Source organism: Tiliqua scincoides, chromosome 3 (genome assembly GCF_035046505.1).
Source record: "Tiliqua scincoides isolate rTilSci1 chromosome 3, rTilSci1.hap2, whole genome shotgun sequence".
NCBI classification, from domain to species: Eukaryota; Metazoa; Chordata; class Lepidosauria; order Squamata; family Scincidae; genus Tiliqua; species Tiliqua scincoides.
Genome location: NC_089823.1, coordinates 173,839,421 through 173,911,260, shown reverse-complemented (window position 1 = coordinate 173,911,260; position 71,840 = coordinate 173,839,421). Strand labels below are relative to the sequence as shown.

General features: G+C 43.9%; 2 protein-coding genes across 3 annotated transcripts; both read left to right on the top strand.

The window, feature by feature from the left end:
* Positions 1 to 20,892: 20,892 nt before the first annotated feature.
* On the top strand, positions 20,893 to 23,400 carry HMX2 (H6 family homeobox 2). The gene is made up of 2 exons (XM_066622326.1): positions 20,893 to 21,190; positions 22,871 to 23,400. Exons 1-2 carry the CDS (start codon positions 20,893 to 20,895, stop codon positions 23,398 to 23,400), a joined length of 828 nt encoding a protein of 275 aa, XP_066478423.1.
* Positions 23,401 to 32,972: 9,572 nt separating this feature from the next.
* BUB3 (BUB3 mitotic checkpoint protein) lies at positions 32,973 to 49,816 on the top strand. Of its 2 annotated transcripts, XM_066620162.1 has the most exons (8): positions 32,974 to 33,105; positions 36,109 to 36,303; positions 37,425 to 37,494; positions 39,601 to 39,752; positions 43,475 to 43,633; positions 44,615 to 44,792; positions 45,271 to 45,487; positions 49,541 to 49,816. In XM_066620162.1, exons 2-8 carry the CDS (start codon positions 36,109 to 36,111, stop codon positions 49,548 to 49,550), a joined length of 981 nt encoding a protein of 326 aa, XP_066476259.1. In that variant the 5' UTR covers positions 32,974 to 33,105; the 3' UTR covers positions 49,551 to 49,816. The 2 variants fall into 2 exon arrangements, with proteins under 2 accessions (XP_066476260.1, XP_066476259.1); XM_066620163.1 differs by lacking the exon at positions 49,541 to 49,816 and having other exon boundaries at positions 32,973 to 33,105; positions 45,271 to 45,491.
* The last annotated feature ends 22,024 nt before the right edge of the window (positions 49,817 to 71,840 follow it).

The window sequence follows — 71,840 nt, the reverse complement described above, 5'->3', positions numbered from 1 at the left end:
TGACCAGAGACAGCAAGTTCTAAAAATAGAACACGTGGTGGGACAAACGTTTGAGTATGTGTGTATAGGATTGAGGGAAAGTTCACTGGGTGAATCTGCCAGCCAGCTACCTGGATGAGATATTTAAGAGGAATGCTGGAATTCAGTGGGATTGACTCCTGAGTAAACTCCCTAGGCTCTGAATACACTGAGTGCATCAGTGTAGTTATTCTGATGTAAGTGATCAGTAGTAAAATAAGGGGGGGGGCTTGATCTTCCGCTTTCTGTGGGCAGATGGAGGGGGTGCTTTGTAGGCCTTGCCTTGCTTCGCCACCTGGCCTCTGCCCAGCTCGAATATTAAAAAAGGCCCTGGAAGGATCATTGGCTCTCCTCTCCCCAACTCTCTGGCGGGCTCCCATGATGGAGTGGAAGCCTCAGATTTTCATCCGAGTTCTATTAAGTGAAACATCGGTCGCGGGGCACCCTCTGATTGAAACAGTTTAAATTTTAATTGTGTTTTTAATTTGACATATAGTTGCAGAAAGCAATGACACTCCAACGCCAAGGGGCGGTCGATTTCCTTAATTTCTCCCCCAGGAATTGATGAGTCTATCAGGCCACTAGATTGGAAACACATTAAAGCTCTCGGGTGAGGCTGTTAATTGGAACTTGATGGATGGGGGGGGGGGGGAGAGGGGGCTGGGACAGGAGGTGCTGATCCAATCTGCCTGACTTTTCTGTTTGCTCATAAATTACCCCATTCATTTTCCAGCCACGGATTGCATCAATTGGCACGGGGCGAGGGCTCTCTGTCTCAAAATAGGGAGCCTTCTTCTCGGGGGCCCATCTCTCTCTCTCTCTCCCTCCCCCCCCCCCGCTTTCCTTCCAAAGCCTATTGCCAGATGTCATTTGCACCGAAGAACGGGCAGCATCGCCTCTTGAATGAAAATCGAAACATAATCAACGTTTATACTTAGAAAATTTATTGAGATCATTTTCTCGGGTATTTCCTTATTTGAAAGTTGGGACGCTCCATATATCATAATCCACACGTGGCCCAGAAAAAAGGGGGGGGGCGCACGCGGGAGGGGAGGGGGAGACCGTGTTTAATATTTATCGAAGCTGGATTCGGAGATCAAACTTGTTTATGGCTTCATCTGTCATTTCGGGGGGGGGGGAACCTGCGCCCCATCTTGCAGGCTCTCCAACCCATTTTCCCCGCGCCGCAGAAGTAGCCCGATCAATTTTTATTAGGGACCTTTGAAAGCTTGCTCAGGGCCACGCGAAGAACTCAACTCGCTCCTAATCCGCAGATCTGCACTCGGAAAGGGCCTTCGGGCTGGGAGGGGGAGGGGAGCGTTTCCTATTGAGCCTACTGAGGGTGGGTGGATAGGCACAGGGCATCTAGGGAGGCCTGCTCTGTGAATAACCGTGTAATTAGCCTGGGTCACTCCTTGCCACCGGAAGTAGTAGTAGATGGCATATTGCTGATCTGCCTTGAAGAGGGGATTGGACAAATTTCTGGAGGAAAAGTTCATCACGGGTTACAAGTCAAGGCAGGTATGTGCAAGCTCCTGGTTTTAGAAGTAGGCTGCCTCTGATTGTGGCGGGACGCAGGTTGTGGCTGTGCTCTCGTGTGCTCCCTGGAGCTTTTGGTGGGCCACTGTGAGATACAGGAAGCTGGACTAGATGGGCCTTTCCAGAGGGGCTCTTCTTATGTTCTTATATGTTATGTAAGATTCCAGCTGAAGATTTAAGGATCTATCATGTCTCTAAATTCTAGACCTCTAGATCTCCAGAGTTCATTTTGAGGACGCATGGAGTTAACAAGGCCGTGTGGTGCCTGGTGGGGGACTTGAAACCTAGAGCTCTGGGCTCAAATTCCCACTGGCCATGAAGTCCTCCTGGTGACCCTGGGCTAGTCACTATCTATCTCCATCTAGCCTACATCACAGGGTTGTTCTGAGGCTAAAATAGAATAGGTGGACAGAAATACCATATTTAGTACACAGCTACTCAGAATTCCTTGGAAGAAGGGTGATGGGGGGTTAAATGTGAAAATACATAGTAGCGCCCCTGGGCATGCGCAAAATGATCTTCATGGCTTCTCTGTAAGAACTTAAGAGCCCCGCTGGATCAGGCCAAAGGCCCATCTAGCCCACCTTCCTGTATCTCACAGTGACCCACCAGATGGCTCAGGGAGCACACCAGACAACAAGAGACCTGCATCCTGGTGCCCTCCCTTGCACCTGGCATTCTGAGCCTTCTTCTAAAATCAGGAGGTTGCAATACATATCATGGCTTGTAACTTGTGATGGAATTTTCCTCCAGAAAATTTGTCCAATCCCCTTTTAAAGGCATCTAGGCCAAGAGCCATCACCACATCATGTGGCAAGGCGTTCCACAGGCTAAATATTTTCTTTTGTCTGTCCTAACTCTCCCAACACACAATTTTAGTGGCTGTTCCCTTGCTCTGGTGTTGTGTGAGAGGGAAAGGAGCAACCCCATCCACTCTATCAACATCTCCTGTGGCAAGGAGTTCCACAGACACTCCCTTTTAGTGGCTGTTCCCTTGCTCTGGTGTTGCGTGAGAGGTAAAGGAACATCCCCTTATCCACTCTTATCTATCCACCCCCTGCATAATTTTCAGTCATGCCCCCAGGCGCCTTTTCAGCCTGCCAGCATTCATCTAGGTGGGTGAGGCTGGAAGGGCGCACAGGGTGCAACCTGGTCCTGGTTCATTCCTCCTGTACTGCAAGTGGGTGGCAGGAGTCACGTGACCAGGAAAGCGCAGGAACTCCTGCTCTCCCCCACTGCCCTCCCCATCCAATGAGAGCAGCAGCAGCAGCGTGAGCCGGAGGCAGACCACTCAGTGCCCCCCCCCTTCACGTGCCTTGCGCGGCTGCAGCTGCTCCATTGAGCTGGCCCGGCGCAGGAAGCAGCAGAACAATCTTAGGAAGCAGGCCTTGCAATGGTGGGACGATGCGTGGGCCCCGCCCGGAGGGCCATGTCCTTGCAAGGCTCCTTCAGCCTCCCCCCCAGGCCCTTCTTTGCAGGGAGGAGACCAGCCAGCTCTGCCTGGACAAGGGGGATCCCACCAACGCAGGCTGCAGCTTTGGACGGAGTCAGAGCCCAGTCCTAGGCTTGTCTACTCAGAAGTAAGTCCCATTAGAGTCAATGGGGCTTACTCCCAGGAAAGGGTGCCTAGGATTGCAGACTCAGACCGTGGTGTACGTCTAGCCTGGCATGGTTGTGCCCAGCCTGGCCACGGCTACCCAGACAGGGCTTATTCCCTGCCCTCCCTGGTGGTGTGAGGGAGGAGGGAGACTGAGATGCAGCCTCATCCCGGCCCGGATCTCCTTTCTAAACAGAGCCACTCCGTCCCCTGGGAAAGGCTGGCCATCCAACCTGCCCTCTGGGGGGTTGATCCGCAAGTCCTCCTCCTCCAGGGGCTTCTACCAGCAAGCTTCCCATAGCAACCCCAAAATCCATACAGTCCAATGACTGTTGGGGAGGTTGATGATGATGATGGTGAGGAAGAGGAGGAGGAGGATTTCCAGGCACCCAGAAAGGCCTCTGGGCGCTTCTTTCCCCCCCCCCCCCACAGATGTGGCCATTGAGCGAGGGGTATCCAGCATGCCCACCGAGCTCTGACAGGGCAGATTTCACGCCCTGCCTGCCCTGGCTGTAAATCCTCCTCCACCTCCGCGCCAGGCCCCATAGATCACCCGCTCAGCCAGCCAGCCAGCCTGCGCTCCTCCTCCTGAGCCACCGCAGGAGCAGGTGCCTCGCTGGAGCTCCACACCTGCTGGCTGGCCGGCCAGAGCCGGGAGGAGGCCACAGGCACCAGGATGCATGTCTGGGCATCAGGATGCAGGTCTCTTGTTATCTGGTGTGCTTCCTGGGGCATTTGGTGGGCCGCTGTGAGATACAGGAAGCTGGACTAGATGGGCCTATGGCCTGATCCAGCAGGGCTGTTCTTATGTTCTAACTCTTTGCTGTGACCGATTTGTGGATCACCCTCCCCAGAAGCCGCCTGTTGTTGAGAGGCAAACAGAAGCATCTCTGTCTGCCCTCTGTTGGATACTGGCCTGAGCCAACACAGTTCTCCTTACTGTATCCCCCACTCCCAACCTTCCACTGCTGCCACTTTGGGTTATTTCATATATGGTACTGTACAGTCAGAGGCGTAACACACTGCCCTGGTGCCTGGGGCAGCGTTGTCATGTGGCATTATGTCATGTAACATCATTTCCTGGTTCTTCCCAAAGGAGGCGCACTTTCTGCAGCCACTTTGCACTCCCCTTCCTTCTCCTGTGGAAGCTCTCCTTCAAGCGTGGCCTACCGCAGAGCCTGAGGAGCCATCATGCACCCCCTCTTGGTGTAGAACAGTGATTTTCAAACTTTTTCATCTCAGGGCACACTGACAAGGCACTAGTCAAGGCACACCACCAGGTTTTTGACAATTGACAAGGCACACCATGCTGCCAGTGGGGGCTCACATCTCCCACTGGCCCTATTAATAAATGACCTTCCACCAAATTCCTGTGGCACACTTGTGGACCACTCGCGGCACACCAGTATGTCACAGCACAATGGTTGAAAATGGTTGGTGTAGAACATGGAGCACAAGCCCCTCCGGCTCTGCCCTAGTTATGCCTCTGCATACAGTACTACCGCATACTCCAAGAGCACTAGAATGAGGGACAGGAATATTATGTCAGGGTGGCTAGAAATAGTGGAAGCCTTGAAGCCTATAGTGGAAGCCTTGAAATGGAAGCCTTGTAGCATTGTATAGATGAGGGAATTTTGGCAGGTGCAGCTCAACCTGGAAAGGTTTAAAAAGCTGCACCTGCCTAAATTTCCTCTTCTATACAATTGTGAAAGGTAGATGCACTCTGTCCTCCTTTGGATCTGGTCACCCTGAGGCTCAGAGAAGAAACTCAGATGCTATATCTCTGCCCCCCCCCCCAATAAGGAGGCACTCAGTGAAAGTCCTTCATCCTATATCCCTATTGTGGAAAATCCCTTTGTCCTCCATCTAGTCAACTAGATCTGGTACATGGTCCCAATTTGTGTAACCAGGATTTACTTTCAAGTATGAATGAGTTGTGGCAGCCCAATTCTATGCATGTTTACTCAAAACATCAGAAGAGCCCTGGTGGATCAGGCCAAAGGCCCATCTAGTCCAGCTTCCTGTATCTCACAATGGACCACCAAATGCTTCAGGGAGCACACAAAACAACAACCTATGTCCTAGTGCCCTCCCCTGCATCTGGCAATCAGATGCAGCCTACCTCTAAAACCAGGAGCTTGCACATACCTACTATGACTTGTAACCCTTAATGAACTTTTCCTCCAGAAATTTGTCCAATTCCCTCTTAAAGGCATCTTGGCAAGATGCCATCACCACTTCATGTGGCAAGGAGTTCCACAGACTACAGACTGGGTCAAGAAATATTTTCTTTTGTCTGTCTTAACTCTCCCAATGCTCAGTTTTAGTGGGTTGGGTAGGGTTGGACCCTGAGACTCAAAAGGAAGTCTAACAGAGACCAGTTGTACTTATGCCCAAGTCAGTGTGTTGAAGCAAGACAGCTGGACTCTAGGTAAAATGTAGTTCAATCAGGAAGTTAACCAGCAAAATGAGTTACTCACTAGTATTTTACTCTGCTTCCTGTGCTCAGCTGGGGAGCACAGTGACAGATGGTAAGTTGCTGAAGCCCACATGAAGAGTTAGTAGCAGTGGGGTTATTTATATGTTATTCATCGCAGAGTGATAATGACTTCATGAGCCTGGCACATAGAAAGTAGTGCAGAGAACTATTTATTTATAGATCATTTTTCCATCTATGTATCCAAAGCAGTGATCAGTAGTGCTAAGAACATGCCCAATTAATATTTTATTTTTTAAATAAATATTGATAGTTTTCAGGGACATGCTCAGTATCCCTTAATATGGATTATATATTTATTTCAGTTTTATACTACCCTTCTTTCAAGTTGTTCAGGGTGTGTACATAGTTGCCGTCCTTTTGTTCTCACAACAACCCTGTGAGGTAGGTTAGGCTAAGAAAGAGATTAACCAAGGAAATTTAATGGCTGATTGGGGATTTGAACCAGGATCTTCTAGGTCTAAGTCCATCTCACAAACCGCTGCCAATGTGTAACATTCAGTTAGCTACCTTTTGTAGTACTTTGAGACTCCTGAAGGGGTATTTGTGTTTACATGTGAATCGATTACTATTCAAATGTTGTCCATGGGAGTGCTGTTTCTTTGGATGTATATATTTCCCCCATGCTTTGTTCAGTGGAACATGTCACATTTGTTTCATATTTCCTGGGGGGACAAGAGAAAGAACACAAGTAGGTTCTTTTAAAAAATAATTTATTTTTTTTTAATTTGGGGAGACTTCTTCCCCAAATTGACTGACTAGAAACTGAGAGCTCAATCCTATGCATGTCTACTCTGAAGTGAGTCCCATTATAGTCAATACATCTTACTCCCAGGTAAATGTGAATAGGATTGCAGTCCTAATCTCTAAGCTCTTGGAACTTCAGAGATGGAAACCCAACCTCTGTGCCCTGCAGTGTAGGAGATTAATATCTCCAGCCTACCTCAAACTGCTCTTGATGAATGTATGGTGACTCCAGGGGATGGTCAGTGACTGGGACATAGCTCAGTGGCAGGACACATGCTCCACATGCAAGAGGCCCCAGGTTCAAGCTCTAGCATCTCCTGGTATGGTAGAGAAGGATGCCATACACTGGAGAGCAGCTGCTGACGCTGCCATCAGCCTATGCAGGCAGCACTGGGCTGGAGGGACCAACTCTCTGACTCAGTACAGAAAAGGCACATTCTTAGGACTACCTGAGAAGTTATGAGTGTGGCTCCCTGAAAATAAAAAAAGGTCTTTCTCCAATATTATATTCAGTAGATAAAAGTACTAGAGTGAATGGCTATTTTATTATTTCCCACAGTCTCCCAAACACTTGTGGTGAGTAACAGCAAAAATTTATGACAGGCTTATCTGATGTTGCTACATTATGGCTCCACTTGAACCACTATTGCAACAGATGACTGGTATGTACTAACAAAACAGAACATAGGAAGAGCCTGCTGGATCAGGCCTAGGGCCCATCTAGTTCAGCTGCCTGTATCTCACAGCAGCCCACCAGATGCCTCAGGAGCACTCAAGATACTTGCCTCTTGCTGCCACTCCCCTGCATCTGGCATTCTATTTGCCCTCACACACCCCTCCCCAATGAAGACACCAGACTGTGGCTTGGGTTTAACTTTGGCCACTTAACTGTCCAGTCCCCTTTTAAAGGCATTTAGGCCAGATGTCTTCACTACATCCTGTGGCTAGGAGTTTCGCAGACTACATACTGGGTAAAGAAATGTTTTCTTTTGTCTGTTCTAACTCTCCCAGCACTCAATTTTAGTGGATGTCTCCTAGTTCTGGTGTTGTAAGAGAGGGAAAAGAGCATCCCTCTATCCACTCTATCTACCCCTGTATAATTTTGTATATCTCAATCATGCCCCTCCCCCACACCTCTTTTCTATAAGAACAGGTTGCAAAGCAACTGTGAAATGGGGGACTTCTGGGAAAAAACCATCAGAGCTGGGGAGCATCTAGTTGGGGAGAACTCATCCCTTGGGTAAAATGATGTAAATGGAGACAAAGTGGAGACATGGTAGAACTCAGCAAAGAGCATGCTGAAATAAACCATAGCCATTTAAAAGACTCAAAAGTGAAAGGAAAAACTGTACAGAAAAGGACATCTGGACACAGTGTATAGGCTCTTTAAAGGTATATTCCAGCAGCCTCAAGATATGGGGGATGGAGGGAAAATGGAGTCCTAGAACTAAAACAGAACAGCTTCTGAAGCTACTTTGTACTAAGTCATCCATTGGTCTGTCTGGCCCAGTGATGTCTGTTCTGGTGGATGGTGGCTCTTGAGTCAGGACAGGGATGTTTTTAAGGGCAGGCAAGTGATTTTAGAGCTGGGCACATGTACCCATGTATTAGGTATTTCAGTTACTCAATATTAAAAAACTTCAGTAAGACAGAGATTGCACATCTTGAGTGGGGGGGAGGAGGGAAGGAACCAGAGAAGGAAATGTAATAATGGACAAGTGCCACCAGCCTCTCACTGACTGAGTAAATGAACACTCAGGATATGACAAAAAGGGAGGCAATTCTGGCCATAATCCTGAGTGCTTCCCAGGACTCAATGCAAGATGTAAGTATTGGCAAACCACTTGGGAACAGCGACCACAGTGCTATTAAATGCAACGTATACATCAGTAGAAACTTGCCTACCAAGCCCAGCACAGTCACATTTAATATCAAGAGAGGAAACTTCTCCAAAATGAGGGGCTTCATTAAAAGAAAGTTGAAAGGGAAGGTCAGGCAGGTCAAGTCCCTTCAGGAAACTTGAAGGTTATTTAAAACCACTATAATAGCAGCTCAGATAAAATGTATACTGCAGATTAGAAAAAGTCCAAATAAGTGGAATAGGATGCCAGTGTGGTTAACGAGCAAAGTCAGGAAAACCATAAAGGCAAGAAGGGTTCCTTGAAAATGTGGAAACCTTGTCCCAATGAGAAAAATGAAAAGCAACATCAACTCTGGTAACCCTAAAAAAAAGTAAGTAGGTAATAAGAATCGAGAAGCACATTGCTTAAGCTGTTAAAACAAACAATACCCTTTATTTACAGGCATCAGACATGAATTGAAATGAAAACTGAAAAGGAGGGAGTAGGACTATTTGATTGTAAAGCTGTAGAAAGACTGGTAAAGGAGAATAGGGAAACTGCTGACAAGTTATAGGAATTCTTGGGATAGGTTTTTAGTGCATGAGATGCTAGACACATTCCCACACTTGAACATTCTTTTCCCCTGAGATGGCATCTGAAGAACTACATCAGACAGAGGTGAAATTTGAAGGCAAACTGATCAATTAACCCTTGATTAACAAGTCACAAAACCAGATGGTATACACCTTGGAGTCTGGAAAGAAGTTATTAATCTCATAGCAAAAAGTTGTAGTTTATCACTGAAGTGGACTTCTTTACCAAGGACTGGTGGCCCAATCCTAATCCCTGCCTAGCATTCAACAGGTGGAGGCTGCTGTAAAACAGCCTCCATTGAAAAGTGCCATGGGCTGGTGGGAGGCTGCAGTGGCCTCCATGGATACCCCCCAGAGCAAATAAGAATGTGCAGGGTGTTGGAGGGAGGTGGGTAGGGGGTTGAATGGGGTGGGGGTGGGTGGAATGGGGGGGTAGGCAGAACAGGGTGGTGGTGGCAGTGGGGAAGGAGGGTGGATCAGGCCCAGAAGAGGGGCAGGATCTGCAGTGGCGGATGCAAGTTTGATCCACCTGCACAAAACAATGTGGACTTTTGTCTGCGAATGAGCTGGCAGAAGTTCAAGTTGACCCATTGCAGCTGCTGGGGCTTACCCCAAGGAGATCTCCAGCAGCCACAATTTCTCCTGCAGGATTCAGTGGAACCATGCTTTTGCCACTGTATTGCCTCATGGGAATTCAGGTAGGATTGGACTATGGGTCAGTCAACCTAACAACCTAAATGTTTTAAAAACCGTTCTGATATCCATTTTCTAAAATGTTATAGAGGAAATGAGAAAATTACTAACTTCTAGAAAATTATTAACTACTAACAGAAGCATATAGCTTCTGTCTTTGATTAATGGTTGGAATTATAAAAATTTGCATTAACAAACATATAGAGCTGCGGTTCCCAAACTTCCCAGGTTGTGACACCCTTGGTACCAGGAAGTGAATGACAAAGAAGGTAAACGCTTCATGCAGTGATGTCACCGCTATTCACTTCCTGGTTCAAAGAAAGCCTCTAAGTGGTAAGAGGGTCAAGGCAGGCCGGAGGGCTTTTCACAGTGAATGGTTTTTACATACTGCAGCTCCGTCCACTGCACTGAGCCTCCTGCCACTGTCTGGAGGCTCAAGCTACAGTCTCTCAACCTAGCAGTGGGTGGCTTGCAATGCCCTGGCAAGCGCCTCGTGATGCCCTAAGGCATTGTTACACACTGATTGGGAACTGCTGATACAGAGGAACAAGCCTTGCTAATAAAGAATCAGCATGGCTTCTGCAAAGGGAGCCACTGTCTCATCAGACCATGAAAATTTCTGTTCTAGAATTTTTGTTCTCCCTTGAAATTTTTTTCCTAAATCTATAAACATGTATATAGGCACATTCCAGTACATGTTACATACTTGTACTTCCAAAACACTTTGGACAAAGTCCTTCTCTAAAATATTCTAGATACACTCAACAGACATGGGACAAGAAACCAGACAAGAAAGTGGTTAAAGAGCAATTGAAAGAGAGTGGAGGAAAACAGATACTTTTCACAACAAAGGGAAATAACCAAGAAGGGTTTACCAAAAATCTATATTAGGATAGGCACTGTTTAACATTTTCAAACAATCTGAACCCAGTGAACAGTGAGGGAAACGTATTTGCAATGCTGAATTGTTAGGTTGATGAAAATTCAAGAAGGGACTTTAACCCATTTCTGCCCAGCCCACAGGTGTACTCATTTGATCCCTGTTGCATGTTCGGCAGAAATGGCTTAAAGAGATCATTTTATAGACCTGGAAAAGATGTAGAAAAGGTTAATCAAAATGGACAAGGGCTGAGGCACCTTTCCTACAAGAAAAATAGAATATTATGACTTTTGAACCCAGGAATTTTAGTTTAGAAAAGAGACATGGTTATGAGATGAAGGAATGATGGAGAGTTATGAAAGTATGAATGGTGATGGAGTTTTTTTCATGATCTCGTTAACACTAAAACCAGGAGGGAGATTGGCGGTAGGTACAGGACAGACAATAGAAAGAACTTCTTCATACATTGCATAATTAACTTACTGGATTCACTGCAACAAGATCTGGGCATAGCCGCTGGTTTAGAACTGTCTTTCCAAGGGAATTAGACAAATTCATGCAGGAGAGGTCTATCAATGGCTATTCACCAGGATGATAGATTAACAAGAGAAGTCTCAACACAATGTTGCCATATGTACAGCTTCTTGGGAGTAAATCTTACTGGACACCATAGGATTTACTTCAGAGTAAACAACTTGGAGGCTTCCCCTTTCTACCCTGATAGTGGGTTTCTCAAAGGCGGGGGGGGGGGCGTGTTGGAGCTTGAGTGTTGCATCAGATTGACTCTGGTTCTGCTCCAGTCATACTTTCAGCTCCTAAATATTTTGCTGGACCTCTCTTTCTTCCTTTATTATTATTTTTTTTAAGTACCAGTTCCCTCCTTACCTCATCCTATTCTTTGCACAGTCTTACCCCAACTGGCAGCCCAATCCTATCCACACTTTCCTGGGAGTAAGCCCCATTGACTCCAATGGGACTTACTTCTGAGTAGACATGCATAGGATTGGGCTATGACTTGGTTCAAAGAGATTCCCTCTTCACCATATAAAGTGGCATAGCTTAGGGCAGGCTGGGGGGTCATTTGCCCTGGAATTTAGGGGGGGCAACAAGCTGAGCTTGATACTAGTGGCCACAATTTTGAAAACCTTGGTAGTTATGAATAATAATATAAACATACTGTGTTGCAATATCTGTAATCTATCAACAGTTATGGCCAATTAACCAGAAAAAGAAAACACAACTGTCTTATGGAACAAAAAGTGGATTTTTATAACTCAAAATTGACTCTCATGAGACTGATTGTTCCAAGAGCCAATGAAGTGTTGTTATGATACAGCATGGAACTAATGAGGTGTTAATATGAGTTGACTCACATTTCCATATATCATAATATACGTAGTTACCCCTGTTAACTGGTCAAAGAGGCACTTTTTCAAGTGGTTCTTTTCTTATGTTTAGCCAGGAAGAATAACTGTCCCTCTTCATCCCAGCACAATATCTTTTCTAGTGGCTGTTTGCTGGTGTTCTTCTGCATCTTTTTAGATTGTTTGCTGGTTGGGGGGAGGGCACATGTATGAAACAAGATGGGTCTGGTGGCTGGGGGGGGGCGGTAGCAGGGAACTCCTTGTGTGTCGGCTCCATTATGGATAGAGTAGTGGCTTGCTAAGAAAGGCTGCCTGCCTGTTCAGCTTTCTGACACCTGTGTCCCAACCAAGAAGACCCATCTTTCACATGTCTTGCACTGTTCTCTTTGCTTTTAACTGAGCCCTCTTTCCCTCCCCCCAAGAGGATCATGTGCTGGACGGGGGGGGGGGGGAATGCTTGTAGAACTTGTTTCTAATCAATATGAGGCACACTTTTTATTTACTTAATTAATTTTGATTTTGTCATGGGGAGGGCTGCTTTGACTCCATATAGCAGATGCTTTAGCTATGCCACTGTCCATATGGTTCATCTCTCTCATTCTCTAGAGTCTAGGGTATTCTTAGTCACTGTGGAGCCAAGGGCCACACCTCCAGGAGTGTCACCACCCCACCTGGAGATGCCACCCCCACCCGCACTATCTCTCTGCGTTCTGGAGAGGCCTCCCGTTCCTTCCCTGGCCCTTGAAATGCCTTCAAAGGGCTGAAAATCATCACTTCTGTTTTTTGGCTGGAAGTGAAAATTTTTGGCCCTTGAAGTGCCCCTTAGATAGTCACATCAATACTCTCAGTGGTCAACTGTGCACCATGGGAGGGTGCTGTAGGGGGAGGGAAGGCAGTGTGGCAGCGCCCTCCCAAACCTGGCACCCAGGGCATTTGCCCCCCCCTTATAATTCTCAGGTACACCACTGTTTCAAAGAGACATACATGGGCTAACTAACCTAAGCAGATCTACAGATGTAAAAATCTCATTACTTACTTACAGCCCAATCCTATCCAACTTTCCAGCTCCAGTGCAACTGCAATGCAGCCCTGGGGTAAGGGAACAAATGTTCCCATACCTTAAGGAGGCCTCTGTGACTGCATCCCCAACACAGGAAGCAGTGTATACCCCATAGGCATAGCAGCACTGGAACTAAGGATTGGGCCCTTAGTTCTGAGTAAACATACATGGGGATGCCACTAGAAGTGTATCAAGAAAAAAAATTATATCTACTCACAAATAACTGCTAGGATGTCATTTAGCCCTGAAAATAGGCTCCAGGAATTGGAATGTTGATTCAGCTTTAGCCTATTGAAAGTAAGTCTATCCTAAAAGCTGGGTGACCACACATCCTCTTTTTCCAGGATATGTCCTCTTTTTTAGCCTTGTGGCCTGAGAAAGAATTTTAATACCTTCCTTTTCTCTGTGAGCGGCCCCTGCAGACAGTGCATATCCTTCTTGTAATTAATAAACTATACGTAACAAATTACATGCAGTATAATTTTAAATTTAATAATAAGTAATCAGGTGTTTAAATGCACCCCATGCAATCAAAACATTAGTGTTTTTAGCTTTTATTTTGTCCTGTCCATTTTTCTTGGATGTCCTACATTTTGGGGTGCCTGGCCCTCTTTTGCGGTTCTGACATCTGGTCACACTGCCTAAAAGGAGAGTGGGTTGGTGACCCTTCTTGAGCCCATACCAAAGGTCTGACTTCTCTGTCTAGTAGGAGAATGAATGGTCTTTGCCATTTTTCAAGGCAAAGCTGAGCACGTGTCTATCATCCAACACTACAGGAATAGGTTGGGGGGGGGGGGAATGACTAGGTCACGTGAGGCAGGAGCTTCTGGTTTTCAGGGTGGCTTGAGATGATTGATTCTGAGCTTGGAGGAGGGGTCTTTAATTTAATGAGACGTGCACTGGCTTACTTCATAGAGATCAGTTCTCCCTGAACGCATTGGAGCTCCTCCTTGCTAGTTGCCAGGCGCTGTTTGGCTGGGGGAACAGAATGGGAAAGAATGAGAAAAGGAGGAATTTTCTTTTATAGCTTGAATCCAGCGGGAATTTTAATTAGTATTCATAACTACGAGCCAAGCGCTCAGAAGGCTGTAGTTAGTTACTCAAACCTTTATTCCTTTTCAACATCGCCCCCTCCCCTTTCTTCTTATTGGGACATTGATTGTTCTCACTGAGTTCTGGAGTCTCTAATGACAATCGCCAGTGTCCCTTCTGCTCTTAAATATTCCTTGACCCACCTAATAGGCTTCATAGCCTGGGTCTTTAAGAAGGGCAAAACAGATGGAAACTTAAACCCAAATCCTAACACCACCAGAGTGGGGCGTTAAAGCCGAGGTGGTGGCATTCTGAACGGTTCCACTTCACTGTTAGATGGAAAATCAGTTTTTGGATTTTCCTCCTAGCAATACACATCCTTTAAATCAGCAAATTAAAGGGTCTACATTAAATTCTTCCTTCTCCCTGCTCATTTATTAGGGTGGGGGAAGGCCTTTTTTAAATTTTTTTTTTTTGTGCACTTGGAAGCAATCTCAAACAGAAGTGTCCAATTCATTTCATACAAAGGGCCGAACAGCATTCATGATGCCTGCTGAGGGCTGGGAGTGACATCATTCAGCAGGAAGTGAATTCATTCATTCATTCATTCATGCTGAATTCATCATTCAGCAGGAAGCACTTTTTTCCCCTCACCTAGGAACTCATTAACTCAGAAGAGAAAATATACAAATCTTGACCATATTTTCAAGAGATGGGAGAACCCAGTAATGATTGTTGGAGGAATTTCTTAAACCTGTTTCCTCCGTTAGGGGGGGAGCAGAGTCGCTTCAGCAGCAGAACCCTCCTTTGCTGGGAATCAACCCCAGGGAGCCTCCCACACCCGGCTGACTGCTAGTCAAGAAAAACACAAACAACATTGGCTGGTTGAAGTTGCAAGAACAGATTCATTTACTCACAGTTCTTTAGTAGTACGGTTACAGCATCTGAATATGTTCAGAGGTACACTGACTTAAAGATAACAAGGCCCTATAGCTGCCTCGTCCTGCATGCCATGTGGTCAAGATGGCAGCGCCAGCAGATCCCTGCTGCATGCCATCTTGTCTGCTCAGTTGTGGTGAGGAAGAGGGAAGAGAGGGAGGAGAGCTTGCTCAGGAGTTATATAGGGTCTGGGTCACGCCCCTCCCACATAGGTCACAAGAAGTGGACAGGCAGATTGCAAAGGACACTGGGCTATGGCTTAACCCTTTTTAAGACAGTCTCCTGCCACCCCTTGAGAGCATACGGAGTTGCACCAATTCCAACAATGATGTGGGCTGCCGTTTCAGCAGTGACATCTCAGCCCAGCTCAGCAGCTGAGGGCAGCTGATGGTGGTACTGGGAGAGACCAAAGCCCCGATAAAGAGCTTCTGGGGGCTACATCCGGCACGCCTTATATTTGACACCCCTGATCAAAAATATGACACCCGACCTACCATCTGAAGTGGGACCAGGGTGACCAGATACAATGGAAGACACTGTGCCTATACCTTTAACCATTGTAGAGAAGAGGTATAGCTCAACAGGGAAGGGTTTAAAAAGCTGCGTCCGCCCAAATTCCCTTTTCTATACACTGGTTAAAGGTAGAGGCACGGTGTCCACCATTGTAACTGGTCACTGAGTGTGAATCCTATCACCACCTCACCCCACAGATCGTGTGGGTTGAGTCTAACCCGCGAAGCTTTAGCAGGGTGGCAAAGGTTCGCCTGGTCCAGGTCTCTGCCTGGCTGCTTTGTGATAGGCAAAGGGCACAATCGTAACCAGCTCTACTCAGAAGTAAGTCCTATTTTGTTCAATGGGGCTTACTCTCAGGAAAGTGTGGTTAGGACTGCGGGGGGGGGGGGAGAGAGTGGGGAGGCCAGATCCAGAGCAGTTTGGAAGTGGATGGAAAAGGAGTGATTTCCCTTCATTATTCCAGGCAGGGGCTGAAATGGGGGGGAGATCCTTCTGGGGCAGTTCGGTGACTGTGGACACAGAGATGTAGGGTGGTGGTTGTGGCGAGTCAATGACTCTGGAATAAGAGAGCGTGATGGGGGGCTTGAAGTAAACCTAATGAACTGGAGAAAAGCTGCTTGCTTGCTTGCCTATCTCTCTCCCCCCTTCTCCGGGCAGGCTTCGGAGAGAGCCTAGGCCGGCTGCGGAGCGGAGTGAAGGACGATCCCTTACATTGTGCTTCAGCGCGGGGTCTTTCCGGGTTAATGAGCTGACATCATGATTAAAGCTGACCATTTGTAATGTGTCTGGAGCCTGTTGAAAAGCCCTGAAAAGGTTAATGCGGGAAAAGGGGCCCGCACCTGCCCCGCACGAGGAGGGGAGGAGCGGGGCCGCGTGCCCCAATCAATTAGTCCCTTAATGAGCCTCTCCCGCGGTTCAGGAGTGACTGATCGCGCCGCTGCTCAGGCGTCATCTCGCCGCCCCTAATTATTTGATAAGCACTCGATTCAATATGCTGGGCTCGGAGTTAATGAAAACGTCATTTGCAAACGTCTTGACATTTGTCTGCATTGATCTGCTTTTATCTCTCGTTATGTATTTGGGGGAGCCAGAGGGGGGGCAGGAAGAGGGCCATCGCCCTATTCAGAGCGCCCAGGATCTGGCCAAAGGGGGGGGCTCCCCTGCAGGCTGGTGGAGAGGGGGAGAATTTGTGCCCCCCCACCTCTGTCCCACTGCACACCTCTGCCCTTAACCATCGAAGGTCTTTCTTCTTGTGGAGAGAGGTCGGCAGAATGGGGGGGGGGGTCGAGAGACACCAAGTAACGTCTAAACTTAAACCTCAGTGGTCCATTAGATCGTGCACTGACTAAGCACCTAGTCATATTATAGAAGGGGGGAGTAGGGAAGCCCTTAATGAAATTCACAAGCCCCTCTGATTCCTCCCAGTTTTAGCCACCCAAACCCCACAGACGTCTATGAGCGTGTCTACTCAGAAGTAAGTCCTATTATAGTCCATGGGGCTTACTACCAAGTAAGTGTGGATGGGATTGGGCCCTAAAACAGTAAATAAGGATGCTCTCTTCATTCTAGGGCTGGGTTCAGTTCTGACTGGATCGCATTCCCTCAATGGAATCTCAGATATAGAAGTGTATATGCTGAACAACAAGACACGGAGCATACGCTCAGAGGCACAGTTGTCTACCATTGAGTTATTTTCAGGACTGGGTCTTGGCACGTGGGTGCCCGAGCTGGAACAGATTCACCCCGAACTATTGAAGAGAATAAATGTTTCAAACTTGATTACTACAACAACACAATCCGTGAACCTCTTTACATTCGAACTTATTCCCACAAATAAATAAATGTATCAGTGCTTTTGGTCACACTTTTTAGCATCAAATGTGCTAAAGTAGGATCGAGGCTCCTGGGCTCGAGGAGCATCAAATGTGCTAAAGCAGGATCAAATGTGCTAAAGAAGAGCATCAAATGTGCTAAAGCAGGATCGAGGCTCCTGGGCTCAGCAGGATCGAGGCCAGAAATCTCTCATCAGGGTATAACCTATGAATACGTGAGGGCTTTTGAGCTTTTGAGGGCTTTTGAGCATGTGAAGAGTGCCTTTCGTCATCCCAGAGCCAAAGAACGGTTTACACGCATCTGTAATGAGGGATAAGGGCTTCCAAGGTATGGAGTGACAGAATGTCCATTTCAAGATGATTTAGGCTACAATCCTATCAACACTTTCCGGGGAGGAAGTTCCATTGACTATAATGGAACTTACTTCTGAGTAGTCATGCATAGGCTTGGGCTCTAAATCCCCAGCAACTCTTGTATTAGGCATTAAGCTCTGAAATAACCATCACTTCCAGTAATGGTGGAAGAGAAAGCGAAATTATGGGTTAGCAGGACTAGCTGTACTAGTGGTAGGAGGTCCTGCACTTTCGGATCTGGCCCGCTGACCAGAAACTTGTTTTGTAGCAAGTCTCATTTGAGCAGAAGAGATGCCATGCTTTGAAAAGTGACGGCGTCCTCTCCCTCCTCCCACCACCCCCTTCCCTATTTGCTCCGATTAACTCCTCCATAGTCAAGGAGGATTTCAGAAACAGGTCAACTTTTGTCCACTTCGTCCTTTTAACCGAACAGAGTCCAAAAGGCTAATTTGGGTCAGTTTGGGCACTGAATCCACAAGACCCCCTTCATTCTTGCTCTCCTACTTCCAGACAAGTAAGAAGGATGGGGGGGGGGCTGGGTATAGCAATACTGGTTTTGTTCTTTGACTAGGCTCTCAATCTCCAAGAGCTGGGCTTGTTCTGAAACAAGCGCTTTGAGAAGGTCAGCGGTGGCTGAAGCATTTGGGAACCAACCAACCACGCCTCTCTGTGTATGTGCTGTCTATATAATGCCATAGGCTTGGCTCTCCACATGACTGCCAACTTGCTTGGCCAAAGTCATCCTAATCTCGTACACTTCACTGAGGTGGAGTTTTATTCGAATGGGAAGAAGAGGCCCGAATGAAATCAAAACTCCAGGGCACTGCAGAGCGGTTGTGGTCACCCACGGTGACCAGATCCAATGGGGGACAGAGTGCCTTGAACCATTGAACCATTGGTATAGAAGAGGAAATTTGGGCAGGGAAGGGTTTAAAAAGCTGCACCTGCCCAAATTCCCTCATCTATACAATGGTTCAAGGTAGAGGCACTCTATCCCCTCTGTCTTGGATCTGGGCACCCCATTCTCCACGAGTCATTTTGACTTGCGTGCGTAAGGAAATAAAACACATCATCGCCGTTTGATTTATCATAGAACTAGGTGCGCTTTCTCCCACCTTTCCAAGCGCGGTGACAGGCAGTCTGGGTTCAGCAGCAGCCCCATGGCTGCCGGACGAAACGCCAACCTAATCCTAGCCACAGTTTCTTGGGAGTAAGCCCCACTGCCTATGATGAGCCTTACTTCTGAGTAGACATGCCTAGGATTGGGCTCCGCGTCTCTTCAGAGAGTCAAGCCACCCACCCCAAGGAAAGTTTCCGAGGACTTTTAGGAGGTCAAGGTTGTTTTTTGTTCGGTGGTCTTCCCGGAGCGCCCTTCAAAACGCACCGTGTTACAGCCATGGGGTGGAATGTACTGAATCTGTAGAATCGTATCAGAAAGCCCTATTATTGTTATATACGTCCTTAACGAAAACCCCAAAAATAACTGATACAACCTGCGCCGTCGGACTGGATTACATCCCAGGGGGAAGATTAGAGATGGACCTTCCCCCCCCCCCCCCCCAATTTGGGAATCTCAAGATATTTCTCAGCTTGGATTGCAGGCTCTCATTGATGAGCCTTCGCTGGCAGCTCCTTGGCGCCAGACAGCTTGAATGAGGGTCGTCTTTTCATTTCTCCTGCAATCTCCCATCCGTGGAGAAGCAGCGAATCCGGCTGCCCCCCACCCCATCCCTCCCTCCCCCCCTCCAAGAGATGCAGATGAGTGACTAGCCAGTGGGGTGAGGGTTGAACAGCAAGGTTGGAACGTTGACGTTCATTCATGTCTGGGTTCCTCTATCTCTCCCCCCCCCCCGTTTTTCGATTGACATTGCTAGACAAGATACTTCTGGGGGTAAAGGTGATGAGGATGAAACAACCACCGATTTGCTGGGTTCCTGCTGCGAGGAGGCCGCCCTCCTCGTGTCAATGGATTTCTCTTGTTCCCTGCACGGTATAAAATCAATCCACATTCCGCCCCCCCCCCCCGCTGCCCAAAACCTTTGCAGATCTAGGCGTCTTGTTTGAAAATGAAGACTAAAGCGCCCCGATGTATTTACCGTGATGGGTGTCTGCGAAATTGCGGCGCTGGAATGGATATGGGGGGGCCGTCGCGTTAAGCTGGATGCGTGCCTGGTGGGGAAACGTGTGTGACAGACGAGTGTGTTTAGCAAGGCACGAATGTATTTTTCTGTAGGTCAAAGTTAGAAAGGAAAAGGGGCGCGATCTGAGAGCTAGAACTCCTGAATCATTCTTAGTTCCCATAGCACAGCACGTTTATATCGAAGTACGGCTGCAAAGCTGTGCACACTTTCCTGAGAGCAAGCCCCACTGACGATCATGGGATTTACTTTTGCGTAGACAAGCATCGGCTTGTGCTCTAAGTCCCACTGGTTGTCTCAAAAGAGCTTATGATCAAGCAGGGCTCTTTTAGAGCTCAACCTCTGATCTCTCGGAAATATTCGATTGGCATCAAAGCTGGCCTGCTTCAGAGCCCAATCCTATGCATGCCTACTCAGAAGTGAGTTCATTATAGTCAATAGGGCTTACTCCCTGGAAAGTGTGGATAGGATTGTAGCCTAACAGCCCAATCCTATGCATGTCTACTCAAAAGTCAGTCCCATTAGTGTCAGTGGGGCTTCCAGCAAAGTATGGCTAGGATTGGGCTGTCAGAAGCCAAACCCAAGCCAAAGTCTTTGGAGCAAATGAAACGGTGCAGATGACCAGGCGATGGGCTCGTTTTCAAGCCTCCTTGAGTGATGTAAAATCACAGATGCAGACCACGTCCAGCCGGCCAGATCCCACCCTTTGAGGTTGTAAGGGGGTGGGTGGGGAGGGTTGAGGCTGCATCCTATTCACACTTTCCTGGGAGTAAGCCCCACTGACTATAATGGGACTTACTTCTGAGTAGACACGCATAGGATTGGGCTCTGAGCTACGTCCAAAGCAACTGTTTGGACCCCCGGCTTTAAAAACACACACACCGCTTGAGCCAAGGCGCAGCTGCGATCTTCCTGCCTCGGCCCGGGTGGCCCGCGGAGTCAGCTGGCTGGCCGCGTTCTAGAATTTTGAAACTTTCCGGGGCCGCCTGGCCGCTCGTGATTGGCCGAGGCGGCTGTAACCTCCATGCAAATGAAGCCCCGCCACGCCGCCGCCTGGAGATCAAGAGAGATCTGAGAGAGAAAGGAGCATGCATTCGGGCTCGGCCGGCGCTGGGAAAGCCTGCCCGGGCACGCCCCGAACACCCCCCGAAATCGGTGCCCCCCAGGCGGCCCCCGCAGAGCCAGACCCAGGCCCCCGCCCGCAGCCTGCCTCTAACGCCCGGGCTCTCCTCCTCTCCTTTCTTATGAGCCCAGGATGAGCCACAAGGAGGAGCCGGGCAAGTGTGGTCCCGCGGCGGCAGCAGCAGCGCCCGTCTCCAGCTTCACCATCCAGTCCATCCTGGGCAACGGCTCCTCGGAAGGAGGCAGGGAGCCCGGCTCCAAGCAGGCAGCGCCCGCCTGGCCGAGCAGGAAGAGGAGCCTGTCCGTCTCCTCGGAGGAAGACGAGCCGGAGGAGGGCAGCTGGAGGCAGCACCCCGCCTGCTTCTGCCCGGACGCGCACGGACCCAAGGAAGCCTGCCGCAAGCACCAGCCCGTCAGCTTCACGTGCCTCGGTAAGGACCCGGCCAGAAAACAAACCAACCAACAAACAAAAACTTGGCGTAATGAGGACGGATGGGCTGTGGGGGCATCTGATTAGAGGGGAGGAAGCGGCGGGGCGTGGGGTGGGATGGCTGAGAGCCCAAGCCTAGCATGTCTACTCAGAAGTAAATCCCACTGCAGTCAATGGGGCTTTCTCCCAGGAAAGGGTGGATAGGTTTGCAGCCTCACAGCCCAATCCTAGCCACGCCTGCTCAGAAGTCAGTTCCATAGTCAGTGGGGCTTACTTCCAGGAAAGTGTGGATCGGATTGTCGCTGACAGCCCTAGGTGTGTCTACTCAGAAGTAAGTCCCATTATAGTCAGTGGGGCTTACTCACAGGAAAGTGTGGATAGGTTTGCAGCCTCATAGCCCCATCCTATCAATATCTACTCAGAAGTCTCACTATAGTCAGTGGGGCTTACTCCCAGGAAAGTGTGGATAGGATACTAGCCTCAGGCTGCGGCGATCGGCAGTCTTTTCTGAAAAGCGGACGCTCCTCACTCTCCGGCTGTGGGGAGTGGAAATTGACAGCAGGAATGAAAGAGGTGCGAGCCGGGTGGGAAGCCCGGAAAATCCGCGGAGCGGTTGAGGGTCCTTCTCACAGATCAATGACAGGCTCCCAGACTGCTTGGAAGGTGGGATCCTCTTTCAGGAATGCCTGGCTTCCTTTTTTTGCGTTACTGAACTGACTTGCTTTGGAGGAAAAAGAAAACAATGGTGTATAAATCGTTCTCTCCTTTTCCTCTTCCCCGTTTTCGGATCTATCACTCGTTTATTATGATGCTTTAAGTGTAATCCTATTAAAAAAAATTATCTTGAACAGAAGGATTCGCTTCCTGCACGATTCCCGCTGACATTTATTAATGGGTGAAACGTTACAAATATTAAAGGGGGGGTCTATCCACTCAGTCGCGGGTTCAATAGCAAAAGAGACACCTAGGATAGTCAGTTTCCTCCCCCCCCCCAAAAGGGTCTAGGAAGCTCGAGAAAACGTGCTGACTCCAAAATAAGAGCCCAAGCCTATGCCTGTCTACTCAGAAATAAGCCCCATTGCAGGCAGTGAGGCTTACTCCCAGGAAAGTGTGGATAGGATTGCAGCCCAAGAGCCCAAGCCTATGCTTGTCTAGTCAGAAGCAAATTCTATTATAGTCAGTGGGGCTTACTCCCAGGAAAGGGCGGCTAGGACTGCAGCCTAAGCCCCACAGACTTCAAGGCACTTGCCCACCGGGAACACGGTGGCTAGGACCGCGGCTTTATCGCGCGTGTACGAGAATGGCAGAGCGATTGCTTACGATGAAAGACCGCCTTTCTCGGCAGGCTTGCTCGTGAGTAACTGGCGTTCATAGCGGGCTGCTCCTGCCCGGGGTACCCTGAAGACTGCGGGTGATTCTCCTGCCCTGGAAAGCAAAAATGGGAGTCTTCGGGACTGAGAGATGAAATTGACATTATTCTTCTTAGATTTTTGCACAATCAGGTAGATGTTATACCTTTGGCCTGGTGTGTTTTATCTAGACATTACTATTACTATTAATAATAATAATAATAATGTCATTATCATCATCTCTGGGCGGGGGAGGGGCAGCAGTTCAGCGGTTCACTGCCCGTTCAGAGGAGCTTATTTTCTTTCCTTGTATGATGTGCTTTACTGCGCAGGCAACCCGAAGGGCACCGGGACGGCGCTGAGTGCGGAGCGGACGCCGCCCTTCCTCTCGCAGTCGCAGGCGGACTTCAAGGAGGAGAAGGAGAAGCACTTCGGCCCGGGCTCCCCGGACAGGGCCGGGGCGGAGCGGCAGGCGAGCGCGGCCAAGAAGAAGACGCGGACGGTGTTCTCGCGCAGCCAGGTCTACCAGCTGGAGTCCACCTTCGACCTGAAGCGCTACCTGAGCAGCTCGGAGCGCGCCTGCCTGGCCTCCAGCCTGCAGCTGACCGAGACGCAGGTCAAGACCTGGTTCCAGAACCGGCGCAACAAGTGGAAGCGGCAGCTCTCGGCCGAGCTGGAGGCGGCCAACATGGCCCACGCCTCGGCCCAGACTCTGGTGGGGATGCCCCTGGTCTTCAGAGACAATGCCCTCCTCAGGGTGCCCGTGCCCAGGTCCATCGCCTTCCCGGCCCCCTTGTACTACCCCGGCAGCAATCTCTCCGCCTTGCCTCTTTATAACCTCTACAACAAGATCGACTACTGAACGGACTCGGGGAGGGGGCGAAGGCCCGTCCACACGTGCAGCGGACTCGCGTCTCACCGTCCAGCCGTCCCCACGGCCTTCGGGTCTCCCACCATCCTTCGGAAAGGAGAGGAGAAACCTGCTTCTGGCTTTCTCAAGAAATACACTATGTGTATTTCGTTATTATTTTTTAATTGCTCTTATTTATGGGGACTCCTCTCTGGGGGTGGGAGGGTGGGGGGTTGGCTTCTTTTCTAGGCGGGCAAATAGTGTTATTTTTTCTCCCCCCCCCCAATCCCCTGGTTTTGGTCTCCGTCCTTTCCAGCCACGACTGATTTTCTGATCTTAGCTAGAAAGCCCAAACCAAAAAGAAACCTTCACTCACACTGAAGGCACCACCTCTGGGCTACGTGTACAGGTAGGAACGTCCAGGGCTCTCCAGTCCCTTACTCTGGTCGAGGACCTCCTCGCTCGCTTTCCCACCCTTCCTTTTTTCCACCCCTACCTGGGAGAAATAATTAAAAAAAAATTTAAAATAAAAGCCTATTTCAGATCTGTACATATTTTTAAAGGAAATAAAGCATTTTAAACCTGGTTGGTAACTTTCATCACCGGCTGGCTTGTCTCTTTCAGTCTGCACGTCTTTCCCTGCCAGATATTCAGGTGGCACGGGTGAAAAAGCCGAACCCAACCCTTCCCGGAGAGGCACGTCCCACCGGAGCGAGGGGATCCGAAGGAAGAGAACACAGGTTCAACCACGCGGCGGTGGCGTACTTTCTTGGGGGGGTGAGGTGGGTGGGGATGGGTCACAGGGTTTCTTTGCAACATCACTAGCAATGTGTGAACCCCAAAACCACCGCAGCATTACAGCAAAGTCAGTCGAAGAGTAGGTGGAGCATTGGTCCAAATGAAGCTCAGTTCTTGTGTAACTGATACTTCAGTATTAGCCCTGCTTGCAAACCCATGTTAGGTCCTCTGAAGGCCCTACTGAAATCAATGCGGTTTATTTCAATGTGTATCTAGGAAAGGCAAAAATCCTAGAGCAGTTACCTCTTTCAGATTGCTTTAAGGGTCGTTGGTTGCGATCCCATCCACCCTGTCCTGGGAGAAAGCCCCATTGAACACAATGGGATTCTCTTCTGAGTAGGCATGCACCCCTTGTCACTGTATTTGTATTATACTATTTCAGGGACAGTGATTTTTGTTCCGGTGCAAATAAATAAGAATGGTTCTTTTTCCTTTTTTTTTTTTTTAAGTTTTATAATGCAGGATTACCCAGGGAACTTGAAGAGGTTAGTAGGTCCTATTGATCTCAATGGTATTCAAGGTCAAGTCTAACCTTTTTTTTTTTTTTTAACGTGGAAGTCTCGTTGATTTCAAAGGGGTTTTCTCACTCCCCGACTCTAAGCACATTTCCTCAAAGTTCCATGAATTAGTGAGATGTCAGAGTGAGAATAAAGGCCCAAAGCACTTATAGCTCAATCTCTTGCAGGTCTACTCAGAGATAAGTCCTATTATAGTCAATGGGGTAGACTCCCAAGTAAGTGTGGATAGCGATGCAGCCTTATTTGAAAAGAATTGTCCTTTTGAAATCAACAGGATTCTCCTCTCCAAGTGCCAGTTGGCTTAACCGATTTCTGCCCAGCTCGCAGGTGTACACATTTGGTCCCTGTTGCGTATATGCAACGTTGGGCAGAAATGGCTTAAATCGGTTTTGGGTCGAGAGCAATTCAGACGCATGAGGCGTGATTAGCACCGGGCTCATTCAGATGAACTCCAGCACTACTGCGTCCTTCCTCATCACACTGCTGGGGGCATGTTCTCCTCCTCCACCCTCTTCATTAAAATGAATAGGGAATATACGCTTCTTCCTCAGCTAGCCAACCTGCCCGGGCAAACCTTGGAAGTGTCAAGAGCGTTGGGACCATCCAAGCAGATCCTGTAGATCGTTCTTTGAGAACGTCCTTTCTGGAGTGATCGGAGCTGACAAGTGTTTCCGAAAAGGGGCTTTCCTCCGGGGTGGTGGTGCGCTCTGCTAAATGCCACGGTGGTAACGAAGCTCCTTTTATAATTGCAATGTGACATTATCACCCAGTCGTGATTGATCTGAGCAGCCAGCCCGGCGCGGGGATAAAACCCCTGCAGCCTCCCTCGTGCCGAAAGGAGAACGCGAAGCGTTGAAACCAAAAGCAAATACTTCGAGTGTTATTTGCATCGCAGGCGCCGGTTGGGGGTCCAGCACAGCCCCCTGTTCCCTGTTGAACGCCAGATCGCAACAGAAAAGGCTGTTTAAGAGCCCGAGCCTATGCAGGTCTACTCGGAAGTAAGTCCCATTAGAGTCAGTGGAGCTTACTCCCAGGAAAGTGTGGATAGGATTGGAACCCACGCCATTTCTGCCTGACGTTGCATATACGCAACGGGAATCCGTTGGGGCTGAGCAGAAGAGGGGTTAAAATGTAATCAGTCAACTACAGTCCAGGGAAAAATTACAGTACACGATTTTTTTTTTTTTTAAAGAAAGGGGCTTGCACCCCATATGGCCCTTGTAAATAACAACCTCGGGATGCAACTGAATATTTTAATGATGATGATTCAGAAACCATTTGCTCCAAAGAAAATCAAGATACTCCACAAGAAGTCCATCGATTATGTCCCCAGACAGTTACACACTTAGGCCAGTAATATGAATACGAATTTAGTTCTTCCATTAACAAGAATGTAGGCAGCCAGATAATATGCCATTGACTACAGCGCAACCATTTTTTTTTTTTTTACTGGAAATGACACTTTAAATACATGGGAAACGTTTCAAACAAACGTTTGCGGGTGAATATTGTTAATTGCCCAGTATAAGTTACTCAGGATCTCAGTCGATCCTAAACACATCAAGCAGAATTCAACATTTTAGTGCCGCTTACTAGTTGTGCTGAGGATCTCCCCTCCTCCGCCTCTTTGGATTGCTTTTAAGAACTGAGTAAATGCCATTTTCTATCTTCTGGCTTCATCTACCACCACTTTCTACACCCATCTTTCGGCTTGATTTGAACATTGATTTTATTTTTTAATGTCAAGATATTCTCCCCAGACCTACTGGAAACCAGATGACTCGCAGTCAAGTGGAATTTCAAGACGCGTTTATTGTATTTGAAGTGCCCCAGCATCTCACGTGGTATTTTTCTATCACATCCAGGGCGGGCAGCAACACACCCAGCACAACCTATCCGCTTGTATTTGGTCTAGATAATAAAAGCTCCAGGTCCACTGCCCATCTCCTCATGCAATAAAGTAAAAAGATAATGGTTTGGGGCAGGGCGGAGACTGGTGCCTGTGCAGCCATCCTATTGCAAAGAGTTTTGTGGTTGGTCGATCCTGTAGACTGCCAGGAAAACTTACAGCCTAATCCTAGCCACACTTTCCTGGGAGTAAGCCCCATTGACTCTAATGGGATAGACATGCCTAGGATTGGGTTGTGAGTCCCCCACACCAGCAGATGCTTAAAAGTGCTTAAAAGCCCAATCTCGTCTAGACAGGCTAGTAGACAGTGCTGGGGGAGAGGTAGCGGCTGTGGTGCATGTCGGCACCAACGACGTGGGCAAGTGTAGCTGGGAGGTCCTGGAGGCCAAATTTAGGCTTTTAGGCAGGAAGCTGAAAGCCAGGACCTCAAAGGTAGCGTTCTCTGAAGTGCTACCTGTTCCACGCGCAGGGCCAGCTAGGCAGGCGGAGATCAGGGGTCTCAATGCGTGGATGAGACGCTGGTGTAGGGAGGAGGGGTTTAGATTCGTTAGGCACTGGGGAACGTTTTGGGACAAGCGGGGCCTGTACAAGAGGGACGGGCTCCATTTGAACCAGAATGGAACCAGACTGCTGGCGCATAACATTAAAAAGGTGGCAGAGCAGCTTTTAAACTGATCCCTGGGGGAAGGCCGACAGGAGCCGAGGGGCATCCGGTTCGGGACTCCTCATCCCTATGGGATGAGGATGGGGAGGTTAGAGAACAACAAGACAAAGGCAGGGTAGGAGAAGAAATTGGGAAAGGTAGGGTGATGGGATGTGATAAACGGTTTGGCACAATGAGAGGATGCGGGGACAAAGGAGCGAATAAGCAGCCCATCCTGGGGCATTCCGTGTATAAATGCTTTTATGCGAATGCCCGAAGTCTACGAGCAAAGGTGGGAGAACTGGAATGTCTGGTGACAAGGGAAAATATTGACATAGTGGGCATAACGGAAACCTGGTGGAATGCGGAGAATCAGTGGGATACCGCAATCCCGGGCTATAAACTCTACAGGAGGGACAGGCAGGGGCGTGTTGGAGGTGGGGTGGCCCTTTATGTTAAGGAAGGGATAGAATCCAGCAAAGTAGAGATTGAAGGTGGGTCCGACTCCACCGTAGAATCTCTGTGGGTTAAATTACCAGGCTTGTGCAGCGATGTAATACTGGGGGTGTGCTATCGTCCTCCAGACCAGAAATCTGATGGGGACCTTGAAATGAGGAAACAGATCAGGGAGGTGACAAGGAGGGACAGGGTTGTAATCATGGGGGACTTCAATTATCCTCATATTGACTGGGTCAATTTGTGTTCTGGTCACGATAAGGAAACCGGATTTCTTGACGTGCTAAATGACTGTGGCTTAGATCAGCTAGTCACGGAGCCCACCAGAGGACAGGTGACTCTGGATTTAATTTTGTGCGGTACGCAGGACCTGGTTAGAGATGTAAACGTTACTGAGCCATTGGGGAACAGTGATCATGCTGCGATCCGTTTTGACGTGCATGTTGGGGGAAGAATACCAGGCAAATCTCGAACAAAAACACTTGACTTCCGACGGGCGGACTTCCCTCAAATGAGGAGGCTGGTTAGAAGGAGGTTGAAAGGGAGGGTAAAAAGAGTCCAGTCTCTCCAGAGTGCATGGAGGCTGCTTAAAACAACAGTAATAGAGGCCCAGCAGAGGTGTATACCGCAAAGAAAGAAGGGTTCCACTAAATCCAGGAGAGTGCCCGCATGGCTAACCAGCCAAGTTAGAGAGGCTGTGAAGGGCAAGGAAGCTTCCTTCCGTAAATGGAAGTCTTGCCCTAATGAAGAGAATAAAAAGGAACATAAACTGTGGCAAAAGAAATGTAAGAAGGTGATAGGGGAGGCCAAGCGAGACTATGAGGAACGCATGGCCAGCAACATTAAGGGGAATAATAAAAGCTTCTTCAAATATGTTAGAAGCAGGAAACCCGCCAGAGAAGCGGTTGGCCCTCTGGATGGTGAGGGAGGGAAAGGGGAGATAAAAGGAGACTTAGAGATGGCAGAGAAATTAAATGAGTTCTTTGCATCTGTCTTCACGGCAGAAGACCTCGGGCAGATACCGCTGCCCGAACGGCCCCTCCTGACCGAGGAGTTAAGTCAGATAGAGGTTAAAAGAGAAGATGTTTCAGACCTCATTGATAAATTAAAGATCAATAAGTCACCGGGCCCTGATGGCATCCACCCAAGGGTTATTAAGGAATTGAAGAATGAAGTTGCAGATCTCTTGACTAAGGTATGCAACTTGTCCCTCAAAACAGCCACAGTACCAGAAGATTGGAGGATAGCAAATGTCACGCCTATTTTTAAAAAGGGAAAGAGGGGGGACCCGGGAAACTATAGGCCGGTCATCAAAGATAGGATCTCAAAACACATAGACGAACAGGCCTTGCTGAGGGAGAGTCAGCATGGCTTCTGTAAGGGTAAGTCTTGCCTCACAAACCTTATAGAATTCTTTGAAAAGGTCAACAGGCATGTGGATGCGGGAGAACCCGTGGACATTATCTATCTGGACTTTCAGAAGGCGTTTGACACGGTCCCTCACCAAAGGCTACTGAAAAAACTCCACAGTCAGGGAATTAGAGGACAGGTCCTCTCGTGGATTGAGAACTGGTTGGAGGCCAGGAAGCAGAGAGTGGGTGTCAATGGGCAATTTTCACAATGGAGAGAGGTGAAAAGCGGTGTGCCCCAAGGATCTGTCCTGGGACCGGTGCTTTTCAACCTCTTCATAAATGACCTGGAGACAGGGTTGAGCAGTGAAGTGGCTAAGTTTGCAGACGACACCAAACTTTTCCGAGTGGTAAAGACCAGAAGTGATTGTGAGGAGCTCCAGAAGGATCTCTCCAGACTGGCAGAATGGGCAGCAAAATGGCAGATGCGCTTCAATGTCAGTAAGTGTAAAGTCATGCACATTGGGGCAAAAAATCAAAACTTTAGATATAGGCTGATGGGTTCTGAGCTGTCTGTGACAGATCAGGAGAGAGATCTTGGGGTGGTGGTGGCCAGGTCGATGAAAGTGTCGACCCAATGTGCGGCGGCAGTGAAGAAGGCCAATTCTATGCTTGGGATCATTAGGAAGGGTATTGAGAACAAAACGGCTAATATTATAATGCCGTTGTACAAATCGATGGTAAGGCCACACCTGGAGTATTGTGTCCAGTTCTGGTCGCCGCATCTCAAAAAAGACATAGTGGAAATGGAAAAGGTGCAAAAGAGAGCGACTAAGCTCATTACGGGGCTGGGGCACTTTCCTTATGAGGAAAGGCTACGGCGTTTGGGCCTCTTCAGCCTAGAAAAGAGACGCTTGAGGGGGGACATGATTGAGACATACAAAATTATGCAGGGGATGGACAGAGTGGATAGGGAGATGCTCTTTACACTCTCACATAATACCAGAACCAGGGGACATCCACTAAAATTGAGTGTTGGGCGGGTTAGGACAGACAAAAGAAAATATTTCTTTACTCAGCGCGTGGTCGGTCTGTGGAACTCCTTGCCACAGGATGTGGTGCTGGCGTCTAGCCTAGACGCCTTTAAAAGGGGATTGGACGAGTTTCTGGAGGAAAAATCCATTATGGGGTACAAGCCATGATGTGTATGCGCAACCTCCTGATTTTAGGAATGGGTTAAGTCAGAATGCCAGATGTAGGGGAGAGCACCAGGACGAGGTCTCTTGTTATCTGGTGTGCTCCCTGGGGCATTTGGCGGGCCGCTGTGAGATACAGGAAGCTGGACTAGATGGGCCTATGGCCTGATCCAGTGGGGCTGTTCTTATGTTCTTATGTTCTTATGTAAGTGCTTTAGAGGCATCACAGAAAGGAGAAGGCTGTGTGGTTCATACAAGAAAAGTAGATGCAGTGTCTGCAAGGTTGTAAAAAAAAAAAATCTTGATTACACTGGTCAACGACTTAGCCGATCAGGGCTTAGATCTTGTTGCCACGGTCTCTTTTTTTGACCGGTTAAGTCCTTCTGAATGCAGACTTGTAATCAATCCCCCTCAACAGAAAAGCCCAGCAGAAAAGATTAACCCCCGAGCAGCCAAGTCTCTCTGCAGCGCAGCACCTTCTTTCCACGTTCTGAAGCTTTCCCCCAACGACGTGCTGTTTTGCTGATGCAACGAGGGCGGGGGGGGGGGGCTGAGTTGTGTTGTGACCAGCTCACCAGCCAGCTGTTTTGGTTAATTTCTTCCTGATCTCCCACTTGGACTCTTTCTTCGGAGGAGATTGACAAATATGTCCGAATCCAAGTGGTGGGGAGGATTTGAAAAGCTGACTCCAAATTAGGAATTTTGGACTTGTTAACAGGAAAGCCTACACCCACACACACAAGATGTGTGTGTATATATATATGTGTACACACACACACACACACACACGTATGTATGTGTGTATATATATGTGTACACACACACACACGTGTATATATACATACACAAGATGTCTATCTAGAATATACATACATACACACAAGATATATTGGCTGTTATATTTTATATGACAATATAAATACATACATATACATAAGATATATTGGCTGTTATTTTTATATTACAATAAATATATATTACGATATAGTAATATTTTATATTTATTATTTACATATTTATTATTTAATATAGTATTATATAGATATACATATAGATCTATATGCTGCTATATATATAGGCTGATATTTTTGTGTAGACCTATACATATTTATCTGAGAGTGCATCAGGTTACATTCAGTGGAGCTTACCTCTGAATAGACAGGTATAGGATTGTGCTATTGCTTACCTTATAAGGTTGTTGTAAGGTCAACATCAAGATAACATAGTGCTTTACACGCACAGAAGGGATTATACAAATGCTTTTAACAATTATTAGTACGGACACATTAATTACACACAGTAAACACGCAGCACTAAAGAAGGTTAGCAGGTGTCATATGTCTCTCAGATGAAATGGCTCTGATCTCTCTGGTAGTTACATATGGAGAACGGCACACACACACACACAAACTAGAATTTTGATCTGAATTCCAACAATAAAATATAAAGAATGAACCTCCCCCCTCCTTCCCCAAGGTCCTTTTCTTCCAGGCTATCGAGGCTATAAAAGGAAGCCATAATTTTGGGGAAAACTAAAAACAACAGCTGTAGGAACACGATTTCCCTGCAAGGAATTTGGCATCAATCTGTTATTTTGCTTGCCATATTCCTGGAACTGTACCGTGTATTCATGGGAGGAACTGTTGCGTGTGTGGATTGATCAGGGGGAATGATAAAAGACAGTTTATAGAGGAAGAGCATCAGAAGATATAGCCAGGACTGGGGTTCGATGAGAAGCTGTCCTGGTCATTTTTGCTGTTCGGATGACAACAAGGTCTGCAACAATCCTGACTTGAAGCCATCCTCATGGAAATCAATGGATAAACATGCTGGGACTCGGGCTGTAAAGATGCCATAGTGTTCCCTATATGACAGCCCAATCCTGTACACATCTATTCAGAAGTAAGTCCCATTAGAATCAATGGTGCATGCTCCCAGGAAAGTGTGCATAGGATTGGGCTGTGAAATGGTAGTAAATGTGGAAAAGTTGGGAAAAAAAATGTGCTTCAGGTCAATGGGGAATATCGTCCCCCTTTCAAATAAGGTGCCCGTTCATTGAAGTTCAGCAACTCCTGACTCTCGAGTTGATGGGGACATCCTCGAGCGTTTGCCTGCTGATTTCAATAGGAGACCTCAATAGGAGAGGTCGACTCGAGAGTAAGGGATGGGAAGATTCCAGCCTCATCAATAGCACAAACAAATCGGCCCCCCCCCCCCGTATTTATTCGATACGCGGATTAAGGCTGCAATCCTATCCACACTTACCTGGGAGTAAGTCCCATTGACTATAATGGGACTTTCATCTGAGTAGACAGGCATAGGCGTGGGCTGTGAGGCTGCAGTCCTATCCACACTTTCCTGGAGCAAACTCTATGACATTAATGGGACTTACTTCTGAGTAGAGATGCATATGCCTGTCTACTCAGAAGTAAGCTCCATGATAGTCTATGGCGCTTACTCTCAGGAAAATGTGGATCCCTCCCAGCCACCCGAAAGGTGACAGTAGGAGCCACTGAAACCGGCGGGACTTCTGGCACCCCGGAACTTGCGTCTTCCAGCAAGCGGGTCCGGGGGAAGCCTTGCTGAGGAGGACCGAGAGGAACGGCAACGCTGTATGCGCAAAGGCCGCCTTAAAAGTGTCACTCGGGGACGTTGCATGCTGGGAGTTGTAGTCCGGCTCTTCCGCCCGGGGAAGTTGCTCGTCATTTCAAACCAACCAATCACAGGCCTCTGCGGCGGGCGCTTGAGCTGAGGCTGTTGGGAGTTTTAGCGGTTGGTGTCTACGGTGGTGGCGCGTGGGGACGGAATACCGTTGGCAAGTGAGGCCTCGTAAGCGCTGGAGGACAAGGTGAGGGCGGCCTCGCTTATTTAGTCTGGGGAGCGGAGGGGAGGGGGGAGAGTCGAGGTCCGCTATGGAGGACGCAGCGTCTCCCGGGAGGGTGCAGGCCGCGCTCGCAGAGGGAGGCGCGGTAGGCACCGAGGAGCTGCTCGTTCCCCCGCCAGGGCGGCGGGGCTCTCCCTCCACAGGCCGCACGGCCTCACCCCCTTCCCCCGCTCACCTTCTGCGCCCAGGGAAAGTGCGCCTGTCCTCTAAGGCTGTGCCCTGCTGCAGGCTCGCCTTGGGAGTCCCAGCACAGGCCTCTGCTTGTCTACTCGGGAGCAGGTCTCAATTCAGTGGGGCTTGCTTCCAGGTTAGTGTGGATAGGATTGCCGCCATAGAGCCCGATCCTGTGTGTGTCTACTCAGAAGTGAGTCCCCTTATAGTCAGTGGGGCTTACTCCCAGGTAAGTGTGGATAGGATTGCTGCCATAGAGCCTGATGCTGTGTTTGTCTACTTAGAAGTAAGTCGCCTTATAGTCAGTGGGGCTTACTCCCAGGTAAGTGTGGATAGGATTGCCACCTCAGTCTCATTGAAGGCAATTATCATAAGAGAGAGTGTCAACATGTGGCATCATTTCCCTTCAAGGGATATAGGTGTGCTCAGCTGTTTTAGTGACAGTGTAGCACCAACAGTGTGCTGGGGGAGGGAACCATGTGTATAAGCGAAAAGATTGCTACAGGTGAGATTGGCAGGGGAAGAGAAGTTTCTTGCTCTCCTAATTATTTTTTCAACAAGCTTGTGTTTCTTAAAGAATATTTATGTTTTTACTTTAAGGGCAGTGTTTTATACTGTGAAAATGCAGCCCTGTAACCACTAAGGGAACCTCAAGTGGTTCCCAAACTGTGAGCTGTGGCTTGCCAGGGAGCCAAGGAAACGGCCAGGGGAGCCACAGAATCCTCGCAAAAACCCCACCACCCTATACAATGTATAGGTTTGTAGCCCTAATGAGGAGCCAGAGCCAATGGCCCAGTAGACCAGGTGTGCCACCAGTTGAAAAAATTTGGGAATCACTGGCTTACTTGATCCAGCGTCCTGCTTTCTATGGTGACCCACTAGAATAGATGCCTACGGGAAGCGATGCTGATGGATTTCTCCTGCTGTTGTTGTCTAGGAATTGGCATCTTGTGGCATACGGTTTCTGGAAGTTTAATATAGCTAGCCTGTTTAGTAGCCATTGGCAGGCCTGTGCTCTATGAACTTGTGTTACCCTAAATATAAATGTGACATGCAGCAGCAAAGAATTATCTAATCATAAAATGTATCAATGTGGGGCAATAGCTTCACTCCTTGTTTGCTTTTTGAGAATGCAACTGAAAATTAAAAGAAGTGACTGTTGATCTTTTACCTTGTGCTTTGACTGTGTCAGACCACTGCTTTGGTGACTGCATGGGCAGCCAGTTAGTTGCTGGGCCCCATTTAAGGTGCTGGTTTTGACTTTTAAAGCCCAAAACAGCTTGGGACCAGCATATCTGAGAGACTACTTTCTTCCATACAGTCTAGCCAGAGGTGTCAAACTCATTTCATACCAAGGGCTGAATGGCATCCATGATGCCTGCTGAGAACCGGAAGTGATGTTGTTAGGCAGGAAGTGATATCATTAAACAACTCATAACCAAAAGTAAGCACTTTTTCTCACTTAGGAATTCATTAACTACAAGTGACAGAAGAGGAAACATGTAAATCTTTATCATATTTCAAGATATGGGAGCGCCCGATTTTCGTGGGGGCTGCCCTTTTAGCAGCAATACTCAGCTCTATGCCTAATAAAGGTTTATTCATTCATTCAATACTCAGCAGCTGAGAGCCTGGGGGCCGGATAAAAAGCTTCTGTGGATCGCATCCGGGCCTTATGTTTGACACCCCTGGTCTATTCCATTCTCTTTGGAGAGGGCCCTGTTGATTATGCCACCATCAAGATAGGGGGATGGTGGTCAGAAGTAGGGCCTTCTTGGTGGCTGTGCATGTATTGTGGAATTCCCTCCCCTTTGAGTTGAGCTCCTTCATTGTTAACCTTCCAGCAAGGCCTGAAGACTTTTTTTGTTCCAGAAAACCTTTGATGCCCAATAGAGGGCACGATGGCTGCTTTTTAGTAAATGTTTTTATTGCTGTTGGTTTTATCATTACTGTTCTTTATTTTATAGTTGTACTTTATAAATTTTATTGTTAGCTGCCTTGGGTGCCCTTTGGGGAGAAAGGTGGGTTACATATCTAATAAATAAAAAATAATTATGCCCTAGAGCCTGTATTGGTACTCTAAAATTCAAGATAATGTTTAAGCAACCTAAACAGAAGAAAGTGGTAATATTCTTTTTTCTGGACTGCTTTTTCAGTTGTGTTAGATTAATAATAATTATGAAGTTGATGCTCAGGTCACAAGTGGCACAGTAATTCTCCATTTACTTTTCAGCTGATAAGAAAGGGTAGTGAATGTTTAAGAAATGATGTAAAATTGTATGCATATTCGCAGATATTACTATTCTGTATTGTGTATGTTGATGTAGTTTTGCCAAAGTAAAAGATGAGCAGGATCTAAAATGGTTACCAACTAACAAAGGGGTATATATGCTTTATTTTTCTCTTTTTAGGAATTGGTGTAGCTACAGTAGTAGATGGTTACAGTAGATGGTGAATACTTGGGATGGCTAAAGATAATAGCACTTTGAAAATCTTTATTCAATTTTTCCCCCTCTCATATTTGTGTCAAAGTACAATACATTATATCAATAGATCACAACCATAAAAATAGTCTTATTAACTGTAGTGGTCAACAATAATTATGTCATCAAAGTCCTTCAAATAGGCACGAAATGTTTTGAAGAGTTGTATTACAAATATCAAGTGCTATCAACAAAAAGGTCCTTAATAGAACCTAAATGAAAATGTTGCTGTAATATCTGCCTGTTTAGACCAAGATTATTTTAGAAACTATTTTCAAAATGTACATCTAACTTCTGTATGATCTTTATTCAGATGACTGGGTCAAATGAATTTAAGTTGAATCAACCACCTGAAGATGGAATCTCATCTGTGAAATTCAGTCCTAACACTTCTCAGTTTCTGCTAGTTTCATCTTGGGACACTTCTGTTAGATTATATGATGTTCCTGCCAACACCATGAGACTCAAATATCAACATACAGGAGCTGTACTTGACTGTGCTTTTTATGTAAGTTTTTTTTAAAAGAACTTGACTAGCATGTAGCTTTAAATCTTGCAATTGCTAAGAAGGAATACATGCTTTACTTGATAGATTAATCAGTGCTATAGGCCAAGATGCAAAGTGCCCAGTGCAGTATTTTGCACTTGTACAGATGCTTTTCAGCTTCTCCCTTCTGGCAGCAATCTTTTGCTAAGTGGTAGCCTCTTGAAGGCTAGGGAGCCCTCTAGAGCAGCATCACTTGTTTGGCTGCTCTGCATCCCCAGAAACACTTTGCTTATCTGTGTGAACCTTTCTGGATTTTGGCTAGAAGTGAGACTTTGTAAAGGTATGAGAACGTCATACTGGTTTTTTTGTTTTTTATACTGCATTGTTTCTGGTGTGTTGGAATGGGAAAAAGCAGCCTTTAGTATTTTTGTTTCAAATGACCAAATGTTTAATTTAATGTATATAAGCCTGGTAAAGCATCTGGCTGTGATTTGATCCTAGTTTGTGTCTAACTGTGGTTTAAAGGAAGCTATAGTTTTCCAGTTGCAGAACTGTAATTAAACAGTTTTGTTTTGTAATCAAAACAAAAATGAAAGGTGTCTCTCTCTTTTGACAGAGAAGGTTGGTACTTACCAAGTCTTGTCCATGTAGTGAGAAATGGTAATCTCTCATTAAATCTGACTTGGGTGAATAAGTAGAAATGAATTAAGTTTTTTATAAAATTTTTAAAAATCTTCTTGTGTTTGGTGATTAAAATGTTACTTTTGTCCCTGAGAAGCGGCTCTAGTCACTTGCAAGGGGAAAATTGAATTTTCCATTTTCTTCTCCAGACTATTTTAACAGCTCTGGGCACCTGTTATAGGAAATGGTGTCTTTTGTTTCAGCACTATGACCATTCATTCTCCTGCCCATTCCTTTACTGATTGTAAAAGAAAATGAGAATCCTCTTTGTTATGTGTAGTAGACAAGCTGCCTTGCTGCAAATTCTTACTTGTATGACCTTGCGGTCTGTGCTGCTCTTGAGTAGTGTTTTGCTCATTGAGCTTAGGTGACATTGCAGAATGAGTATTTTTTTGGTATGTTTAAAATGTGTTTTGGATTACAGACTTAGGACCTCAGTGAACTGTTTTCTTCTTTTGAAGGACCCTACACATGCCTGGAGTGGGGGATTGGATCGACAGTTAAAAATGCATGATTTGAACACTGATCAGGGTAAGCCAATCAAGAAGAGTAGTCTGCTGAAGATGGCAAAAACACACAGTGCTTCAATGGTAGAATTTTGGTTGAAAGTTGAAAGTCTTTGGAAATTGGAAAGTATTACGTGATAGGTTTTTAAAAAGTCTCTGTATAAATGGTAGTTTGTAATACTCTAAGTAAAACCTAATGTTTTCTTTACCTGTAACTGCCGAAATTCAAATTCATTAGGTCCTGTAGTTTTATGTATTTTCTACAGCTTCATTTATAGCGGTATAGTGCTACTTTTGGTTTTTATCTTATGCATTTAATAGGTTATCAGTCATACAGGTTTTTAATCTGATTTTTAAAAAAGAGGGGATTAGTAGTCTATACTAAGAGTTTTACGCTATTCTGTTCTTGTGTAACTAAACAAACATATGCAATATGGTTATTTAATGCCTGTTCCTTTTTTTGTAGTTCTCATATTAAATAGGGACAGGGTGTTATCAATGCTGTCACTTGCAGTGTTTTATCTGCAAAACACTGCCTTGTTGACCCATTAACATGTATCTAAAAGAAATGCAACTTTCTGGAAAGTTTCCTATCCATAGTCTTCCAAAGTGTGTTTGCCTGAGATTCTGAAAAATGGGTATTATGCCCTTAACTTTTATCTGGAGCATGGGTTTTGACATCACTCTAAGTGTTGCTTTACTCACAATAAAGTGTGCTCTCCGTATCCGTGGGGATCTGTTCCAGAACCACCTGTGGATAATGAAATCTGTGGGAAGCTTTTCTGGCAACTTGGAAGTGCATTTTAGAAGTGTTCAGCAGGCCTTCTGAGTTGTGGGGGATGTGTGTGCATGTGACTGCCCCACACCTCAGAAGATCTCCCAGATGTTTCTGAAAGGTACTTCCGGTTGTGTCCAGGAGGTCTACTGATGCCCCCCCCCCCCAGCTTGCAGGCTCAGTACCCATGAGTATTCAAATCCACAGATGCTAAGCTTGTGGATAAGGAAGGCCCACTGTACTTTTCAAACTTCTTTGACTTCAAAAAGTTATGTGGCAGCTTGGGAGCTGTTGAAAGGAAGAATGGGGGGCAGTATAATAAAGTAAAATTTTCCTTTGGTAAAATCTTATAAAGCTATCAAACTGTAGTTGGAATTTTTTTGAGTGGTCGGGATGGGTGTAGTTTGCTGAGTGAATTTCTCAGGCAAGAGTATATAATTATTATTCAGTTCAGTGGAGTGGACATTCTACCCCCCCCCTCATAAAAATCTGTGGAATTGATTATGGTTGATACAAGATATGGTTGGTACAAAGTTAAAGTCATATACCTATATATTTGGAAGTGAAGTAGCTGAATGTCAGAAAAGCTGCTTAGGAGGCTCTCCAGAATGAAATTAGATGCTGTGACATTGTAACTGAATAAGAGTTTCCAGACAGTGGTTGCCTGAAGCCTTGAAAGGTGTTGGAGAACTGGCTATTGACATGAAGGAAGAAGCTATTTAAAATAACTTCTAGAGGATTAAAAATTAAAGTACTAATTTTTTTCTTTCCCAGTTGGAGAGTTCAGGTAGCAAAGTAAGGTATTATAGGATGAGTACTGAACATCATTTCATCTATGAGTCCTGTATTATTAAACTGTTTTAGGAGCTTTTAAAGTGAATGATGATGTGGAATAAAGGTTTTATTGATAATGTTTTGTTGAAAGTATCTAATTACTCACAAGTGGCAAAGGCATGAACTAATGTGGTCATGCCACACTCACTGGTTATTAGATCTTTCTATTCCACTATTCATGGCTAGGATTTTCAGAGGAGCCCAACAGAGTTAGGTGCACAAATCTCTTTTGTTCGTCTGAAAGTCTCTGCATGGGTGCCAACCCCACCTCCCCAAGCTCCTTTGAAATACTGAGTTGATATCTATTAGTCTACATTTAACACTTCAGAAGCGTATATCTATTGGGAAGATTAGAGGATCAAGCGTCCTTTGAAAGATGTCCCAGCATGCACATACATTAGTGAATGGCAAATTAGACACAGTTACCACTGTATGAATATTGTTTTGTTCTTTTTATTGAATTTGGTTATCAATAGGTCTAGTATCGCTATGTGCTCAGATTTGTATTAATATTTTCTACAGAAAATCTTGTTGGTACCCATGATGCTCCTATCAGATGTGTTGAATATTGTCCAGAAGTGAATGTGATGGTAACAGGAAGTTGGGATCAAACAGTCAAGTTGTGGGATCCCAGAACTCCATGCAATGCAGGAACATTTTCTCAGCCTGAAAAGGTTTGTATTTAAGCAGTATGATTATGTTCTTTTTCATGTGACTTAAGGAATGTAACTGTTTTGAGTAACTGACATATTAGTATTGCGTCTCCTCAACCCTGATGCCCAATTGGCTCAAGTAAACCAGATCCCTCTTCTTGCATTCCTGAGCTGGTGTTCTTTTGTTTTTCCCCTCAGTTACTACTAATGTTGCATTGCTTTTAGAGGTCATTGAGCATGCTTAGTGTTAATTAAGCTTGTATTTTTCAGAAAAGGGTTGCCTTCTCCTAGTAATTTATAAACTTACCTAGGGAGCCCCTTGAGTATGTAGAAACTGCTACCTTGTCTGTTGGTGGCCCTGATTCACATACAAATTGAGAGGCACACAACCACCTGAATTTGTTTTTAGTATATAGGATGATTTGTACTATGCTACTTTATTTCAGCCCATCGTTTGATATGAATAGATGCATGTTTTGACAGAAAAGAATGAGACAAGGATTTTAAATACCTTAGATCACTAGATAGGACTGTTTAAGTAGTATTCCTTGAGAGTTGAATCCTAACTTAGTGCTGTGATTTTGGACACTCCTACTGTGAACCAAAAGAAAGCAGTGCTTACAGAGGGACTTCTGCATGAATGCAACTTTTGTTTTTCCAGCTCCTCATGGAAGGCATTTCCATTAGTAAAGTGACTAGTATGAATTTCATTTAATCTTTCTCACTAGTGTTCATTTTGATTAGATGGGGTAAGGACATAACTTCCACAGTCTTTTATTCTAGGTTTTTGGCACATCATTAAACATTTCCCAATCATGACAGTGAGCTTCCATTCTGGATCACATTGTATCTAAATAGTCCTGTACTTTAGCCATTACAACGTGAATCTATTGTCAAGAGCTTTGATCAAAATAAAATTGCATTGTTTTTACTTGTGATTTATAGTTGTATGTAGTAAGTAGAAAACTGTGATGAATTGCTTTCAGAATGCCATATAATAGGCACTCACACTGAATCAAGCTTCTTATTGGTACAGCAAGGTTCATTATGTCACTTTTTAAAATACTGTCTCTGATAAATGTGTATACCTAGCCTATTTCATGACATTGGTTTCATTTGATTTATGGCTATAGAGTATAGAAAGAATAGTTTACAGGTCTGACACCAGTTTGTAAAGAAGATTTAAGATAGTTAGTATTCCTGATTTACTATTTCTTGTATACATTTTACCATAAAGAAGATTTCTGTTACATTTCATATTGTAATCAAGCACTCTTTGTATAGTGATGTGGTTGTTATTGGTGCATGGGCAATTGTTCTGTTTATAAAACTTGGATTATGGGTTTATTGTCTAAGGCCACAATGCATTTCACAATTTAATGTGTGTTTAAGTTCCATTGATTCCAGTAGGAATTAAGAGTGTGTAACTGAGTGCTAGATTGCACCCCCAGCATATGGAGTGGCAGTATACCTTTTTTGGGAAAAGTTTATATGATTTGAAAGAACTAATGTATTTTTAAAAAGTAATTATAAATTTAAAAAGTTTTTTTACCTGTGGATTAAATTCTTTGTAAAACAATTGTGCTTTGATTTCTAGTTTAAACTAATTTAAGTGTCATTCTGTTAGATCAATGCTTTTCAAACGTTTTCATGTCATGGCACACTGACAAGGTACTAAATTGTCAAGGTACACAATTTTTTTAGATTGTGAACCCTTTTAGGACAGGGAGCCACTAGTTGTTTGATTTTTCTCTGTAAACCGCTTTGTGAACTTTTAGTTGAAAAGTGCTATATAAATACTGTTAATAATAATAATAGTTCAGTTTTTTGAAAATTGACAGGGCACACCATGCTGTTGGGTGGGGAGTTGCATTCCTCAATAGCCTTACTAATTATTTTTCCCCCAGACCCCCACAGCACACCAGTGTGCCATGGCACAGTGGTTGAAAATGGCTGTTAGATTATAACCTACATGTGAAATTTTTCTCATTTAATTGTAGAAGCTGAAATGGCAAGTAAATTGTGAAATGTCCAGTGTAACATAACCTTTTTTCCTTAGTTGCAGAGTATGCATTGGTGTACGTAATTCTTAAAGATTAACGTTTTGTTTGACCACATAGAAAAATGTTTCCCAAACTTTTTTGACCATGTTCAGTGAAACAATACACCAGAAACTCAAGCTTATACAGTAATATGTGTTTGGGCATTTTTCTGATTAAATTTAAATTTCAGTGGCCCCTCTCCCAACTGTTTCCAGTCTTCGTACTCTGGCAACCCCTTTGTTTGTCCTTCTCTTCTTTCAGCTCCTAGTAGTCCACTCTTCCAGTTTCTCCTCGACCCTATCCACTGCCCAAGTTCCTTACAAGTTCCACTGCCCAGAGCACTCCTTGTAAGCAACCACAGATTATACCAGTTTCTATGGGTATATCTGCATCGTAATGGTGCGTTCGATCGTGGTGTGCTCTCTCTATCAGCTTCACTATTCTAGTCTGTCTTGTCTCTTGCTCGTATTCTTTTTCTAATGTTTGCTTCTTTCAGACCCAGTCAATCCTGCTTCATTTCCTCACTCCTCTCATGATAGGTCTTGGAAGACTAGCTTGTCGAGAAAGGGATGTTCTGGGGAGGGCGGTTGTGAGGCAGGCACACACAAAAGTAAAGATGCATGCACAGAACCAGGCAACAGAAGCCCTCACAGACAGTTTTCTAAGATCCAGGATGATTGCATAGCTTGGCAGCTGTCACACAGGGAGAGAAAGTCAGGCATCCTTCTGTCCAAGCAGACCAGTGGCTTGCAAGTGGAGCCTTCCACCTGCGTTCCAGCATGTGCTCCAACAACTGGTGCTCAGGAACTTGTGCAAGGCACACCGCTGCTGCCACACATGTCTGGAGCAAAGTTGCAAGCCATGGTGGCAGGGGTGGGAAGCCTTGGGCAGGTGAGTGTCAGGATTGTAGGAAGAGACACTGCTTGCGGGCTTGCAACTTTGCTCCAGATGTGTACAACAGTGGTGATGAGATGCCCTGCACGGATGCCTGGGAACACAGGCGAGTGAGTACATTCTGGGATCACAGGAGGGAAGCTTCTCTTGCATGTCTCTAGCCTGCTCAGAAATGTCAGATGGAAGAGGAGGGACACTTGCATATCTCTCTGATGCTACACTCTCTGTTACTATGAATGATAAGCAGGGAGGGCTGTAAAATTGATAGACCCAGCTGTTTTCTGGTCATCGTGCTTTTTGTTATAGTGCATGACTTGGCCAGGGCCATATCTTCTTGTGATCCCCTAGAACATTCTCATGACACTTTTTTGGGTTGTAATCCCAGGTTTGGGAACCACTGATATAGGATATAAAACATTTATACTTTGTCAAATTTTTTTGTTCTGATGAAGATGTAATGCTATCTGATATCCTAACTATAGTTTAGGAGATCAAGAGTGGTCCACAGGATATTATGCTTCATTTCTGTTCCTTCTTGCAGGTAATTCCCTCTTTTTCCCTCCCTATGTTTAGAACTAATCATGATTTAGCATGCAGGACTCTGGCATTTGGATCTTGAATCTTTTGATGTAGGTTGTGGAGCCCATGGGGTGCAAGTTGCACTCTTGAGTTTCATCTGAGAGCTTTCACTTTCATTGTATTTGTTAATGATGCAGGTAACTTTTTGTGTTGCCTTTCCTCTGCCAAAATAAAATCTTAGTATTGAAGCTAAAAGCCATGTAATAATCATTTTATAATTTTTTCAAGGTTTATACATTGTCTGTGTCCGGTGATAGACTGATTGTGGGAACAGCTGGTCGGCGAGTGTTGGTGTGGGACTTAAGGAACATGGGCTATGTGCAGCAGAGAAGAGAATCCAGTCTTAAATATCAGACCCGTTGTATCAGAGCATTCCCTAACAAACAGGTATTTAAGTTTTGCAATATTTCAGATTTTGGTCTGTAGGAAAAATAGTGTATCTTTTGTAAGGTGTTGAGATCTTGCTTGATTTGCCTAAAATGCTGTTTTGCCTTTTGCTAATTGTATTAATCTGTAAAAGAAAATGGCAAGTTCTCTATGTAAGACTATCTCACAATGAAGCTTTGAAGATGCTCATGTGGTTGGAAACAGCAGTGACGTTAATAGTATGTTTTATTCTAACACTAGGCCAGAGAGATCTGAATTATGCAAGAGCATTAGACTAGCATCCATGTTGTTCTCTAGAAAAATTAGTATTCTGGAAAATACTGTTGCAGGGTTTAGATAAAAACCATTTGCTTGAGAATTGCTTCTGTGTTAGCAATTGTGTTTTACTGAATCCATCAAAGTCGCAATCAGAATTAACTTAAGAACAAGAGAGTCTTTGTTTCTCTCATCTGGGGTTGAGTGTTGTTTCTCTCTTTACTGGGGTTGAGTGTTGTGTCTGGCCTTGATTTTTCTACCTTTCTTAGGGTGGAAACAATTTAAAAGAAAACGTTATAACAGACTTTTCTTGTCAAATTGTAAAAAAATGTTGGAGGATGTAGAAATTCCTTATTGAGAGTAAGAAAGTGAGCTTAATCACAAATATTTATAAGCAAAAGTGTTCTCCAGTGAAAATATATATAGTGGGTTCTTTCTTAGTTTTGAGAGGCACTAATATGTGTTCTGTTTTTACAAGTGAGATATAATGTCTAGAATCCAACTTTCTCAGTGCTAAGGAAAGAATCTGCAATTTTGTCTTGTGTCTAGACATTTTAACGTTCATGAATCTTTGATATCAAAACATTCTTTCTATATTTAAAAGTGCTGCAATATTTTGGGTGCAGCTCAAACATTTCCTGATTGTGAAAACGTAGAAGTAATTCTGTAACAGAAAAAATATAACCACTGATAGCAGTAAATGAATTTTTTCTGTGTGGCCTTTAGGGTTATGTGTTAAGCTCTATAGAAGGTCGAGTTGCAGTTGAGTATTTGGATCCCAGTTTGGAAGTACAGAAGAAGAAATATGCTTTCAAATGTCACAGACTGAAGGAGAATAACATTGAACAGATTTATCCAGTCAATGCCATCTCTTTCCATAGTGTCCACAACACATTTGCTACAGGTAACATAGTCTTTTTGATGTAGTTGTTGGATGATCAAGTCAGTTTTTTAGTCCAGGTGTCATGTGAAATGCTTCAGCTTAACAAGTTTTTGTAGTATCCATTTTTATAGTCATCTTAAACTTGTTGAAATGTGACCTGAAAAAGACAAGTAAGTTTTTACTTGGTAAATGTTAATCTTGATAAATATAATTTTTGTCTGGCCCACAGGTATACACATTTGGTCCCTGTTGCATATATGCAGCGTTGGACAGAAATGGCTTAAAGTTCAATATGATGATAAGGTTGTTGGATTTGGCATGTTTCCTCACAATGTAATGATAGTTTCTGTCCTGCATTGTGTGTTCTCCTTTTGTGCTCTTTTTATGGAGAAAATTACTGAAGTTTTTTGCATTTTCCATACACACAATTGAAATAAGCAGACAAAAAGTCAACCTGTTTTAGTTCTAATGTTGCAGTTGTTTGCAAATCTGTTCCTAGGTGGTTCTGATGGCTTTGTCAATATTTGGGATCCATTCAATAAAAAGAGACTCTGCCAGTTCCACCGCTATCCTACCAGCATAGCATCACTTGCATTCAGTAATGATGGAACAACCCTTGCAATAGCATCATCCTATATGTATGAAATGGATGACATTGAACATCCTGAAGATGGTATCTATATTCGCCAAGTGACAGATGCCGAAACAAAACCCAAGTGAGTATGCTTCACCTGTATTTGAGCTTTTTCTAGCATTATTTTTAGGAATTATTAATTTTCCTAAATTCATGAATAACATTATTGATTCTGGGAGGACAGTGCACCTTAACAGTAAGACTGGAGTTGATTTTATCTTGTTCTCCCCAAGCTTTCAATATCCGTAGGTTGATAGACTTCTGGCGAATAAAATTGTCTACTTGTTTTGTAGGACAAGAATGTCAAACTCTCATTTTTCTTGAATAGATGCTATTATGAAGCTATGGCGTTATGGAGCTTGATGCTTTAAAATTAAGTTGAAGAATTCAGGATATGGGCAAATCTAATTATATTGGATCTTTAACATTTCAAACTATTGGCAATCCTCTTGTACAGATTAACAGTGTTAACCCTAAATGTGTTTACCTGGAAGCAAGTCCCACTTTAGTCTTGCGTCTTATTCTCCTGTAAGTAAACATAGGTTTGCAGCCTAGGTGCTTATCTCCAGTACATCAAGACAGATCTAGTTATAGAGATGTAGTAAATTACAAGAAAATAATTGTGAAGTGATGTGTCACTTCAGACACTTAAGAACTGAAATTGTGCTGTCTTTGCTAGTAAAGAAAATGCTAGTGTTCTCTGCACATGGTTAATGATTCTAGTCTATAACTACAGTATGATTTTTGTCTTTTGGTTACTCTGCACACTGTGGGTTATTTCTGCTGTTCAGTTTTCTGTTTGAAGATTATATTGTAGTAGCAGGAAAATGCATATGCCTGCAATGTTTAGCAGCTCTATTGTATTGGCTATTTGTATCAGTCCACATTCAGGCTTTAATTAGCATATATGAATGAAAGGCAAGAACATTTTGTAATGTTTGTTTAAAATTGAATCTGATTCTTGACTTCCATCAAGTCTGTCCAAGGTTTCAATGATGAGTTGCTTTTTCAAGCCCATGACAGAACTGCAATTTACAACAACATAACTCTCAGTCAAATAAGCACATTCAGGTCTGCTGAGTTTTATTTTTGGTATCTTATGATAGAACACCAAGTGAAGAGAAAATCAAAACATTAAATGAGGTAAAGTAACTGTGCATACAGAAGAGAAGTGTGTTCAGAGGGCCTCCCTTGAGATAGGATTTTCACAGTGTAGGTACCATGTCAAAGTGGAACCTAATTCATGTTCATGCTAATCAGATAGGATACAATGTGAGGCATCCCATTGAAAATTTAAGCAAATGGTGGGCTTCATAGCTCATGCATGCTCCCAAAGATGTTCTGGTCATCTGAATCCAGGCCATTTAGAATTTGAAGGGTCATTTCCCACCCTGTGATTTCCCTGATCTTATCAATGCCCTTTCTGATTGCTGTGGAAGTACATAATCCTTCTGGCTAATGAAAGAGTGGGGGAGGGACCCACACAATGCTGTGTCCAATTGCCTGAGATCACATAGTATAGGAAATCAAATGATGCAAACAATACATGTAAACATAGACTTGGATTCAAAGGTGGTCTTTATCTTGTGTAAAACCTCATACGTATTGAACTGTTCCCAACTTGGCGGAGGAATGTGTGGTGAGAAAAATGGACAATAATCTAGAAGAATTCCTTAGTTTGCTCAGTGTCTTGCATAAACTTTTCAATAAGCTCCTTTTAAACCTTTTAATGTCCCACTAAAGTTCTGTATGCTATAGCCTGTGTCTTACAGTGTTGTACTGTAATGCAATTTCTGGTGCATTGAGGTTGTGCATTATGAAAAGCCTTGCAGTAGTATTTGTGCAAAAATTCATTACATGAAGTTATAGGGGTTTCTGCCATCACCTTTAGCCCCATACCACTCTAGGAATCCTCTTAACCTTAGGATCAGTTGAAGGTGCAGGACAGATTCCAAATGCCATCACTGTTCCACTTGTGAGTAAGGTTGATGCTTAAGTCATTTTCTCCTTCCATTTGTTGTTCCTTGGATCCACCTGTAAAGATCTAAGCTCAATTCAATTCAAAAACCTTTATTAGGCATTAACAAACAGAAAGACAAACATATATAGGGAAAAGGCAATACAGACTCTCTGTCTAAAAAGTCAAATCATTAAAGTAAATGGCAGAATTAATTCTGTGTCTTGTTAAAATATCAAGCAAAAAACTTGCCATTAGGCTTATAACTAACACATCAGTAGAGGCAAGAAGCGAATGTAAAACAAAGATCTAAGCTGCAACAAATAAGCAATACCAAATATTCACGTTACTTGTATGAGACATCAGACTTGTAATAGTGGGAGATGGTGGTTTCTTGCTTCTAACTTCACACAGCCCCCCCCTTGCCCTCCTTACTTACACCCATGTACCTCCTGGGTGGTTATTATAACCTCCTGGAAGGTTATACCTCCTGGGTGGTATAAACCATGGCTTGTGTGAAGTTGGGAACTGCTTTAATTCTGACATCCAGATGGGAAAATGAAGGTCTAGTTTCATGTTTTGGTTTGGAAGCCAAAGTTAAAACACAGTTCCTGGCTATGCACAATCTGGAGCTGTGGTTTAAATCACCAGGATGTTCATGAGTGTGAGCTACTAAGGAAGCAGAGGAGGGGGTCATGGACTTGAGAGGGACAGAAACAGCATTCATGTAATAGGAAACTATGGTTTCCTGCTGTGTCTGAACCAGCCCTTTGTGGAGTGAGACATCAACAGTATAATGAATTAAAGTGATTTACTTATGATTACTACAAGGAGATATTAGCAGTTATTTGGTAAAGATTTGTTGTCATGCTTCTTCTGGTATGTGCTTTTGAGGATTTTTTTCCTTTTCAAATCTCAGAGAAACCGTGTAAACAGAATAGTGTAAATTTGTAGAAGTCAGCATCATATTTTTAGATGCCAGCTGTTACCAAGGTGGACTACATTGTTAGTTGAGTGATTGCAGTTCTTCCTGCCCTTTTTTCTTGTTTTCTATGTACACAAAAATGTAGTGTAAACTGTTGTTTAATATGTAGATCTATTTCTTTACTTTTTGTTAATCGGTGTTCACCTACAAAGTCTTGCATTCATGATAATTATAACATGGGAAGCAGTCCTCAATGGACTGAGGACCTGGCCATATGACTTTTCCTTCAGCTGATTCTATCCTTGTGTTTACTAATTATAGGGAAGCTTCATTCTGCCTTCTCAGGAGGTTAATCTACAATTAAACAATATTTCCTCTTGGCTGTCCATTATTTTCTAAAACAGATGGTTCATCATTTCCTGGGCTGTTAAACACAGCAAGGTTAAGGTTAGACTTAACCTTGGGAATTAGTTAGTTTTGAATCTTATTACAGGATGTAGAAGCAAAACTAATAAGAATAGTATTTAATATCATTTTGTGACTGCAAACAATTATTTATTAGCAAACAATTGATCCCAGAAGGGCAAATTGTTTGAGTCAGTAATGAGCTGAGACAAGGCAGAGAGATCTGTGTATTTGCAAAATAATTGTAATGTAATTGCAATGCATTTAGACAGGCATCTATTTAGACTTGTTTCTGTCTTTAAGTGAATTTCTGAAACATTAATATGCTTTTCTGACATGTTGCTTATGCCAGTCTTCAAACAGATGCTAAAGAATTCTTGTGGGTAATCCATAGTGGTAAAATTTGCAATATGTTATAAGTGACTGTGGCTGAAATCCTAACCACAGTATCCTGATAGTCAGCCCCATTGAACAAAATAGGACTTACTTCTGAGTAGACCTAGTTAGGATTGTGCCCTGTGTCTCTTCAATTAGAGCTTTTTAACATTTGCAGCACAATCCTATGTTTATTTACTTAGAAGTAAGCATCATTGTGTTCAGTGGAATTGACTGTCAAGTACGTGTGTAGAAGATTATAGCATTAGTTTCATTAGGTGAATTTTTGGGGGCTGAATATCTCCTATTTGCATATTTCAAATTATGATGATGCTGTTTAACAAGAGGTTTGAAAAGGCAAGGAAATGATGAGTCTGTGATTAAAAAAGGTCTGTTACTTTGGACATTTGGTTGAAAGATCACTTGAAATGTTATGAAAATTCAAATGGATGAAACAAAGTTATTTATTTCAGGTCTACTTAACTTCTGATAAGAATGCTTCAGCAACATTTTCTTCTGTGAGAAACAAAGACTCTTCCACCTTCACTTGGCAAGATTAGTTGAAATGAAGCATTATTGAAAGCAGATTCAATCCATGGATTTAACTTAAACTAGTGTTTGTATAAATGTTCTGTGTACTCTCTCATTTTAGTTTTTGCATATCCAAGAATCAGTGATTGTTTTATCCTGAACAGTACATTTTGACGTTAACCACTTTGTTCCTTTAAAATATTACATTTTGTAGCTGGACTTTTTGTACAGATTTATTGAATAAATAATTGTTAAATAAATCTTTCCAAAAAATGAATACTACATTTGATAGCTGTGTTTTTTATGCTTTCAGCCTTGGTTACATTGATGGGAGCACTTTTTCATTTAAGGTTACTATACTGTTGGGTATAATCTATAACAGGGGTGTCCAAAGTTTTTGGCAGGAGGGCCACATCGTCTCTCTGACACTGTGTTGGAGGCCGGGGGGGGGGAAGGAAAAGAATTAATTTACATTTAAAATTTGAATATATTTACATAAGTTTACATAAATGAATATATTAAACATGAACTTATATGAATGAATGAAAGTCTTGCAATAGCTCAAGACCTACAAAAGGCCTTGCATAAAGCAAGGCTGGCCTTTCCTTTGCTACTGCTACTGTATCACAGACATGAAACAACAAGCAGTGGAGGGAGCCCTCATCCCACAGCTCACGCAAGAGGTCAAACAGTCGCCCTCACACTGAGAGCAGTTGCATCGGGCCTGTGTGGGCTCCAACAAATCTCCGGAGGGCCAGAGGCTCATTGGAGACTGGGGGCTCCCTAATGGCCGCTTTGAGAGACCTTGAGGGCCACAAGCGGCCCCTGGGCCGGGGTTTGGGCACCCCTGATCTATAATGAACCACGTTCTCAATTGTATGGTGAAGAAAGAGACATCTTGGCAACCTCAGGCAGACCTAGATTTGGTCTACAGGCAGGGCTGGCTCAAGACCACCTGAGGCAGTGTGCCAAATGCTGCTGTTGCCCTTTCTAGGCGATGTAACAGCCTCTGCTTCTCCCTGTGAAAGCAAGTGGGTATGATACAGAGGTGTGCACCACTGTGTTGATCTGCTGGCTGAGGCGACTGGTTCAGTTAGCCTCATGGATTGGCTGCCCCTGTCTACAGGCTTAATTTTAAGAATTGGAGAAGTGTGTACTGCTTATCTGCGACTTCACAGTTATGCTTCTCAGTGTAATTAGCTTTGTGATACTTGGTTTTTGATTGCTGTTAAAATTTGTACAACCAGCTAAGGTAGCGGTTCTCAAACTTTCCCATCCTATGACCCACCTCGTCTGGTCAGTGATCCTGGTGGTGCCGGAGGAGGCCACAGAGGCCTCTTCCAGGCTGCACTGCACCAGCAACCCACTCTGCAGGCCTCAGAATGGCCTGCAGAAACCTCTGAAAACTGCTTCCAATTCAGAGGCCTGCAGAGTCTTGTTGAGTGGATCACTGGCCCAGTGCAACCCAGAAGAGGCCTCTGGGGCCTCCTCACATCTCTGGAATGGTTTGCCAAACAGAAACTAGGGCAAGTGAGAGGGCCAGGTCGCGATCCACCTGGGATGGACTCATGACCCAAAGTTTGGGAAACCCTTAACTAAGGCTGAACCTTGTGAACCTTGTTTTTAAGTTCAAAATTGCACTAGCCTCTGTCTTATGAAATATAGCAACAGATGAATAATATGAGGCTCTGGAACAGGGGAAAAAACACTCCATCACAAAACAGTGGTATACGGTTACTAAGAAGATGGAGGGCACAGCACTTCTTTGGGGCCTGAACTCCAAGAAATCTGTAATCAGCTGCCTGGAGGTTAGAAGAGTTCTCATCTTTGGTCTTGGTCTGTCAGATAGTTTAGTTGTGGATGATTGGAGTTATTCTGACCTTTTTCTTGATTCTGGAGAAAGCAGGCACAAAAAATTTAAGTGTGCGTCATACAGAAAGTTTTGATTGTGGTCATCTTGCTGCCTACTTAATTCAGTTTTTTTCTATGCAAGTGTCTCTACTGGCAGCCAAGTAGGAGAGCTTACTTAGCAGGAATAGTATGAGACTTTTTGTGAGGGGGAGGAAGAGGTTAACCTTGTCCAGGGCTGTAAATAATGTACATACCCCTTACTTTCATGCAATTCTGCATCATCCAGATTCAAATTTTGTAGTCTGTATATTCTGCGTAACGTGTTGCTTTCTTAGCCACAGTGAGAAACAAAGGACTATGGAGATGTTGTTATCATGCCCACTGCCATTCCTGCTCATTCTCCTCTTGAGCTTTAAAAGCTCCCCAGTTAGTGTTCATGTATTTCAAGTCTGTCTTTGCAATCATTAAGGGTTAGTATTTCTGAGAATCTCCAATTTCTTAACTTAGGGCCCAATCCAACTTTCCAGTACTGATGCAGCTGCAATGCAACAGACATTCCCTTACCTTGAGGAGGCCTCCGTGACTGTCCCCTCAAAACCACAGGAAGCAGCGCATGTCCCCTTAACATGCCCCCTTAGCATGACTGTATTGGCACTGGAAACTTGGATAGGACTGGATCCTCAGTGTCTTCACTCCAGAGTCCATGCTTTTGTGTTGCAACTGCACAATATCAATAGCCTAGTTGAATATGCATGGGAACCTACAGTGTGAACCCTTATTTTGGTGTCTTTAGGACTCCCTTAAACTTTGTCAGGTAAATGGGACCAAAATATGGAGTTGCTTTTATGAGGTTAACTCCACAAATAATGCTGCTGTAATTTGTCTTGGCAGTGCAGTCACAGTGATCGGGCAGCATCTATCAGTTGGAGAGCTCCTGTGGTTGGGACTCTTCCTTGGGCAGAAGAGAGGATGGATGCTATCCAGTGAATATTGGTTTCTGCCCTTGTTGCCAACCATTTCCCTGGAAATGAATCATTAACCACATTTCTAGAAATCTTTTGAGAGTCTCTTGGCCAGGCTAGGGATCAGGTATCAGGCACCAGTTGTCTCTAGTGTCCTTTGTGGTTTGGTAGTTCTTATAGACTGCTGTTCTCGAATTAGCAAGGTAGAGGAATTTTGCTTGGGGGTGGGATAGTTCAATTATCTGTTAGAAATTGCTCACTCTTCTCCTTTTAGGAGGAGGAGTGGGCCTCTGCCAGCTTCTTACATACCCTGTTCCTGATGGTACCAGTTGCCAATGTTGGCATTCCCTTTGTCTGCTGTGCTGTTTGTGACTATTGCATAAGCTGTATGTGTTTTTTTTTTTTTTGGTCATGCTGGACCAGATTTAAAAGAAAGATAATTGCATTCTCAGCCTCTCCTGCTCAAAGCATATGGATTACCTTAACATCTTGTAGTTCTCTCTTATGGGACTGAATCGCCACTTAGCTTTGCTGCTATGCCAATATATGTGTAGGCACCCTCCAGTTTCATGAATAGAAAGTGTGCTACTGTTGTACTCCCAGAATTAAAAAAAAATAAAAAATCATATCACCAAGAATAAGTCTCCATTTGATTCTCTGATGATTAATATGAAAAGTATTGCATCCTATTTCTCTAGCCATTCACTATTGCTACAATCCACAGCCTTAGAAAATGACTGTAAAACTTTGACAATCTCTGAACATACTGTAGCACTGGTACTGTTAGGATTTTGGTATACTAATATAAATGACTTACTCAGATCATTTATACCTTGAAACACTTGCGGCATAAAAAGGTGGCTAAACAGGAGTGAATGAGGAGAGAGGAATGAAATTCAAACTGGGAAAGAAAGGAGGTGAAGCTGGATATATGAGAAGAATTTAAAGGAGCTTAGATAACAAAGCAGACCTCTCTAAAACCCAAATGGCAGGGACCTTGCAAACAGTACTACAAATTATAGCAAAATGTGGAGTGGGCATTGATTTTGTATCTATATATCAAATCCCAAGACACAAAACTACTCAGTTGCCAGAGCAACTGAGTGAGATTTCAGCAGCCAGGTTTTTCTCTTAGCTGGCTTCCAAAATAAGTCCACTATTTACAGGCTATGGCTGGGAGTACGGTGGTGATGGTGATAAGCAAATGGGCAATCCAGCAAGACATGATGCAGAATGATGGAGAGCTGGACAGGGCAACAGCTGTGTTAGTGACCGAGACAGGAATATCTGCAGTAAAGATATAGGCATTTCTTCTTATAGAGGCAATTAATCTTCCTTTTATTAGCTCTCCTCTAGAAATATAGATAAAGGCAAAGGTTTGGGGAGCCAGAAGAAATCATACGCAATGAGCTTTCTTTCTCCCGCATGAGAAATGGCTGAACAAAGAGGATATACAGACTCCTGATCAGTGTAATTGAGTTCTAAAAAGCTCTTTAACTCATTGCCTCTTGCTGAATGGTTGAAGGCCTTCCATAGAAACATGGAGTCATAGCCATCATCCTAATAGACTCATCCATCATCCTTGTCTGTGTGCAGGGGTAAAAAAGTCACAAGATGCCTCTCAAAAGAAGATTATGATGTGATGGTATTAGACGCCAAGTGGCATCTGTGCCCCAAAATGTGAGCTCCAGCACTTTACAATGTGAATGTCTTGGTCAATGCATGAGTATTATCACAGGCTGCAAAACTAGTGATACATGGTTGTATTTTTCAGGATTTGTGCCATCCTCTGACTTGAACTATAGATAACAGGCCCAGATTCTTAGAAATCTCTGAAAGTTGTATATTTAAATAAAGGTTTATTTTGTAACATGCTTGTTGCATAGATATTTTTGAAAACACTTAGGCAGGACTATACTTCCCAAGGACTCAAATGCTTACAGGCAGGTAAGTATAGTATCCCATGCTTCAGTGCGGGGAGAGGGCGGACGGGGAGTGGGAGGTGGGGCCTGGATCTGGTAGTTATGGATCTGGTGGGACCAGGATCCGTTTCCAGAGAGCCTGGGGCAGTCCCGGGCTGCTCGGATTTGCACTACCTGTTAGTGGTGCAGTTCCAAGTAGCCCCATTGGGGCTGCTGCCGCTTTAACTGGGTAAGGGAAAGTGATTCCCCTTGCCCTGGGCTGAGCTACTTTCAGCCCCAATCCTGCCTTGGATGCAGCGCAGGCCTGCTTGCCTGCCTGCTCCAGAGTAGGTTAGGCTTGCGTTGCACGTTACTTACTGTTAACAGTTCTCTACTGCAGCAGTGGTTTTGTCTTTGTTGTGACCGCCTTTGCCCTGTAAATTGACTGGCTAGCTTCTCCCACAGCTCCCATGCTTCTTCCTGTCCATTGCATTAGGCAGGCACAATGCAGGCACAATTTCTGCAATACAGTCAAAGAGTCATTCCCATGTTTTATCTTAAAGCTTTCAGGTTTTGGGATAGATATTCATTGGATGTCCTTTATAGCTGTGGTGCTGTAATGTAGCCACCAAGGCTTTGAGAGAAGAAGGATAATTTTTTGAAACAGATAATCTAAATCTGATATGAGAATATTTGGGAGCTGGACTCGGACCCTGTGGTAATATTAATTCTTAAAAAATGATTAGAACTATTAAAGAGAGAATAAGACTGAACTATACAATCTTATTATATATAAGAACAAAAAATAATGCGTAATGTTTGTATATCCTGATTTTTTCTGTTCTAATATGCTATAAATGGCATTCATTTTTCAATGTCTTTTGAAATCAGTATGGTTAGAAGTGCCATCTTCAGCTGTATTTATACTAGTCTCTTACTGGTGGAAATACTGGAGATTTCCAATATGAAGTAATTGATATTTTTCCTGCAACGGATAAGTGACTGATTCAGATCATCTTCTGCAATACTATTAGAGATCCCCAACAGATTGTTAGATGGGATATTATAACCACCATAAACTTGATTATTCCAAAAAATCTGTTTTCATAAGCCCAAAAGAGAAATGAATCCATAATGTATGAATGTGACCAGCAATGCCAAATTGTCATGTTGCAATCTATTATTGTTAAGATTTATATACTGCTTTTCAGCGTAAAAATATTCATGAAGTGGTTTATGAAGCAAAATAGTTTCTATGCAAGTTTTCCTCTTAGAGGTGTCAAATAAGGGATTTTATAAAAGTGTTTAATTCAAATATAACATTGAATAAACTTCTAGACAGATTTTACCATATCCACATTCATTTTCCCAATAAAATGTCTAGTCTTGGCTTTCTATTTAAGACTTAGGCAATCCTATTATCTCATTTTAAAAACAAGCCTGACAATTTCCCACCAACATTTTCAGTTTACTTGCTCATATTATTAAAAACAAGTTCTTTTAAATGAATAGACATGTATTTGAGTAATATACACACTATCTTTGAAGGGGGAAAAGAAACCTGGGAAAGAGGCAGTCTAACATCTTATTAGAAACATGATCAACCTATTATTAAAGGTCAAATCTGATGGTGTAGATAAATTATGCTCTTAAGCGGTCACATCCCTTAGCAACTTTGGATATGGTGACTTCATGATTTAAAAAAAGAGATCTGACTTTACCCTGCTTTTTAATTTATACATAATACACTTAATGTGATAAAATTGTTTAGCTTTCCCTCTTTTATTATGATGCCATAATACATTAATAAGAAATAAAGACTATATATTGTATTGGATTAAAAAGTGTTCTTCCATATTCAGAAGGTGTCTTTCAGATACTTTCAGTATCTGACATCAGAAGGTGTCTTTCAGATACTGTAAAGTCACCCCTTATTTCAGGGGTGCGTTTCAGAGGTAATTTAAGTACAATATTTTTCATGCAACTGTTTAAAAAACCCAGTAGGTAATATCTTTGGAAAAGCTTTTATTTGTCATATAGGAGAGTATTGGCCCAATCCTATCCAATTTTCCAGTGCCGGTACTGCTGTGCCAATGGGGTGTGTGCTGCACCCTGTGGTGGGGAGGCAATCACAGAGGCCTCCTCAAGGTAAGGGAACATTTGTTTCCATATCTTGGGACTGCATTGTGGCTACACCAGTGCTGGAAAGTTGGATCGGATTGGGCCCTATGCCTGTTTTAGAACGGTGTATCCTGTGGCAAGTGTGCGCCAGCAAAGAAAATATTTCTCTATGGTTCTTAAATTGTATCACAAACCAAATCTGTATGGGTCTTTATTGTGTTCCTCCATAAAGACATCACCTTACAATGAAACTCGGAGCATTGTTCTTTTTGTTTAATGGTAGGAGTTTGCCAACCATCATACCTTCTGGTGATATGGAATGGTTGCTCCCATTTTAGGTTGGTTCACACACAGACATCACCGCAGTATCATGCAACATCTTAGCTGGGTGAATGAGCCACTGCAGGTGGAATACCCAGACAGGACTGCCCTATCACCTCAGCCTACAGTGAACATGAACGGTTTTCAGTGGACTCAGTTTTCACATTCAATTGTGGGTCATCAAGTAGACTATGCAGTCTACAAAAGTTTTTTTTAGCTGCCAAGGATGCTTGAATACTTTAGGACATATTTGGGGAACTGAATCCAAAAGTGGCATTGGGTTTACCCAATTGACTCTAGTTTTGGGGGTAAGGCACAGCCATCTTATATGCTGATTCAAGTTGGCTTCCTCTGGAGGAAGCTGCTTGAAGCAACATAGAAGGTGGCTATGCACACAATAAATGTGTGTAGGCCAGTATTATGATATGTGAACTGGTCTGTATACGTAGACGTTAAAACAGATTTTGAAAATTTATTCTACCCTTTATGGTTAATAACAAAAACATGAATTTGAAACTCTGACAGAGAACAGAAGTTCTTACTACACCTCAAGCTATAAACTGCAATACAAGAACCTAGACAGTACACAATCAAACAAGCATTTATCTGATCAAAGGCTCTAGTCTGCTCGAATTCAATGGCTTGTAGCCTATGTAAGGAAGAAAGCTCCTCTGAAAATCTGCTCTGGGGATTTCCCCTCCCATATGACCGCAAAGGGCACAGAAGACTGCAGAATTAAGGGGTGTTTGACAGAAATCATCCCCGTGTGTATGACTTGTGTACCTCATGCCTCTGGTTAAGAGAAGAGAAAATTAGCATGCAAGCCAAAATCTTAATTTGTTTAAAACTAGAATTCTTAGTTTTAGAAACAAGAGTGTGCTTGAAGTTTTTTTTTCAGTTGGCCACAGTTAAATCATTTTCCCCCTAGCCCCCAATGTCCTTAATCAACCCCAAAGAAGTATAAATTAAACATCTTTTTGGGATTAAATTTTTATTCCTAATTATACGCAAAAGATATATATCATAAAATATTCATTATATAATTGTGATTAAAATGTACAATCTCCCCAAAGATGTGATTAGCAATTTTAAATACCCAAAACTTAATTAAGCAGGTAATGGGGTTAGAAATAAGTGAGATTTTTAAAAGGAAAAAAATAAAATAAAATCTTTTGAAAATGCTTTTCACCTACTGGGTCTAAGAAGTTAAGGGAATAACCTGTAAGAGACACAAGACTATAAAAAGAGATATTTGATTTTTGCCTTGATTTGGTACCTGTCTCTGTTAAACAATACAATGAAAGTGAAGGTGTCATACACTTTTTCTGTAATCCTGAGAAGCTATTATGCTAAAACATTTTTCCATAGATACATTTAATTCAGTCTCATCTTTTAGTGTCCCCTTGTAGCACATAATGCTTTCTGCATTTCTCTTTTATCTTCTTCCTCTGTTCAGTGCATGTTTTCATATATTTTCTACTAGCTATGTTGAAATATACAAACACAATAAAGCTTTTTAATGGGACAATCTAGTTAGAGGCTGATGGACTGCATCCAGAAATGTGCAAGCTGAAGGAAACTCAGGCATGGGAATTGCCTTGCCCCTCTCCCGTGTCCTAGCAAGCTTGATTCCTGATTCAGATTCCCAGAAGGCCAGGGGATCCTCTGGAAGGGGAGTTGAGGCTGGGGTGGGGGTGCTTAGAAAAAGGGGTGAAAATCACGCAAAGGCACCTGTGTCTCCTGTATTCCGAAAGAGTGAGTCCCTTTACTGAATTTGCTTTGAAATAACTGTTCTGGGATCTCAGCCTAAGGATAGTTGTGCAATATGATTAAATTTGCAGAAGGCACCCGCTGGCTGATAGGAATGACATTCACAAGTAGTTCCATAACATTGCAATTTTAACTGACTCTTTACTAAGTCAACCCTGAAAATTCAGTGTGATGGGTATGATTTAACCCTTTCATCACAGCCTGTCTTCTCTAAATCAGCTCCTGCCCTCCCTTGGGATTCCAAGCATGCATTTTCCTGCATGGGGTGCTGCACAGGAGGGAACATAGCTTGGGAGGGAGGGGTATATGCTGGAAGAAGGGTCAGCTTGGGTGGAAAGGTTCCTTGGGTGACGAGAGTATGGACGTAACTGGTTTGGGTGGCCACTTGGTAGTGCTCCTGTCACGAAACCAGGAGCTTGTTTGAAAGCCGTGTTCGAAAAGGGTTGGAATGTTTTAGATCTACTAGGGTTTTCTAGTTTGTTTACTCTTTCAATGCTTTTGTGAAATCTGAGCCAGAAAGTGCCTGTTGTTTGCTGCCTCGTTTGCCTCTATGATACCAGGTAGTTTTATACTTTCCTACCTTCTCTCAGCATAGAGCAGTGTTATTCAAACTGTGAGGCGTGGCTCTTTAGGGCAGCGCCAGGAACTCAAAGGGGAGGTGCCGGATGTCCTCTTGCAGCGATACAGTCACACCCCTGGGCAGAATACGAGCCCGCCTTCTGTGTTTTTTTTTAAGTAGAAGAAACAGGAGTTGCTCAGCTGCAAGAGTGGCTGCTGCTGCCCTGCCCTCTTCTGAGTATGCTCAGCTTGCAGTCCTTAACCCTCGCTGATCCTTCTCTGCTTGGTTCCTAGTTCCCATCCTGGGATCGCTTCTCATCAAAGTGAAATCTCTCTTTTCAATCCCCTCCCTCTTCCACTCCCCCCTTTCAATCTCCAAACCTTCCCGCTTTCCTCCCCCTCCCCAAATAAAACGCTTCCTATTTTACCAGTCACCAGGGGTCTTAAAGTTGCTTCCATGCAGTTGGCAAAGGGGGGGGGGAGAGAGAGAGACAAGCACACACTTTACTTGGCCAGGAGCAGAAAAAAGGTACTGTTTTTAAAGTGATTTATTAATCTTGTTGTTTGACTGAAGAGGAAAGGCTGTATTTTTAAAGTCATGAATCTTGCTATTTGAAGGGAATACTTATCAGCCTTTGATGAAGTGATTGCCAGCCCAATCCTATCCACACTTTCCTGGGAGTAAGCCCCATTGACTCTAATGGGACTTACTTCTGAGTAGACATGCCTAGCTAGGCTTGAGCTGTGCATCTCCTAGTACAGGAGACAAATCAGCTTCCTAAGCAAACCCTTATCAGCTCTGATATATTTTCATGGTCTATTTTTTGTTTTTCAGCTGCTGGAAAAATTTAATTTCATTAAATTAATAAAGAGTTCAATCCTATCCAAGGAGAATGGAAGAAATGACTAGTTGGATTGGGGTCCACAGGGGTGTGTGTGTGTAATGTTGGTCAGACTGGTTGTTCACAAAGTTCATTTGATAAAACAATTCTATTGGTATGCTTACAAAGTTTAAAAAAATGAGTCCTCCTGGACCAGACAAAATCTACCTACTCCAGCATCCTGTCTCCAATAGTGATCAGCAGCTGATCATTTATAAAGCATGTATATTGCTGTGTATTAATATATTTTTAAGATCTGCATTAATGATATGATCAATATAATTAATATTAATATAGTTAATATGTATTTAATATTGTAATAAATACAATATTATAATATTATATTTAATATATTTAATATAGTTAATATTTCTGGCCACTTCCTGTTTAATGATGTCACTTCCAGCCCTCAGGAACATGATGGGGAGTCATGGCCAACTGCCACGGGGGTCAAGGGAGCCACTGGCCGGAAAAGTTTGAGTACCACTGGCATAGAGTATTCAGAAGTCCGTGATGAGGAATAGAACATAACTTGAAAAGCATTGGATGCAGGGGTGGAATGAGGTACTGGCCAGATTGGGCACTGGAGAAGGGACCATGGCCATTTGAGGACCCACCTGGCTAGGGTGATCTCTTAACCTTCAGTATCAGTGGCACAGGTTGCAACCAGCATGCCATCAAGGAGCAGGTAGGTGTGCAATGGGGCTCAATAAAAGGATTTAGTTTGACCCCTTTCCTAGCAACCTGGTTGGAAAACTTGCTCAAGATCTCATTTCAATTCAAGTTAAGTTCAAGATCCATTTAAAAATATTTGTATAGCTTTTAGCTATAAAAGCTATTTTTAAAAAAGCTTTTATTGCTTTTAGGTTTGTTGCTCTCCCTTTCAGCCATAGTATGTAAAACAGCCCCCCCACCCCCAAATATCCTTTGGGATTTTCAGAAGTTGGCAGGCCCAATTAGCTATGCCATAAAAGCAACAGTGGAAGTTAAATGTTTTGAAAAATACTGCGTGCGAGATGGCTGCAACAAGTTCCCTTGGGTTATGCACCCATCTTGCTTTTCCATGCGCTTGTCATGCAACCGCCTCTGTTTCAAGAGAATCTCAAAGATTTACTTTTAACCTCAACATCTTTTCCTTGTGATCTGCAATAGAGAACCACAAACACACTGTAGCCTTGAGTAAGTACGTACCAAAAGAGAGAGGAAAAAAATAAAAAAGCGTGGTAATACTTTTCCCCCCTCCCAAGTCCTAAGGTTTAATTTTCATGATTATGTTAGATTATGAGTAATTTTAAATCATGGTATCCAGTAGAGACTGCTCCTACTCAGCAGCTCTTTTCAACAGTTGTTTATGGTAGTTTCAGGCTCTTTCTGCCTCTCGGAGGCTCTTTATTTTTAAAGCAAGACAGACAAGGCCTAAAATTATTCCATTAAAGAGGTGCAATTTTTGTAATGGGACTTAGAGTGCTCTGCAGAAGTGCAGGCAAGTTTCTTCAATATCCTGAGCATTATTCGCTCATTTAGTTAAATGATGTTTCTAATTCCCTGGTAATTACATGTAATGAGGCACTCTTTCTCTTCTTGATGAGACTTTAGCTTAATATGAGATGTCGTTTGTTTTTTTTTTTTAAAGGGATAATTACTCTTCCCAGGAAAAGTGGGGGTTTGTTGTGCAGAATATAGCAAATTATTTTATTTCCTGCCATCTTGACTGCCAGTAAATTATAAAATTAAGTTTCAGAGAAGCATTAGCACCATTTTGGAAAAAGGTTTGAGATTCTATATGCCCCCCCCCCTTTATTCATCTACTGATGTCCGCTGGTCTATTATTTATAAAATAGATGTTTTTCTGCCAATCTCCAGTATTTGGTGGCTGTGTGATAGGAACATGGATTTAATTTCTTTGGATTATGTCCAAAGCTGAATTTTCTTGTTAGCTGCTTTTTGTGTCATCTTTATAAAGTTAAGCAGCACTTTCTTTTAACCCGCCTTATATCTGCCTAGCTTTATTTTATTACTTTGTAATTTTTTTTAGATCCACCATCTTGTTCAAATGTTAGGAATATGTTAATGAATCCTAGATGTTGCATGTTAATATTTCTACTTTGTAATTTAATGCACTCTGCAGCTGAACAACTGTAAACAAAAATGTGTTGTTTAATCACTGCATTTAGCAGCTTTCATTTTGAATGTGCTAGATGCTGCCACCCTGATGCCGTTTCCCCCCCCCCACCATTGAAAGTTGTGCAGATCCATTAATTTTGGTCCAGTTCATAAAACCTCAAGGAAAATATCCCCATGAAGCTCCCTTGCCAGTCATGTTTACACTCATACATTTGTATATGTTACAAATGTTAGATGAAAATGATGTGATGACATTGTAAAATATTGAAGAACGTGATCAATCCAAAGGCTGAGTTTGATCAGACACATAGGTGAGTCCACTGTATAGTGGACTTCTCTGTTGAGGATGGCTCTGACTACGCAAAGGGGTGTGTACACACAGAGCTACCGCCACAAAATTTACAGGTAAGTCCATGTGGGTACAGGACCCCCATATAATGTTTTGGAAATTCTGGAGAAAATTGCATAGCTCACTTTTTTTTGTCCAGTTATGGGAATGACTAAAACAAATTTGGGAAGTAAAGGCTTCATCTGAACATGTAGTTCACTCCTATGTGTTTTGGATGCTGGGAAGATTTAAAGCCATGTGTGAAAGTACATCCTGTTCTTATCAATGAGATGCAATACACTGCATATATATAGGCATTTCCACTTCTAGGTAAGAGTGGGAAGCCCCTGTGATTGATTGCTCCATGGTCTTTAAATACTGTTTATCTTCTCATCATCGTCATCGTCATTGTCATTGCACTATCTATGTGCAAGATCCTTCACAAAGAATCCGAAGAAAGGTCACTGCCCCAAGAGCCTCGCTATTAAAACCATATTAAGTGAAACAGAAATGCTGTTGATCTCCAGTGCACAAATGGCCCTATATGCAAACAGAAAATGCTATGCATTAACAATCACATTCTGTATACAAAGCATTCCTTGACATGGAATTAAATGGGTAATCCATGTACACATTTAATTCTTTACCTCTTAGATTTGGGGCAAATAACAGCACTTCTAAGATCCAGTGAGAAAAAATCATCTAAAATGTGATCACCCAACACAACTTTTTTGTACTTGCTCCTTGATTTTTCCCTGATTACAAGAAAGTTTCTGGTGGTTAACAACCCAGTCCTGAAGCCAGTGGCTCCACTGGGTGCAGTGGCACCAAAACGGCTACCGCTGCATCCAGTGGCACCACTGGAGGTCTCTTCAGGGGAAGGGGTGTGTTGTCCCCTTCCCCAGGAAAGCTTCAGGCCCTGCAGTGGGGCTTCTCAAGTCTGCTCCGGCTATTTTGCTGGACTGAGAGTCTGACACAGAGGATAGGATATGGTGGAGCAGAGGTCTGCCGGTCCCACCCCCTCCCCATTCCTCCCACTCCCCGCCTCCCCCCTCCCTGAAGCTGGCCCTCCATTGGGCACTAAGGCTCAGTGTCAACTGGCACTGGCCCAGCTCAGGTGGCCTCTCCTCTCCAGGTGCTGCGGGTGTGTCTTATAGTACATTTGTGATATCCAGTGCCACTGTCGGAGCTTAGTGCTGGGGCTTAGGAATTGCTGCCATGATTTTTTCTTTTAAGTGTGCAGCAAAGAATGCACACTTAAAATTAAAGGATTAAAGGATGCCTTTAAAAGGGAATTGGACAAGTTTCTGGAGGAAAAATCCATTATGGGTTACAAGCCATGATGTGTACGTGCAACCTCCTGATTTTAGAAATGGGCTATGTCAGAAGGCCAGATGCAAGGGAGGGCACCAGGATGAGGTCTCTTGTTATCTGGTGTGCTCCCTGGGGCATTTGGTGGGCCGCTGTGAGATACAGGAAGCTGGACTAGATGGGCCTATGGCCTGATCTAGTGGGGCTGTTCTTATGTTCTTAAAGAAGACAGGAGGGAGAGAAGTGGGACTTCTCAGTATTTGCAGGGAGAAGATAAGGAGGAAGATGGTACATAAGAACATAAGAACAGCCCCACTGGATCAGGCCATAGGCCCATCTAGTCCAGCTTCCTGTATCTCACAGCGGCCCACCAAATGCCCCAGGGAGCACACCAGATAACAAGGGACCTCATCCTGGTGCCCTCCCCTACATCTGGCATTCTGACTTAACCCATTTCTAAAATCAGGAGGTTGCGCATACACATCATGGCTTGTACCCCATAATGGATTTTTCCTCCAGAAACTCGTCCAATCCCCTTTTAAAGGCGTCTAGGCTAGACGCCAGCACCACATCCTGTGGCAAGGAGTTCCACAGACCGACCACACGCTGAGTAAAGAAATATTTTCTTTTGTCTGTCCTAACCCGCCCAACACTCAATTTTAGTGGATGTCCCCTGGTTCTGGTATTATGTGAGAGTGTAAAGAGCATCTCCCTATCCACTCGGTCCATTCCCTGCATAATTTTGTATGTCTCAATCATGTCCCCCCTCAGGGGCATCTTTTCTAGGCTGAAGAGGCCCAAACGCCGTAGCCTTTCCTCATAAGGAAGGTGCCCCAGCCCCGTAATCATCTTAGTCGCTCTCTTTTGCACCTTTTCCATTTCCACTATGTCTTTTTTGAGATGCGGCGACCAGAACTGGACACAATACTCCAGGTGTGGCCTTACCAGAGATTTGTACAACGGCATTATAATACTAGCCATTTTGTTCTCAATACCCTTCCTAATGATCCCAAGCATAGAATTGGCCTTCTTCACTGCCGCCGCACATTGGGTCGACACTTTCATCGACCTGTCCACCACCACCCCAAGATCTCTCTCCTGATCTGTCACAGACAGCTCAGAACCCATCAGCCTATATGTGAAGTTTTGATTTTTTGCCCCAATGTGCATGACTTTACACTTACTGACATTGAAGCGCATCTGCCATTTTGCTGCCCATTCTGCCAGTCTGGAGAGATCCTTCTGGAGCTCTCACAATCCCTTCTGGTCTTCACCACTCGGAAAAGTTTGGTGTCGTCTGCAACCTTAGCCACCTCACTGCTGACCCCTGTCTCCAGGTCATTTATGAAGAGGTTGAAAAGCACCGGTCCCAGGACAGATCCTTGGGGCACACCGCTTTTCACCTCTCTCCATTGTGAAAATTGCCCATTGACACCCACTCTCTCTTAATGGTATTAAGTATCCAAATGAATTGGGGTGGGATGGCACAGTCCTGAATGCTCCCTGTCTTCCTCTAGTTAGTGAATGATACTAACTCACTCTTTTCCTCGTCCCCAACTTTAGTGTCCTCCTAGCTACCCATCTCTTCTTGTTGCCATTGAAGTTGCTGGGCTGCATGTACTCTCAGCTCCATCCCTCCTATCAGGAGCATTATGCACTGTCTCCCCAAAGCAGCAGAATTCTCACTCTCTTCTGTTACCCAAAGGAATCATTCCACCCAACTTGACCACTGAATTATAGTCTAGCCCCTCAGTAGATATATTTGGTGGGAGGATAGTCCCACCAAACAGAGAAACAGAGTCCCATTAACAGAGAAACTAGAACATTGTAAATTACTTTTAAGATTCAAATATTTTTGTCCTGCACTAGTATGAAGCTGAAAATATATCTCATATCCCAATGAATGTTTGATCAAAGCAAGCTGCCAACTAATAGACAACCCCTGAGGCAGACTTGGGATGAAGAATAAGTTTATGTGGTCAGCCACCTGATTGCTGTCAAATTGCAATTTCCAAAATTGTAAGAGAGCTGCAGAACTACATTTTCTCCCATTCTTCTCCCTAAACTTTCAAATCTCTCTGTCTCTTTCAAATCCATCATGGGTGCAGTGTACACTATAAAATGATCACACCTCTGAAAAATTCTTTTGTGTGAAATGATCATTCTTTTTTAAAAAAGCATTGTTAGCAAAATGGAATGTGGAGGCTACAACACAGATTTGGATTTCAATCTCCATATATGGCCCCAATCATTGCAGAGGTTTCAGGAAGGGATGCCGCAAGAATTGAGAGCCAATATTTTGCCATTAGGCTGCAAAAACAAAAGCCTATTTCCATCTTAAGCTACTAGAAATGACACACAATGTTCAGCTCCATCTAGTTTGTCCCTGACATTTTTTATTTTTAGAGAAGGCAGCCACAAGGGTTAAATTCTCAAGTGGACAACCTGCATGTACATGTGGCAGGAGGGGCTTCTAAATCATTTCTTTTTCAGCAGTCTTTCCATTAAAAATTGCACCCCCCCAGCTGCTGTTCACCCTGAAGGGGAAAATAAATGGGCCTCCATAGGGGAAAAGGCAGCATGATGTACAGGCACATGGGGAATCTCCCCCCTCATGTATTTCACTTTAGATTGCAGTCTCTGTGGCTGCATTTTGTAAAAAGACCACAAAACACATACAAGGAAAACTGGGTTGGTTTGGACGATAGTGTCCAAGCTAGCATTCCCACACATAATTAAAGATATGCACAGGTATATTCCACTGCCCCTCCTGGTGCACCTTGTCATTTGTCCTAATCATGTGGGGGAGGGCATTCAAACCTCCCTTCACAGGTGCATAAAGTACTACTTTAACATAAAGTAGTATTTAGATGATGATGATAACAATACCAATATTATTCTTGTCATTGGATTTCTCTTCCAACCTTAATCTAAGATGGTTTATATAGGCAGACTTTCTAAATCCCCACTTATGGATTTTAACAATTACAACTTCTAATCTTTCATAGAATGCCTTCATTCCAGGTGGAATCCTTCACAGTCTAGTTTCTTTCTGGCTGCATTTGTCTCCATGCTTTATCTGACGGCACTCCACTTTCACTGAAGGCTGGGGGTCATCCTCTGCTCTGTTCACCAGCTGGGATGACTCTTCTCATCATCAACTGTGATGACTCATGATCGCAAATAAGAGGACAAATATCTGGAACAGCATGAGTAATCTAGGGTAGGGAAAAGTACTAGTTATTTGCAGCAGGGTTTCCTGCCGCATGGTATGGTGATGCCCAGAAGCTCAGGTCAGTGGTGTCAGTTGGGAGGGGGGTGCAAACTGCACCAGGTGATGTACTCGGGGGTGGGGGTGACGCTACTACCAGCCAAAATTGTGAAAATCTCAGTATTTTTGAATAATACCATCATGTTATATATCATTTGATGTGTAATTAAATACTGAATACAATGAAACAATGAAACAAACCATGTTGAAATATCTGTATTCTATCAAACATTATGGACAAATAACCCGAAAAGGAAAGCACAACTACCTTAAGTAAAAAAAAAGTGGATTTTCTTAACTCAAAACTGACCAGTGAGACTGGTCTGAGAGCCAATGAGATGTTGTTATGACACAGCAGGGAACCAATAAGGTGTTAGTATGAATCAACTCTCATTTCCACGTATCAGTTAATATTAATAATAATAATATTAATAAAAATATTTATATATCGCCTTTCTGGTCATTGGATTACTCCTCTGACTTTATTCAAGGTGGTTCACAAAGGCAAACTATCTCTAAACCCCCAAGGGGATTTTTACAATAACAGAAAGGTTCAATCTTTCAAGAACTGCACAACATTTCAGATGGATCTTTCACGGTCTGGTCTCACTTCTGGGCCCCAGTTGCCTCCCACGCTGGTTGACAAGCAGCTCCTTCATCTCTCACTTGAAGGGCAGCCAAGATGCTTCTTTGCTCACACCAAAGAGCAGGTGGAATAACTCAGCTCAGCTTGTCAGCTGCTTTAAGGTCTCACCATTCAGGGAGCTGCCAGTGGCTTCGAACTGGCGATCTTCAGATGTTACCTTTGGGCTAATGGAGGCTCTACCCTCTAAATAGACCTACTACTACAACTCCTATTCAGTTGTGTAATGGTCATCAAGTCGGCCACTGGTTATTTGTTGGCTAGTGATTTGTTGGATGATCTGCACTGTTAAATAAATAAAGTCAGTGTGGGTTACACCTACCCTAGTGATGCCACTGCATTTACATTGTTCATATGATACTGTAATATATTGTAATTTATTTTGTATGGTTCTGGTATTGGATGGGAGGAAGTTCATCATGGGGTTGATGCAATGAGCTCTCACCCTGGGTGATGCAAACCCTCTCGGCCTTTTAACATCTTTTTAACATCTTTTAATATTTTTACAGTTCTGATTCTTTTATGACTTGCTGCTGCGCTATGCTCTTTTTACCTAGTTTTTATTCTGACTGCTGTTTTTTATGATGTGTTAATATGTTTTTATTTGTTTTTAAATTATGTTTTTAATATGTTGTAAGCCGCCTTGAGTCCCTTCGGGAAGAAAGGCGGGGTAAAAATAAAGTTATTATTATTATTATTATTTTATTAGTGATGCCTGATATGAGTGAATGTCACTCTGACTCAGGTGACATTAAAAGGGGACCAGACAAATTCTACACAACGACTGCAGGCATGTCAAGGCTCAGAGGCAATATGCCACTGAATTTCAGTTGCGGGTAGCAATGGTAGAAGAGGAATATGGCTTCATCTCCTATTGTGGGTTTCTCAGAGGCCACGGGTAAACAGGATATTTGTGGAAATCAGGGTCCTGGATCTTTGTTCAGATTCAGACACTGACCAAACCCAAACTGATGCAGCTTCAATTGGACTGTGTCTCCAATCCTATACAAATTTCCCACACCAATCGGGCATGCATTGTATCTTGCAGTGGGGGGAGGGGTGGGACTCATGGAGGCCTCCTCAAGGTAAGGGAATGTTTATTGTATATGTAGGCATTGTGCCTACATCAATGTTGCATTGTACTGGGCCCTGTGTCATGTATACTCAGACCATGCCCAGAGATTCCAGTGTTTCACTGTTCATTTTGAGATTCAGGCAGAATATTGACGATGATTGTCCACATAGCAAATTGATCTATGTCATGTCATTTTGTTATGTTACTGAGACATGAATTAAATATTTTAATAATAACAAGAATAATAATAACAAGAATAATAATAACAAGAATAATAATAACAATAACAACAACAACAGGTATTTATATACCGCCTTTCTTGGTCTTTATTCAAGACTTTATTCAAGGTGGTTTACATAGGCAGGCTTTATTAAATCCCTTATTAAATAGGGATTTTTACAATTTCAAAGAAGGTTCTTTCTTTCAAGAACGACTACATTCAAGGTGTTTCAATCCGATCTGGCTTCACATTCTGGCCTCCATCCTCCCACGCTCAGAGCAGATGGAATAGCTCGGCTTCAGCTTGTCAGCTGCTCCAAGGTCGCACGGTGCCAGTGGCCTTGAACTGGCAACCTTGTGGATGTTATCTTCAGGCAGACGAAGGCTCTACCCTCTAGACCAGACCCTCCTGCTATTTTAAAATAGCACCTGGCCCAGAGTAGTGAAATATTCACAGTAACAGTTATTTTAATTAGTTCAATTAGTTTAATAATTGTCTGAGAACAAGACACAATAATTAAATATGAAATCTTTTTTTTTTTTTGACAGGCCTGTTTCAGACATCTGGAGAAATAATCACAGCTACTACCCCTAGAGTTTGAAGTATTGCACATGCTTCATCTTCAGATTATCGTCTGAACGCATCAAGAATCATTTATTGTTTTTATTTGTTTACTCATAACATACCACACTTAAAAAAAAATCAATCACAGTCAACAACAATGAATAAATTAAGCATAAAAACAATGGGTTGTATCTGAAGTTTTTAGCCATGATGACTACGGAATTCAGTCTTCTTTGTGGGTGACCCGAGCAACTTTTCAAGTGTTGAACTCAGTGAAGTGGGAAAAGGTTCTTTACTAGGGAGTGTGTGGAGCCAAATGTTCTTTCCAATAGAACGGGTTCCATGGTACGGGTATGGTATCCTGAGGGGACTTGCTTATCCTGTGAAGGCACAAAGGAAGGAACCCATCACTAGGAAAAAACAAGAGAGTGTCTCATTTGACAGCGTGTTTCCATGCAGGTTCAAGGCCTCATCTAGGAGCAGTTGGGGACCACTTAGGATGTTTTACAGTGAAATAGCAACTCAACTCAAACAAATAAAGAGCTGTGTTTACTTGGAATGATGAAGTACTGACTGCCTTGTGCTAAAGTACTGACTAAAGTACTGACTGCACTTAAATCTGTCAGTTTTCATGCCAAGCCCGACCCCTTCATTTTCTGGTAGGGCACAATCCTAACCAACTTTTCAGCACTGGTGTAACTGTGCCAGTGGGCTGTGTGCTGTGACTGCTTGGGGGGGGGGGAAGTCACGGAGGCCTCAAGGTAAGGCAATGTTTGTTCCCTTACCTTGGAGTTGCATTGCCCTTACCTCGGTGCTGGAAAGTTGGCTAGGATTGTGCCCTTAGGGTCAAACCAGATGTATGGTAGAGGCATGATTCTGGCCAGAAGTACCTCTTTTATGCACAAACGCAAAATGGAGCCATTCCTGCCTTCAGTGGTGAGCCCGGTTGCCTGATACCACACTGCAACAGTCCCTGGTCTGCACACGTGGGGGGGAGGTTGTGTCCTTGCTGTCCTCGCTGTCATTCTCATGCTGGTTTCCTGTCGTGACCAGAATTGGTTCTGGTCAATTCTCATGCTGGTTTCCTGTCAATAATTGCTCTCCTCTAGTGGTGGGTTTGCCCCTGTGACCATTTGTTCCTATCACACAAGGGGATTCAAGCAAGCAAAACCGACCTTCTGAATCATGCAGCACAGGTGAATAGGACACAAGACAGCCAGGTACACCTAGCAACACATAGCGTTGCTATGCATATCTACTCAGAAGTAAACCCCGTTGTATTAATGGGACATCCTTTAGGGCAGTGTACCTAAGATTGCAGCCTATGAGTCTTCAGCATGGCACACAGTTTACGTTTTATTGCACTGAACATCTAGGACTTTGTTCTTTTTATGACCTCTTTGTTGCAGTCCAGAATCAGGTAACTGGGCTGGCCACTGAAGGAATGAACAGCTTTGTTTTGCATTTCCTATCTTTTTTATTGTTTGGAGTAAGCCATATATACCTTAGCTCAGCACTGAACCGAGCTGTTGTCAAACCTTTGGCGGCCAGGAACAGTCAATTTCTGCTGAATCTTTTTCCTTATGGAGAAATATCCCTACCTGCGATGCCTTTCTGTGGATGATTAGCTTTAGCTGTGAAACCTTTAGTTCCAGTGGTTCTCTTCTGGGGGTATGACAGAGGATCTCGTTGCACACACATGCAGGGCCTGGCACAGCCTGGAGACCACGATTGATGGAGCACATTACCCATTTTAATATTTTATTCAGTAAGGTCCTATTTATTTCAATAAGGTCTAGTCTGTGCCTTCTAACATCCATCTTAAGACTGTCCCTCTTCTGGTGACATGTTATCAGGATACCAGAAGCTTGTGAATCATAAAGAAATGCTGGTTTATAGAAACAAAGAGGGAAAAGATTTATAAAGTAGTGCATAATAATAGGGAGGACTGTCACTGAAGACCATTTTTGTAAGGACCAGTAATCCTGAACGCACAATGGTAGAATGGATTTGTGTGCATGCTTGCGCTGTGCATCCAGAAAGACGTACTATGCAGATGGCACATGTTTTCATCCAATTGACAAAAGCATTCCCTCCACCCTTTTCTGAGACAGAAGGATCATATAAAATGTGTGCATGCATTTTGGGATGAATGCACATGCCATTGGGGCTTTACTGTGTGTACGGGGCAGAGATACATGCATGTGTGTTCACTCACTCTGCCAAGGGCACTTATGACACAATCCTATGTACAACTCCTCAGGAATAAGTCAGATTTATTTCAGTGAGACTTACTCCCAGGTAAATGTGGAGAGAGGATTGCAGCCTCAAAAAGTGCATG

Coding starts and splice junctions, on each gene's coding strand:
- HMX2 (XM_066622326.1), top strand. CDS start 20,893: ATGAGCCACAAGGAGGAGCCGGGCAAGTGTGGTCCCGCGGCGGCAGCA. Junction 21,191..22,870: donor CGTCAGCTTCACGTGCCTCG/GTAAGGACCCGG, acceptor TTTACTGCGCAG/GCAACCCGAAGGGCACCGGG.
- BUB3 (XM_066620162.1), top strand. CDS start 36,109: ATGACTGGGTCAAATGAATTTAAGTTGAATCAACCACCTGAAGATGGA. Junction 36,304..37,424: donor TACTTGACTGTGCTTTTTAT/GTAAGTTTTTTT, acceptor CTTCTTTTGAAG/GACCCTACACATGCCTGGAG. Junction 37,495..39,600: donor TGATTTGAACACTGATCAGG/GTAAGCCAATCA, acceptor TATTTTCTACAG/AAAATCTTGTTGGTACCCAT.